The sequence below is a fragment of the Polyodon spathula genome, chromosome 2 (assembly GCF_017654505.1).
Source record: "Polyodon spathula isolate WHYD16114869_AA chromosome 2, ASM1765450v1, whole genome shotgun sequence".
In the NCBI taxonomy this organism is placed as follows: domain Eukaryota; kingdom Metazoa; phylum Chordata; class Actinopteri; order Acipenseriformes; family Polyodontidae; genus Polyodon; species Polyodon spathula.
In genome coordinates this window covers 74,762,300-74,834,388 of record NC_054535.1, presented here as the reverse complement: position 1 = coordinate 74,834,388, position 72,089 = coordinate 74,762,300, and the positions used below count along the sequence as shown (strand labels likewise).

The 72,089-nt window shown below is 37.0% G+C and overlaps 1 protein-coding gene across 4 annotated transcripts; it reads left to right on the top strand.

Annotated features, from left to right (window-relative positions):
- Nucleotides 1-29,091: 29,091 nt before the first annotated feature.
- Nucleotides 29,092-67,122, top strand: LOC121300582 (phosphatidylinositol 3-kinase regulatory subunit alpha-like). 4 transcript variants are annotated; one of them, XM_041229173.1, is made up of 16 exons: nucleotides 29,092-29,185; nucleotides 31,505-32,238; nucleotides 50,394-50,486; nucleotides 50,967-51,041; nucleotides 52,197-52,328; nucleotides 53,938-54,139; nucleotides 54,274-54,356; nucleotides 60,613-60,715; nucleotides 61,413-61,511; nucleotides 61,641-61,821; nucleotides 62,041-62,166; nucleotides 62,308-62,450; nucleotides 62,741-62,917; nucleotides 63,079-63,153; nucleotides 63,310-63,480; nucleotides 63,690-67,122. In XM_041229173.1, the coding sequence occupies exons 2-16, from the start codon at nucleotides 31,908-31,910 to the stop codon at nucleotides 63,877-63,879; spliced, it is 2,181 nt and encodes a 726-aa protein (XP_041085107.1). In that variant the 5' UTR covers nucleotides 29,092-29,185; nucleotides 31,505-31,907; the 3' UTR covers nucleotides 63,880-67,122. The 4 variants fall into 4 exon arrangements, with proteins under 4 accessions (XP_041085107.1, XP_041085115.1, XP_041085124.1 ...); XM_041229181.1 differs by lacking the exons at nucleotides 29,092-29,185; nucleotides 31,505-32,238 and adding an exon at nucleotides 46,338-46,562; XM_041229190.1 differs by lacking the exons at nucleotides 29,092-29,185; nucleotides 31,505-32,238; nucleotides 50,394-50,486; ... (2 more) ...; nucleotides 53,938-54,139; nucleotides 54,274-54,356 and adding an exon at nucleotides 55,960-56,379.
- Nucleotides 67,123-72,089: the final 4,967 nt, after the last annotated feature.

The window sequence follows — 72,089 nt, the reverse complement described above, 5'->3', positions numbered from 1 at the left end:
GAAGGAAGAATGGATGGAGCAAAATACAGGAAAATACTGCAAGAGAATCTGCTTCAGTCCACTAAAAAACTGAAGCTTGGGAGGAAATTCACCTTTCAGCAGGACAATAATCCCAAGCACAAGGCCAAAGCAACATTGGAGTGACTCAAGAACAAAAAGGTGAATCTCAAGCCCATTGAGAATCTGTGGCACTATTTGAAAATTGCTGTCTACAAGCGTCGTCCAACCAACCTGAACAACCTGGAACAAATCTGCCAAGAAGAATGGGCCAAAATCACTCCGACACTGTGCAAAGCTGGTACATACTTACCCCAAAAAGAGTTAAAGCTGTTATTGCAGCGAAAGGTGGCTCTACCACATATTAATGTGTGGGGGTTGAATACTTACGCAAGCAAGATATTTCAGTTTTTTATTTTTCTTAAAAATATTTCCCAACATAAAACCAATGTCACCTTACAATAATTGATTTTGAGTTTAATTGTTTTAAAATAAAATATCGAACAGAACAAAATTTCAATGTACCGTTTTAATTCAGTAATATGAGAGAATTGGTCAGGGGTCTGAATACTCTTGCAAGGCACTGTATGTACATGTAACTAGCAGCTTTGTTATGAAGCACACAACACCCATATCTCTAATAATAAACTTCAACACCCCTGCTTTTACATAAAACTGTGAGATTCCACTTGTTTCATGACTATTGTGACCCTATGAAATAGCTATAGTTCCAGAAGTAAACCGGCTGTGTATTTGGTTGCATATGTTTTTATCCAAAGCCTTTATTATCATATTACAAAGATTCTTTTCACCTAGGCAACACAAAGATAATCAGGTTTCCAATGGAGACGCCACCCTTTCCATCTACTGTGGGTCTTACAGGGTTGACTGCTTCCAGAAGGTATTCAAATGAGTCATTTCAAAATTATTTATTAAGCTCAAGCTTTCATCACACAGCTAATGCATTCAACGCATGCACACTTTTAATGTCTTCTAGTCCTATAGCTATGCTACAGCTGAATTTAGAATCATGGATTTAGAACTATGGAGCCATTGTTATGTATGTGCGCTGATTTCAGTTGAGTTGGTGAATATGTAGAACACAGTATAGTGTGCTGCACTTTACAAGCTGATAAGCTGATGTAAGATAAATTAACTTGTTATAAAACACATACACCACTGCAGTTTAATCCGTTACCATCCCCATAAGTACATGTATTGATGGGAATGTTGTATTTGACCTACATGTACACAGAAAACACCTGCAAAACCATTCATGGTGTTTTATATTTGGACATACAACACTAAGACATCAGAGAAGTGGTACCAGTGTACACCCCAGGGAATTATGCACAATGATAAGGTATCTCTGTACAAGTATGTGCAAAGTAACAAAAGTTTTGTGCAGTTGTATTGGGTTCTTCTCTCACAAAAAAAGTAGAAAACAATAGCATTGTTTTTAACATAAAGTCTTTCTAAATTCCAAGACTGAAATAAAGGAACACCAGCTCTTTCAGTTTGTCTTCCGAAAGAGAACGCTTCTGATCAGACAGGACAAGATTACACAGTGAGTTGCTGCGTTCAGCATCAGCAGTAATTGTTACTGCATTTATGTATCTGAAAGCTAATGTTTTCAAATTAGAAAGACGGTCGATGACCAAAACAAGCCAATGTCAATTTCCCCTGGTGGTAGAGCGCTGTGGTCAGCATCGGGTACCACCTTCACAGTGTACAAAACAAAGCAAAGAACATCTTTTACTCTCTCTTATGCTGATATACTAGCAACGTGGGACCTTTGTTGTGACATTTTTCGGCAAAATCAATCAATGTTCCCTTGATCTGCAGTGTGATCCAAAATTTTTCCCTGTCCTTCTCTGTTAACGCCGATATTATTTAATATTACACGCCTATGCGTAATTCCCTGGGGTGTACCAGTGTTCTCCATTATCACTAAACTCTGTTGAAAGCTTTATGAAGGTTGAGTTTGCTGCTTACAGTAATAAACTTAAATAACAACAAGTAATGATTAACTTGCGTTCTTTGAAACATGTTTGTAAAAAAACCATTGATTGTCACAAAATAAACTGCATGTTTATTAAATTGCAATGTTACGTTTCCTGGCTGCACTGCCCAGTACTGGGTATATTGTGTAAACATTTATTGAAGATTAATAATTCAATTGGTTAATGTACCAGATTCTGCCGAGTCAATGCCCAGGGGTATAAAGTGTTTGTGTGTGGGGGGAGGGGGGCGTTGACTCGAAATTACAAGCATGATTGCAGAGGGAGTATTTTTAACATTAGGTAGGTAGATTACATTTACAATTAGGCATGCTTAAAATTCAAAGGTTGAGCACAGCAATGAACTACAATTCAATGTGGCTGCAGTATGTCCACTGTTTCGTCACTTAAAATATTTTCACAAAACAAACATTAAACTTTAAAGCTACAGTGTTCAGTGCAAAAGCACATCATGAAAAATCACACATGCAGGTGAAAAACGTTAGAATAAAAGTAACTACATTTAAAAAATATATACGGTAAGAACGTTAAATTTTTAGTCCTCTAAAATAAAGGACTTTACGTAATCTCAGTGTCCCTGTGGCATGCTGGGTTGTACTGCACAGGTGTAGAGGTGATGCAGTGCTCAGGAATGATTGGAAACAACATAGTTCGCGGTTAAACAGCTCTTTATTTGCTGGCAAATAATAATAATGCTAGGTTACTTACCGTAACTCTGGTTCCCCGAAAGAGAAGACAACCACCAAAACATTACGTATGGGATATGCCTGCTTATTGGTAGGTATTTTCTGAGCTCTCTATACCAGAGCTGCTGATAGGCCCCTTCCTGGGATGATGCCCTTTGTCCCGCCTACGAGGGATTAAATTGTCAAACCACAGAAACCATGTTCTCGTTTTGCATCGAAGCCATGAGGACGACCGATACAACCTTGCTAGTTGGTGGTCGTCTTCTCTTTCAGGGAACCAGGGTTGCAATAAGTAACCTAACGTTCCGTTTCAATTCGAAGATGACCACCAAAACATTACGTATGGCATATGTATGCCAGAGCCGTCGCGAGGGAGAAGGAACGACAGCTTACAAGGGACACATCAGAACCGCTTAAAAGTAATAATATGTGAGCACGGGGAATTGTACTTTATTAATTCATGTGCAGTTGTACCGAGACTCCAATTGAATGATTGATTAGCAATCGAGTCTTGGTACAGCTGCATAAGAGCAGCATGTTTTCACTCACTCTGGGTTGTGTGTTCGGTGAGTGGAGAACGGGATTGGAGACGGAGGTAATAATAATAATACTAATAATAATAATAATAATAATAATAGGTAAAATAGAAGCTCATCGTGTTTTGTCTGTATAGTCCGTTTTGTTTGTCTTTTTGTTTAGGCGACAAGTGCTGTGTCCTGCGTTTTTGTTTGTTACAACCGTTTATTTTACTGACTGTCTATTCATTTATTAAATGCTGAGCGAGACCATTCGCTCAGCTCCACCAAAAAAAAAAAAAAAACACGGTGAGCTTCTATTTTACCTATTATTATTATTATTATTATTATTTATTATATTATTATTATTATTATTATTATTATTATTATTACTACCTACGTCTCCAATCCCAATATATATATACAGAGGTATATTTTTTGTGACAGATAATAAATAGCTACAAGTTCACTACAAGCTCACCAGTTAGAAATACTGCCAACATATTTAAGAAAGATTACTCTTATTTCGGAGTCTGCGAAAAAAAAAAAAAAAAAAACCCTCTAATGTAGAAGTTTATATCATATTGCCACCCATCATTTTCCTATAATGGACAGTACAATGGACATTTATAAAAACAACAATAACATATTTAAATATTAAAAAACAGACAGGATAACCTAATAAAGATGAAAATGCAGGAATGAAACACTATGCTGCAGTGCTTTGTTTCTTGACAGAAGCGTTGAAGATATTATTAATATACGGTGACTTGTCTTTTAGTAACAATGTACAGATGCATGCAAATAATGCAAAATGCCCAAACTTTTTAATTGTCCAAATCATTACACCTAATATACACCGGAGAGCAAGTAATGGAGCACATTAGAACATGACATGTAAATCTGCAAACAAAATGAATAACCCTATACACGGACTATTTGATTAAAACTAACTTCCAACGATTGAGATTGGAAACTTTTTAAAGAGTGAGTGCAGTGGACCTTGAAACAACAGCTGCTTGTTTAACAGCTTGTGCAGCTGTTAGGCCATCGTGTTCCTTTTCCATCTGCCTGTAGTGGACCATTTTGTTTTGCTTTCTCACTGAAGACAATATATGGATGTTTTTCTGTGTGATGTCTTATACCCATTCTCTTGAGCAATCTTGAGAAATCCATTTTTTATCCCTTATTACAAAAGTATCGCTGCTCCCCCTTTTCCTTGTTTTGAAGATATTTTGTTTATTTCCTTGTTTTTTCATTTGTAACATGCATATTCTCCAAATACAACTCTGTTGAAATTAAAGTTGCATTTTATGTATGTATTTATTTATTTATTTCTCTTGGTTACTTATCAACACTCCCTGAGGTCTATCTAAACCATTTCACTTCTTAATATCACCACCACCACTGAAATCAATAATAATGAAAAAAAAAAAATACTTCCTGAAATTTTGTATTGCAACAGAAAGAATTCAACTATATTAGCTCACTTGTACTGTCAGTGTTGTTAGTAGTCATTTAAAGATTAATTGTTATGCTCTTAATATCAGTAGTGGCGGTTTTAAGATCTGACTCTGTTTAGATCAATCAAATGCATCCCACTGTGTTACTCTATATGTCAATTCCACTCTGATGGCTATATGCAACAAGACCATGAAATGCTAATTAGATGGGTTGCAGTTTTCTCCTCAGGAACAGTTCACTTATTCTCAGTGTTGTTTTTACAAATGTGTAGGATGACTATATGTTTACTGATTTGGACAGTGTGGGGTAGTTCATGATTTTTAACTCATCACAGTGCATTCTGGTATTTGCAGTCTTGCATCTCTTTGTGATACCTGAAGCCATATGGTCACCCTACAAAAAATCTGGTAGCTTGTTGCATGAAACTACACTTGGGAGGAAGGGGACCATTAAATGAGCATGTGAAACTAGCATTCAGAGCTGTTAAAACGTTTTGCTGCACTTGTGCAAACTGTTCATAATCCTCGAACTTTAGAAACTCTGGCTCCTGTTTCATGACATCATGCACACAGTTGACAAAACATTACAAAATGTTATTGACCATGGTGAAATGTTATTCATTTATCTTGATCAATAATGAGAAACATATCCCCCCTATCACTCTTAAATCTCTGTTGGGTACAGCGATTGGGAAGAGGTCAATTATAGCTAGCCCCAACAGCTCCAGCCAGTCTGTCTCCACTCCACGCTTTTCAACTGAGGAGTGAGACACAATTTATAGCCCTGATATCCATTGTGTGCATCTCTGCTGCTGTACAGGAACCTGATACTTTTCACTTGAAAGCCATTAACAAGGGATGGTGCCCTGCCACAACATCTTATCAAGCCCCCCTTTTGTGTCTGAACGCGATAGAGGAGAGGAAGGTAGATGCTCTTTAGCAGTCTGTCAGTCATGCAGCTATACCCAGTAAAGCTACGGACCCCATCTCTGTTAGGCTGGAGCAATTTAGAGCAGTAGCAGTATTTTTTGTTATCTTAATTTCTTTTTTTCATGAACAGCTATTTGGTTTTTATGGAATGCCTCCCTCACATTAATTTATTCCTAGGAGTTGAATGTGTATAAACTGGTTTTTATTTAAGCCTTTTTGTAAGTTAATTGTTTAATTAATGATTGTGTGGAGATCTATAATTATAAACTGAAGTCATTGTGATTGCTGTGAACTTTGAGGGTTAAAATGTACTTCATGTATGTGTTTAATAATTTACTCCATGGTAGTCCCCTGAGGTATTACAGCATAACAGACCTGCCACAGTCAGTCAGATATCTGTTTTATTGATCTGAACATTGAAATACTGCTGCCATTTAACCCTGTATCATATGACAAGTGGAATCTCTCTGCCATTCACTTTCATTGGGATTTCAATTTCTAGACTTGGTCTGCCTTACAATCATGACCTAATTCAATACAAAATGCAAGAACAAAGTCAGAGATGAAGCAGGTTTATGCGTTTTTATAAGGTCGCCAGCATGATCAATTTGACATTTAACTTACTTTTACAAAATGTAAAATAAATTAAACATAGTGACATCAAAATACTGATTTATCACATGGCGTTAAAGCAGACCCCTTAGTACTTTCAAGACTTACCTATACAATTACAAAGTTAAAATACACTTACAAAGTGACAAGGTGTGTTACACAGTCACTCAAGCTTGCTCACCATTGCACTTTGTACTGCAAATTAAACTGGCTATAGTATCACACAATGTTCCTGTTTCATGAACACTGCCATAAATTATCCTCGCCTTACAGCATTCTATCACATGTATCATCTATTATGCTTTGACAAGTGTAAAGAGGTGATTGCTTTCTCTTTCACTGTATCTGCCGAATAAAGTCTAACAGGATTGAATATGCTGGCCCTTCACTCTGGATTGCAGTAGTATTTGATCATCCATTTATTTCAAAGCAGAACCAAGACAAATTGCTTGACCATTATCCTGTTGTTAAATGGAATCAGTGAATTCTGTTGTAAATTGATGCTCTCTGATGTTCTTTCCTCTTTTTGTGCTTTTTAAGGGTGAGACACTGAAATAGTCTGGACTTGATAAAAACAATTCGCAATGTATAATCTTCAAGGCACACCCCTTGAAGTCTGTGGAATTTCCTCCAAGCATCAAGTAATTAAAGTCAGAGCACTAGTTACATAGGACAATAGGGAGTCTATCAAATGTGTTTATATACTGTATGTAGCAACATTATACATATAGAGGTGCTAATAATCATAATTGGGATAGGTGTTATGAAATTAATCGCTCTATTTGGATTTGGTAAACTGATGTGACTGGAAGTATACCAGAAGTGTGATACAACAGGTAAGTATGATATTTGCAGTTGTGTATATGTGTGATTAGATGAGGGAGACAGGGAGAGACTGTATGGACTTGTACACAGGCTCAGTCAGTTGCTCCCAAACACAGCACTGGTGGAAAAATCCACAATGTCAGGAGTTTGGGTTGGTGCCCAGCACATACACTGGTGAGCTGTTTTTAATGTTTCTGCTCCCTGAATAACGTAACAGTGAATTGACTGTAGAATTCAACGTTGTTCTTGAACCAGCATGGGAAGCATTATTATCTTTGAACCAGGTTGATCTGCTGGAAATCCACAAAAATATACCAATTAGCTTAAAACCTGTTTACAACAAAAATATAAATGTTCTTTCAAAAGGTTGCAGTCCATCAATATTCACAGTTTTGTTGACCTTCACCTTTTGAACACATGTGTATTGTCATACCAGACGATGAGTATTTGCCTTATTTAATTTGCAAGACAGAGGGAGTGCAAAGTGCATGCTTGGATAATGGGTTTGGGTGTTTGTTTTTTGAATTTGCTATCGGTTTAGCACTATTTATTTATTTATTTATTTAGCCTCAGGAAGCGCTACAGTAAAACATACAATAACTCTGAAATATATTTGATTTTGAAACATGTAATACCAGTTATTCTGTAGCACGGATGCCAGTAAATGTACGGAGCGCAAAACTGTCATGATTGTATTTAAAACAGTATTTAGTCATTTGCTCAATGTGTCCACTGAAAAAGGCTTCAGGAACAATAATGACTCCAGAAGTATCAACACTTAAACTAAATGTCACCAAGGGCTCGAATTCATACTTAGGTTGCTGTTTCATTACTCTAAGCCACTCCAGGAACTTTTTTCATGCACAAATGACTTTAAGACTGTGATTTACTTTGGCATGGGGATACAGTGATCAACATCAGGGTTGAAGAAATAAAAATATATCTTTCCTGACTTTTGATCCAGTTATTTTGCCTAAAGAGTAAGACTCCAGGAGCAGCCTGGGGAAAGTGTTCAGTTTGTCTGTAGATACTCCAGGAGTCATGGATGTTCCTGGAGCCATTGTTCTGTGGACAAATTGATATCCTACCATTCAACAGCATATAATTAATTATCAGAGTAGATGTTAAACTAAGCCTGGTGACTTTTCAAGATCAATAACTGGTGGTTTTATTCATCTCAGTAACTTAGTTTTATTGAGAGGAACTAGCAAACATTATTTAAAGACAATAAAAAGAGGAATTAAAACGGTCTTGTTATATCATTATGCTGGTAAAAATAAAAGCAATGTCAGCAGCAATTTGCCTCAGTGACCATACTACAGGAAACATCTAAAATATTGCAAATAGAATCTTCTTGCATCATATAGTCATATCTGCAGATTGAGTTATTCAGCCCTAAAGTAATCACTTATCAACAATGTGAACTACGATCAGGTGAAGCAAAGAACGGTAAAAACAATTCACCATATAATATATTTCCGGTATATGCACTACCAATACTATTTACATTGTAATGTAGGTTTATGCATGCATGTGTGTGTGCACAAGTGTCCATATAAGGTAACAGCCTACCAGTGACTCATACCATTGTAGCTTCCCTAAGGCTACCATTTGCCTAAATATATATTAAAGAACATTGGTAGACATCAGATTAAAACAGATTAGTTATGGTGAATTTGAAATATGGCAGTTGACACCCAAATAATCACACAGTTGAAACTGTCTCTAAAATGTGTACATTAAAAATGCTTTCTGACAGTTCTTTCTGATCATGTAGATAAAAACATTTCAAAAGAAGGCCCAGTTCTCACTGCACTATACTTCCAAGGGCTAAAGAAAATGTTGGATGTCAAATGAACAAAACAACCATTATTATCCCTTTGACTGGTTTTTCTCAATACTCATTTGAGTTGGCCTAGTGTTGGACGTTCACTCCAGTCATATCACTTTGAGGTCAGAAGACTTGAACTCTGACCTAAAGCTGTTACATTTTTAAGTATTCCTAATGTTCAAAGTAATTGTACATAACAAAATAGTTCAATTATATTTAATCTATTCATTTTATAAGAATCAAATGTGCAGTTTTTAAAGAAACACATGTTATAGCAAACATGTATTATCATTTCAAAACATGATATCTGGTACTACACTAGGTTAAAGAAAAATGCCCTTTCATTGGCTTATTTCCAGTCAATAACCAATCAGCTGTTTCCCCTATTGACTGACATGCTTTTAGCCAGTACTTTGACCTAGAACACACTGCTGTAGTGAAATGACCCAGGAAGTACAAGTACAAACAGAAACTGGGTTTCCTTTAACCTAAAGTAGTACCAGGTATCATGTTTTAAAATTTTAATTTATGTGTGCTGTAACATGTATGTATTTTCAAACTGTATATTTTACACTTATGTAGCTAATGGAAGTGAGAAATCGTTAAGATTTATGGAATTATTTTGAAAGCTACAATTACTTTAACCAGAGATATAACAAGGCAAAGGTTTGTTGATAGTCTCAGTGCCTTATTTTACTAAACTGGCCTTTCTGCTCTTCAGTTACAGCTGCAAGTTAGTCCTTGGCAGGGTACACATATCTGGATTATGTGCCAGGGCAATTTCCAAAAAACAAAACAAAACAAAGTAAAACAACACATATTTGTATGGGCATACTGTCTCCATTGGTTTTAAATCATGTCGCTGCTTCTTGATAAGATATAAATAAATATATAAAAAATAAAGAAATAAATACGTTTTGGGAAGTGTACGTATTAAGAGGGTCATTCTGCCCTTTGCTTTAGAAAATATATTGTGACTTTTTAGGATTTGTAAGGATTGTAGAGGATTTCTAATGAATAGTCAGTCAAGACTACAATGAAATGTGTGGTGGTTCAAAAAAAGGGCTTGTAACCAGGAGGTCCCACGTTCAAATCCCAGCTCACACTCTGTATGACCTTGAGAAAGTCACTCAACCTCCTTGTACTCTGCCTTTTGGGTGACTCTGCAGCTGATGCATAGTTCACACGCCCTAGTCTCTGTAAATTGCCTTGGATAAAGGTTCCTGCTAAATAAACAAATAATAATAAAGCATTTGAAATTCCTTGTCTTCACACTGGCTAATTGTACAACTCTAAAATGCTGCTGCCTGTGCCATTCTCAGTGGAAGTCACCCGTAGTTTTTCCATAAAGAGACCTAAATATCCTTTTTCTGAAACTCTCTAATCTACTGGATGATAAAAATACAATGTGGGTAATGGATTCTAATTCCAAATTAAATAATACTGTACCTAATGTGCTGCAATATTAAACGGAGGCCATCCCCACAACAAAGAGTTGTCCGCTATTGACTTTTTATTATAAAATACAACAAAAACAAGTGCTATAAAGTTATTATGCTATGTCTGTTTATTTTAGTGTCTCATTTAATATGCATGGAATTGAGCAGTTGTTCAAACAGATTCTTCATAAAATGCATTTTAAGAGTTACTTGGAATGGCTCCCAAGTGGCGCATCCAGTAAAGGCTCTTTGCGTGGAGTGCAGGATGCGCCCTCTAGCCTGGACGTCTCCTGTTCAAGTCCAGGCTATTCCATTGCCGACCGTGGACGGGAGCTCCCAGGGGGCGGTGCACAATTGGCCCAGGGAGGGAGGGCTTAGATCGGCCTGGGTGTCCTCAGCTCATCACACATCTGTGGAGATTTTATCAGCAAGCTTGTCTGTTTAGATTTCATGTCCACAAAGGATTCAATCCAGAAACACTCACACATCATGCACTTTCACAGTGTTGCTTTTTTTTTTTTTATCAGCCCCATAAAACAGTTGTTGGTTTCTTAGGTTGGTTGTGAGTTTGGTTTAATTATTCTCTAAATGTAATCCAAACAAATATCACTGCCAAAGAACGAGTAATGTTCTACTAGAAAAGATGTCGTACCAATTCACTGGTAAATCTCCATATTGTGTTTTCTTTTTTTCTCAAAGATTAAAGGCAAATTTAATTTATAGTGTCTTTTTATTTTTTCCCTAAACAGAAAAATCTAACCACATTTCATGGGATTACAGTAGGTTTTGAGAAAGGTGTCTTTATTCTACTTGAAGGTAGTATGAAAACTAAAACTTTTAGTGTGCTTAGAGTTCCCTTTCAATTTGAAAATGGCCACCAAAAACATTGCTATGGGATACAAGCCTGCCTATTGGTAGGTGTCACTGAGCTCTTTCCATCAAAGCTGCCGATAGGCCCCCTTCCCTCGGTGACGTCCTCGGTCCCGCCTACTGAGGGTACATAACCGTCACGCAGGGAAGGAGCATTCGCTTTGCTTCTCAAGATGGTATGGTAAGACCTTCTGTGTTGCACTGAGCTCTTTTTATTACTTTATAAGCTCCGCGTTGAGCTTGCTGCTAGTTCCCTTGCACTTCGTGCTGAAAGCTGGCTTGCCGCTTTTCACAGAATCAGTAGCTCCTAAATTGTAGCCTTTTTTCTATTTCTTATACTGTCTTCAGGCTGCTTCTCTTCTGTCAGTCATCTGAGTAGTCGACTGCCGGTATGCAGTATTATTAGGAGTGAGTGTGTGTTTATTACACTTTTATTCCTGTGCTCCACTCTGGCATACGCTATGTGTTGCCACGTGGTGTGACCACACGCGGTCCAGGACCAGGTTATCACCGCCCTGCACCATGGTGCAGCACCGTGCGCTCCCCTGTACTACTCTCCTGATTGCCTACCTCAGTCACTCCAGCTGTGTATCAAACCCGGTGTATGCTATGCGCCACCCCGGGTTGTGTTGACTTCAATCGTCCATGCCTCGGTGCTTAGCGTCACAGCATGTCAATAACACCTGCACTCGAGGTCCATGACGCTTCGGTGCACCAGTAGTGTATTCTACCTCACTCAGTGTCCTCGGTGCATCTGCATCCTAGGTGCCTGAGGGCTTCAATACACATCTAAGCCGTACACGGCATTGGAAGTGGCTCACCAGGCTGTCTGGCGAGGCGAATGGGTTATCACACTGGACCAAAAGAACGTGTTCCATGTTCCTATGGGTCCAGGGCAAAGGAAGTATCTCCACTCCGCCTTACAGGGGAGCATCTTGAGTTTTCCGTGCGGTGATTCGGCCTCTTCTTACCCTTGCACGTTTCAAAGTGCATGGATGCCATCCTTGCTCCCTTGCGGCTGCAAGTGATCAGGGTGATGAATTGCCTGGGAAACTGGTTGATCTGCCCAGTCGCAGGAAGGAGCAGTGGCCCACACAGCTATTTGTGATGAAGCATCTGTTTGAGACTGGGTCTCACCCTCAACGATGCCAGAGTCAATTACTAGCAAGCTTAACTGTCGGACGACAGAGTAGCAGCTCTCCAGAACCAACTCTCCCTGTTTCGACATGGATCGAGGGTGCCCCTTGTCTTGTGCTGGAGCAATATCAGCCATCGAGCTGGATTTACTGCGCATGCACCCGCTGCAAGCGTGGCTCATTGTGTTCCATCTGCATCCCAAGCGTGACAGACACCGTTGGCTGACAGTGTGTCTTGCGTGCTCGGTGGCCAGTCTGACCAGCTGTTCATCTGCCACGGAACACAGCCCCTGGGACAGCCCCTTTGGAAGCATTGGATTGCGGACACAGTCTTGGCTGCTTATGATAGTGCTGGCTTACCCCCGCCTGGGCGAGTGGCCGCACATTCCAAGAGAGGTGTGGCTACGTCATGGGCCCTCTTTAGAGGTGCCTCCATAGCTGATATCTGTGATGCGGCTAGCTGGGCTACTCCACATACTTTTTCCAGATTCTATCGCCTGAATGTGATAGATCCCTCATTGCCTTCAATGGGCACAAGGGTCCTTGAGGCGCACGCTCACACCGCTGACTGTTGGTCAGGCAGGGCTAAGGCGTCCCTTGTGTGCTGCCGTTCTTCTCTCCCTCACAAAGGCTCTGGTATTCGTTTTCCCATAACAATGTTTTTGGTGGCCATCTTCTAATTGAAAGGGAATGTTAGTTTACAGAACGTTAGCTCAGTGACACCTACCATTAGGCAAGCATGTATCCCATAACAATGTTTTTGTTGGCCATCTTCTCTTTCAGGGAACCAGGTTTATGGTAGGTAAACTAACATAAGGTTGGATGTATTTTAACAGTGATCTGCAGGGACATGCAGTATCTCAAAGTGCACAGAACTGTACAAATAGGGAGCGGCAAAACCTTTCAACAATCCTAAATTAAACATGTTCCATTTCTCTACTCCTGACAATCCTTTGACATTTCTAGGAAACTGAAGTGTCATGTTAAATTTAAGGACACTCTTTGCCTGTGGCTGTATTTAACATAACGAACAGCACCATGCAGGTAAGCTATATTAAGAATACACTTGTCCCTGTATATGAGTGAATGATACAAGTTATCTTATTTCCAGAGGGTGCTGCCGGACAGCAGACATTCAAACAGAAATACTATCATTTAACACATCAGAGACATTATTTAAACATTGAGACACATTGTAACAGAGATCAAATGATTCTTGTTGTTAGATTTCCCTCCCAATCTGTCAGGGCACTGTGTAAAAAGAACAGAGTACCCTGGACTAAATGGCATGACAATTTATTCCTTGGGTTAGGTGGAAGTTGGCCATTTAGAAAAGCGGCGGAGCTGTAGTACCTGGATGGGAGGAGCGGATGTGCTCGTTAACCTAAGGGTCATGTGGGAGGGTATATAAGGAGTAATAGTGTAAGTAATCTGTTCCTTGGTAAATAGTTAGATTCAACCTACAAGGAGCCCATGTTGTAAACTATGAAACCAAAAAGTAAGTGTTGTGTTTGTTTGTCTGTGGAAGTAAAAACGGTTATTTGTCATTTCTAGACTACTAACACGATCCGCAGCTGTCGCTTTTCAGCCAGCATCAAACTCGGACACCAGCACTTTCCCTTTGTTCACGGAGAACTGCCTTTGCATCACAAGAACTAATATCACTCACTGTTAACTGTGTCTGTGTTTTGTGTTACATGTCGGTTTGCAGGACCGGTCTTTTAGTTACGGGTCAAACCAGGGGTTTATAAATACCAAGTGATACACGCCACTGTATCACTACATAATTATTATTTACAGTTGTTTACTGTCAGGCTCTGGACATTGTTCATTCAATAACCACCCTTTGACCCTTGCTTCTACTTGATAAAAGCATGACATGAAGAAGTGAAGTGAAGAGTAATGTAAAATATTGTAAGGAAAATAAAATCTATATTTTTCACAGTAGGCAGTCAAATACACACAAATTTCTGTAAAATTCGTGATAGTGTGAATTTTCTAGAGCCCTACATTTAAGGCTAGTAAGATCTGTGCTCAATCTTTATCTTGCTATTACCTCCTTCTCACAAATCCCTAGTAATACCTGCCTGGTCCGAAATTCTTCTTGCTCTTCTGTGCAGCTCTTCTGCTCGTTCTGCGACACCACCTGGTTTCAATAAGTGGTACTTTTAACACACGCTGAGGCACCTAGTAAAGTTAGCGCCCTTAAGTGAATATGTTTTGCATATCAAATACCTCCCTCGTGGTATTTTATGATGTAATTTGCATACATTTCCACATATTAACATTATTCATTATATTTAAATTACTCTAACGCGGTACTTTTTCCACGCGCTAAGTTGCCTGTGACTAGTTGGTGAATACAGCAGGTGTACACAGCACACAGTAAAAAGGGGCTTACTGCATACAAAACACATTACCTCTGTTTAAGTGAATGAGGCCCAATGGATTTTGAACCCGATAGTGCACAGTCGTTCAGATGTGCTGTAGTAGCACACTGGTATTGAACTGACCATGGAATTTGAATGGACTGCCAGTGTGCATTGACTTAAAACATTGTTGTGTTACCATTCTACCAATGTCTCCTTTGTACAGATCCATGGCACTAAAGTAGGGACACTACATTGCCATTAAATACAGTATTATTTGGTTCGATTGGCAAAAGCACAGAAACGTGTGTGGAAGAAAGATGCAAATGTAATTTTAAGCTTGTATAATAGCAATTTAGCAAAGGGAGTCTCAACCTTCATCATACATTAGAAAGGTAATTTGATTATGGTGTTGCATTTAAAACACCATCCCCTTATCCCTGTTCACACTACCATTTTGTTTTCATTCCACTCTGCATTATGGGTTCAAATGAAGAACTGGTAGGCTTTTTTTTCTCACAAAGGCAAAGGACTGAAAGAAGAGAAATGAAAGGCTTTCCTCTGAAACCCCCAAACAGGAAAAAAGAAACCTGATGATGACCCACTTCGGAAAACATGAAATAGATTAATTGTCAAGCTGACAACTGAAAGACTGACTGAAAAGTTAGATTACAGATCCATTGATTTAGAAAGAAGAGGCTTACTATCATATACCTAGGAAACCGTTCCCACCGAATCCCATTTTGCTGTGAAATAATAATGAAATCTTGCCTGTGCTTTGGCTGCTGGAAAACTAGATCTTATATGCAACTATGCTGTTAATCAGCTGCAGTTACCTTATCAAGGATCAAGGCAAGATTTTTTTTTTTTGGGGGGGCACAAAACGGGTTAAATTCTAGTTAACATATAGCAGCTGAAATATGCTTGATGGGGTTTATGCAAGTTCTGGGCATTTTTTTTTTTTTTTTTTTGTATTCCACACGTTATGGAGAAAGTTACATGTGTCTCAAATGTGCTTACTGTACCCCCACCTCCATGCATATACAAGAACATATTCAAGAGGTTATATTTATTCATGAATAATGTAAAAACCTGAATAAAAACAACTGAACACAAATGACTGGGTTTGGATTTAGGATTGCAGCAAAGACTAAATAGGTACAGCTTGTCGTTTAAGCTGAGGTTTTGCTGACCTATGCGCAATGGGAATGGGATAGTGTGTCTTATGGCTTCATGCTTTACTATAGATTCTTAGATTTCACTTATATATTGCATCACCAGATTCCACAAGCTCATTCTCTACAACCACGTCTTACAAGACAAAGCTGAAATCTAATGCCGTCAGGTACTTGCAATTCCCTTTATTTATAACATAAATGAACACCATGTGATTTGAAATCTATAATTGATGAAAATACAGAAAGAACAACACAAGAACCTCATGTATAATCTGCCAATGATCTAGATGGAAAAACATCCCATGAATACTGCAATTATGTGCCCACAGTTATAGCTAAACAACTTAGGAAGGTCATTGCACGTTAGAACAGTTTCTAGGCAACAGTTTGCAAATCAGAAGACAAGTGCTTCACTATGGCAATGGGAAATGCCCAACACAGGTAAGCGCATGCTTGGTCACCAAAGTGTTAAAAGTAGTGAATTTTAATTATAATACAAAATGTGCAGTTTGGTGGTGTTTGCATTGTAAATTAATGAACTAATTTGTAGTCATGCTTAACTGATGGACATCATGTTTCCAGTAATGTGAAGCTGGGAAAGATACACCACTGTTTATCTACCACCATCACTGTCATCTCTTTGTGCAGTAAACTGGTTCAAATGTCAAAGAAATGTAATCTGTTATTGCATTTAACCTGCTCACTAACAAGTGGCACCTGAACTGGCAGTTTCCAGAATAGGCCCATAAAATAAATACTATTTCTGAAAACATTTTTTAATATTTCATCATGTTGCTGGTTAATAATAATAAATAATAATAATAATAATAATAATAATAATAATAATAATAATAGCAGATACTTCCAGTGACATTCACTATAATGTAGAAGATGTAGTACCAACTGTAGTTTGTCTTTTATTTTGTTTATTTTATTTATTGTCTTAATAATTGCCTACTTTTTGAAGGCATCAAAAATGCAATTTATATTCAGATCATCATGTATCAGACATTTTTCAGTGCTTCAGATGTAAAATGAATAGGAATCTTGGATAATTGTATTCTGTACTAGAATAACAGAGTTACGTGAATTAGTATGCATCGTTTCTTTTAATTGTCAGTTTTCTGCTTTTTGGGGATGAGTGCCAATCTCCCCCTCTAGACTTATCCTTTTGGATTCATGTAAGTTAGTGTGTTAAAGACATGGCCACACGTTATTGACTTGTTTATAATCTCTTCTTCAAAGATCTCGATCTCAAAATATTCAGTAATACAGCTGTCGTTGGAAAAGACACTATATAAAACTGATATAATAAAATGTATAGTATAAATTTAGATGCTAAATAAATTAACATATTTATTAACATTAAATATTTCCTTCCCACTGTATAAATGTCATGGGAGTACTGTATATATATATATATATATATATATATATATATATATGAATAGTACATAAACATCGGAAGGTAAAGTCATCTTTGTGTGATTAGAATGCATAAACAGTACTGTAAGTGAAGGTGAAATCAATTAATCAAAGAGAGACCTTATTACATTGTGGAATTCAGTTCCAGACACATGGTATTCATCAGGAATGATTATGATAATACTACTAATTCTGTTTTCTGTATGTAAGACAAGTATTTCAGGTAATGTATGTTTATCACGTAATTGAAAATCCTATTTAACATGCTTCTTAACCAGAACAGATATCTGAAGCTGTGTCTCGTCTGCCTCGTCCATCGACAATTAGAGAGCTGTTCGGTGCAGTTGTAAATATCAAAGGTCATTTCAATGAGTCAATGTGATTTAGTTCTGCTAGTCTCACCCAGTCTAGTCCCAACATTTATTATGCTGTTGCCTATGATCTATAAGCTCTGTGGATAATTTGAGGACCTCTGTCAGTGGGACTCATTTTTCAAGAGCGGTTGTTGGTACAGGATAGAGCTAAGTGCTATTATATTTGCATGGGTGAGTGACGTGTCGGGTGACTGTCTTTATTGCACTTAACCATTGCATTAGGACAATTTGCATAATGCATCAAACATCTTTGTATTCCTATTCCCGTCTTGGTCAATTGCATTTGCTGTGCCTAGTGCTCTAAAATACATGTTATCTTTAGCCATACCCAGACATTTGTATTGTTAGTGTTTATAAAGTAGACAGCTTCATTGTCCATGAAACGTTACACCTAAATCAATTTTATTCCAATTGCACTTTTAACGTGATATATATAAATTCATATATATATATATATCATATATATATATATTATATCGTGTTGCTGTATCATTTTATTCCTATGTTTTACGTATTAGTAGTAAAAAACCTAAATAAAATTTTAACCGTACAAAATGTCCACCTGTATAGCACACTTTTCCACCTGTTCAGATGCAGCCTGAAACATAATGGAGCCCATAAATCCATTCATATATCTGGACATACAGTACCTGCAAAATATTAGCCGACTCTTCAAACACAGTAACTTACATGAATCCAAAAGGATAAGTCTAGAGGGGGAGATTGGTACTCACCCCAAAAAGCAGAAAACTGACAATTAATTGAAAGAAACCATGCATACTAATTCACGTAACTCTGTTATTCTAGGTCAGAATACATTTATACAAGATTCCTATTCCCATCTGAAGCACTGAAAAATGTCTCATACATGACAATCTGAATATAAATAAAATTTCTGATGCCTTCAAAAAGTAGGCAATTGTTAAGACGACTCACTCCAAGATTAAATAAAAGACAAAATACAGTTGATGCTACATCTTCTACATTATAGTGAATGTCACTATAATGTCACATTATTATTATTATTATTATTATTATTATTATTATTATTATTATTATTATATAAGCTAAAAATCCGTTGAGCTTACCGTAAATATGTCCTCTTGCATATTTAGCCCGTCACAGATGATGTTCTGCCATGTCTACTGTATATATCCTTTCTTTTTCGCCAGCAGAAATAACAGGGCTGAGGCTGGATGACCAATCACCCTGCAAGCATGCAGTTTAACCACAATGCAAAAGAGTCTTGTCTGTATGTGCGGTTATAGAGCTTCTACCGACAGGGGTCGACATCTTTAACGTCAGCGCATCACACACACAGCAGTAAAGCAGTGAAGTACAAATCCCTTCATGAGCAAGCAGCTTCATATGCCATTTTATTTATTTCATCACCATTCCCTTGGGTTTTAATGATGTTTGCAATTATGTTGAGTAGTTCTGGAGTCTGTTGATCCAGTATTGAGTTTATTATCATGTTTCTCTATAGCTATATTCTCTGTGTTTTAGCCTGTCTGTGAGCTTGTCTGGAAAATTCTAACTGCCTACTAACTGTCTAACTGAACAGACTTCCTCATTGCATTCTAACTTGGCTAACTGCACCAAATCACCCTCTACATGCAGAGCAGGTTGGTTCACATAACATGGTTTGACTGGAATGCGGAAGTCATTTTAGCTCTAGGCAGTTAGAGCTTGAATCAAGAAAAAAGAGATCAGCTTCAATGAATAAAACAAAGGTGAGTGCTGAACCAGAAGCTCATAGAAGCTCATTGATACACTGCAAAATAAAACAGCAGCCTGCCCATCATTATTATCATGATCCTGATTTTTTTTATTTTATTTATTTGTTTATTTAATTTAGTCATCGCCAATTGATTTTTTGCTTTTTTTTCCCCTCCCAATTTGGAAAAGCCAATTATTTTTAGGGTCAGCTCACTGCTACCACCCCCATGCTGACTCAGGAGCGGCGAAAACAAACACACACTGTTCCCTGAAGCGTGTGACGTCAGCTGACCGCTTCTTTTCACACTGCAGACCCACCATGCAGCCACCTCTGAGTTACAGCGTCAGAGGACATCGCACCTCTGGGCACCTTACAGGTAACCCCGCAAGAGCCCGAACAAACTACAGGGGTTGCAGGTGCGCAGTGAGCCGAGGACACCCTGGCCAACCTAAGCCCTCCCCCCACCCCCCGGGTGGCATTCGGCATATTGTGCGCCGCCCCCTGGGAACTCCCGCTCACAGTCGGCAGTGGAATAGCTTGGACTCGAACTGGCGATGTCCACGCGGCATGCCTTTACCTGATGCACCACTCGGGAGCCCCCTAGAATCTTGATTATTAATCACCATTTGGAGTATACAGCCTGTCATTTGTACATCCCCAATGAAGTTGTATTCTGACTACTTTCGAATGTAAGACAGCTTTTGTTGATGAACTCATTTTGAATTAGAAAACAGTAACAGTAACACAAATCTTCACAATGTTCTCTATAATTACTTCACATTCACTGCTGTCTCCCCATCATAGAGTGTGCAAAGTGGTTATGACAGTTCTAAGAAACAATATCCAGGTGAGGTACAGTAGCTGTGTAGGAGGAGGTTGGCAGTTCCTCTGCCGCTATATACTTCCATCTGCTGTTGTTGGCCCACTTTCAAACCATTTACTGTACACTTTCTTTTTTTTTTTTTTAGCATTTTCTGCTTCTTTGTGGGAAATGTCTAGCTTTTCTGCTCTTTTCGCTTTGAACAACCCGACATGTTTTGATGGCTATTCTATATACCGTACGTTATGTGCTTATTACCACAACTGTGGAAAAGTTAGCTTACTTCCACTGAGTGTGTTTATTTATTTATTTATTTATTTATTACCAGGCAAGCCTATTATGGAAAATTTAGGTGAAATGAGGAGTTCGCACAGAGAATTAAAGTTGGCTGATAGGCCTATGTTTTTTTTTTTTTTTTCAGAAGTATTTATGATTATATACCTTGTTAGTAATCTGTTTGTCATAATCTTTATAACAAGCTTGTTTGTCATGTTGGCACAATGGGCTGGCATGCTTTTTCAACTTCCATTGATAGCAAGTCCACACCTAATGGGCCTCAAGCCCTTTACAATGCACTGACTCACCTTGTACCTGCTTGAATGCTCAAGCTTGCAGGTCAGCTGGTTCACTGAATGTTCGCAAAGACAGCTAGGTGCTTATTGCAAAAAGCCACCCAATGATTTATTTTAGAACATACGGATGTGGGACTGTGGCAAGGCGGTAGAAAGCCCAGCTATAAAGTGTGCTTCTATGTGAATGACAAGCAAGGTGCCGTCTGCCATGTTATTGTTTTGTTTTTATTTTGTATTTGTTTTTAGAACGTGGTCTCCCCCTCCACCCCTGTGCAATTTATTGTTTTGTATTTGTTTGTATTCTGATTGATATATCTGTATATATGACAGCGTGGCCATGTTTTGTTATTGTATTGTATTTATTTAAAAGATGGCGAGAGTCTTGTGTGTTTTGGCAGAGGCGTTTTGCCAGTGTAATTAATGAGCTTGTGCAGATTGTGGCCAAGGGGTAATAGAATAATTACAAGCTAGTTAAACCCCTCGGTCACAGTATGTAAGCCCACAGTTCCCCCTGCTCTGGGTGGAGTTTGGAGGAGGAACAAGAGAGAACGGAAAGAGGGAATGAAAACAAAACTAAAATTAAAAACTAAGGATGAGTGAAGGCACCTGCCCAGCCTGACCTTAGTGTTAGTTGTTTATTGTGTTTGTGACTTGTTTTATTTAAAACTTTTATTTTGTTCCGTGAGCAGTGCTTTTGTTAAAATCGTTTTTTTGTTTTTGTTTTGTTATTGAAAAATAAATGGCACAAACGCCTTTTGCACCCTACCTGCAGTAACTTGGCTTGTTTTTGTTCCTGCATCTGGCCTGATGTCACCACTCGTCATCCTGTCACAGGGATGTTTGGGTTGTATTGTATATACTTCAATGAAGACACTGAAATACAGACTTTGAGGGAATGCTGATCTACCATTTACTTAATTATTTTAGTACTAATATAGATTGGACTTAAACCAGAAATCTGACCCTTTGTTTTATATATAAATGTTATTTTTTGTGTTTTCAATTGTATATAATGTTTAGACTGGGGAACACAATATAATATATTACACAATAAAAAACACAAAAGTTAACATATATTACAAAATGGGTTCTTGGGAAACCGTTATATATACATATACTATATATAGTATATATAAGGTATATATATATATATATATATATATATATATATATATATATATAAATGTAATTTCTTCTTCGCTCCATAGGTTATTCCAAATAAGGTTTTTGTTTTTTTTTTATAAAATTGGGAAACGTTATCAGGTAAGGTAGATCATTCCTCTAGGATTTTTCTCAAGACAGTCTGACTGATGAACTAATTAATTCTATATTTTAAAAAAAATTAAAATAATAATAAAATGCATTGTACGTATAAACAGTCAACTCTTCTGTTTTTAAAGCAGCTTTTCTTATAATGTTCAAAAAGTTTAAATTCAAAGGGCATGTGCAAAGGCTTAAAGAAAATCATAGGTAATCTCTGTATGAATTCAAAAAAGCTAGTATAGATCAATAGGCCCAGTGTGATCTGCTTGCTCTAAACTGAAGTATAGCAGCATACACTGTAGTACCGTGTTAAAATATTTCTCAGCCACATGCTTTAACTCACTGAATTTAACAATCATGTTTCTAATCTCTGCCAAATACTTCTTCTGGGACTTCAAGGCTGTGAATAGAGGATTCATCACAGATGAAACCCTAGGCCAACCTACAGACTGCAGGTTTCTCAGATTATAAACAGCCTTCGACTGACAGAAATAGTCATTTATATAGAGAACAGTTTGTCAGAGAATTTTAAACATAGCCTTTAGTCAATGTATTCCTCTTCTGTTGATGGGGAGACATTCCAGCCTGACTCCTACTAAACACCTAAACACTGCTACAGGGAAAATCTAAATCACAGCCTAATGCAAATGCAGAAGCAAGGCTACTGACAGAGATCAGTGTGAATCACAGGCTGTTTTCTGAACTCACTCCTGAAATTGCAGTAGGCGGTAGTGGTTAGTGGTTCTCGTAGAAGGGTTTCCGTAAACAGACACGTTTTTTTATATCTTTATAATATATATATATTTTTTAATATAGTTTTATTCCTATTTATTCGGTTTGAGTTCCTCATCTGTTGCTTTTATTTGCTTTAATTTTAAAATGTTGGGTTTTTTTTTTGCTGTTTTTATTGTTTATATTGTTTTTATTGTACTAAATATACATCCGTATGTCCTTTTTCTTAAAAGCGCTTGGGATAGCTTGCCATGAAAGGCACTTTATAAATCAAAATGGATTTGATTTGATGATAACTAATTAACACTCAATAAAGCTGAAATAAGAAATACTGAAAGACTTTTAACATCCACCTAGAATAAAAAAAACAAACAAAAAACCCATCAAAAATAATAAAAATGATGCTGCTGATGTGCTTGAGTTTTTCCAAGTTAACAATGCTACACATAGGTCTGGAATAATACAGTCAATATTCAGTATCTCAAAACATATATAGGTATCTCTTGACTACTGTACATAGTATCCAAGTCTGTTAGTGTCACAAATGACCCATTTTTAATTGTTTTATTCAGTGGTGGTTTTATTGTACACTGTTTTAGTTGCACTATTTATTGTATTTTTTACACTGTGCTTTTGTGACAGAGAAAGAATTAATCTTGGTTATAAATCTCCCTCTCAACCTGTGAGGGCTCTGTGTAAAGGGAACAGAGTGCTCCAGACTGGATGGTCTGACAATTCATTCTAGAGAAAGGTGGAAGTTGGCCATCTAGAAAGGGGGTGGAACTACGGTACATCAAGTCATCGCCCCAGAAGGGAACTGATGTGGCAACCGCGGATTGGAGGAGAAACAGTTGCACTCGCTAACCAAGGGGCTGTGATTGACGGTACAAAAGGGGACGTGGGTAAGCGATATGTTCCTTTGTTATGGTTGTGAGCGAACCACTAAAGGAGTACCAAAACTTGTATGAGTGTTTAGTGTTTTTTTGTTTTGTCTTGTCTGATTATACTTGTTTGTTCTTGTAGACGGTTAACACGATCTGGACCTGTCGCTTAAGGCCAACACCAAACCCGGACAACATTTCACCACTGTGCACACATAAATTGAATTTCACCACTTGCACGTTAGCACTCACTCTGGACTTGTGATTTATATGTATCTTGTGTGTGTTTATTCTTTCGGGACTGTAATCCTTGGTTCAACAGTGCAATACACATTGTTGCGTATTGCCTGGGATTATTATTTGTGGTCATAATGACCTGGATTACAAATGGGATCAAATAAAACATTGTTTGGACTGTGAACTCTTGAACAGTTGCATATTTCAAGTTAGCTATAAAATTGTAGAAGTAACTTGATCTGCAACTGTTTGAGAGCTGAAAATGAGTAAAAAGGTTTAATTAAGTAAAGTATTAGTTCAATTAAGGGTCTAGTTAAGTAACTGAGAGCTCAGTTGGAATGAAAACCAGCAGCCACAGGGGATCCCTGGACCGAGTTTGAGAAGTCCTGTTTTAAGGGGTATAAGTGCTGACATTTTTTTTTTTTTTTGTGAAAACTGTGTTCTGTGTTCTGATAATAAAGAACAACCATTTCATTTACCTGTCTGTGTGGTTCCTGTGCACTCCTGGGGTGGTCTGGTGGTCAGCCTTGAGATCCAAACAACCTGGAGGGTATAGAAGAGAAGGTTATTATAAAAAAAATACCTTCCTGTAAAGTCATGCAAACATAACCCCTGACGTTAGCTTTATTTACATTTTCAAATTACAAACTCCATTTTATACTCTTTGCTAACTTTTCTTTTCAATACAAGAGAATTGTCAGATGATTGACTTTGTTGTTTTTTTGATCCTGTCCACCATTGACGTGATCACATCCACTTTTGATGCAGCCCATTTCCCAAAGCAGTCCTAAGAAAATCAAAGGCTTCAATGAGTTTTGGAAGAGACATGATAATGTCTGCCAGACAAGTTGAAATATCAGTACCATCTGTAACCAAGAAAATGAGGACCATTGTGTTGCCTTTCTACAAACATTTCACAACTTACTGTTTGATCAACATGCAATCAAAAGTAACTAGTATAACTACAGAAAACTATGTCATGTAGATGAAGTCAATGTTTTGGATTGTCTTGCAATTTAACATCCATTCCTGTTTGTTCCCACTGCACCTCTGTATTGGCTTTTTGGGTCACTGTGATGGGATTCAGGAAGCTACTACTTACCATGTGACTCCCTTAAAGGTATTCATAAGCAAATATTAAGGAGACCATGTTTGCTTCTACAAATCCCTTCTCTAACTAAGAGGGAATTAGGTATACAATTTGGAGCATGCCATCGTTTGCATCCTCCTAACCCAAAGATAATGCCAGTGGCTATGTGTTGACTAGGCAGGCTGACTATACAAGGTAAAAAAACATAATCCAAACTGAGTTATCATAAATCAGACATTTAACAATTTTATTAACAGAATTGGAATAGCAAAACTGGAATGCTTAGAGCTTGGACATGTCTAGTCTTGTGTAAATCTTTCTTGCTTGGTGAACAGACATTAAAGCTAGTGAGACTCTAAACAAGGGGTGGGCAACTGTACCTTAAATTAATAATTTGGACCAATTAAGCTTCTAATAAGCACATAATTGGTCAAATTAAGTAATTTAGGGTACATTTGGAATTAAAACCAAGATGGACACAGGACCTCCAGAACCGGAATTGCCCACCACTGCGCTAAACCCTTCTGACAGACCTTTGCTGTGTTTTAGAACAGAGGACACAGATCGTGGCTGAATTCTGAGAATTCTGAGTACAACCACCAATCAGTTTTTAGCAACTATTGAAGGTGCTCAACTTGCCAGCACACTGAATCTTTCTATTGTAGTTATTTTGTTAGGATTACCGTTTTTATAAACATGGAAGACACAAGATGAAACAATGTGCAAGTCATTCACCAGTAAATGAAACCACAAACCACAATGGGTCACATGTGTTAAGGTCTTTACTCCAAAGTGTAATTTAAATATGTTTTGTCAAAAGAAAGCAAACTGCAATTATAAAATTAGTAACTTGCAAAAAGGTAAATGTATGAACTAAGCCTGGGTTGTTAGTTATCTGAAAATACAATTTATACAGCAAACATTTTTAAAGGAAGTAAAAACCATGGCAATCAAATTACAGATCCCAGTGTCGTGTCATCATTTGTATTTCTTTGCTAAAAAAAAAAAAGTTCAACAATCACTTGTCTCCTGGAAGTCAATCATCTGCCAGAACTGCTTAAAACATTAAATTGAGCTCTCTCTCTCTCTCTCTCTCTCTCCTCTCTCTCTCTCTCTCTCTCTATATATAATATATAAATATATATATATATATATATATATATATAATATTATATATATACTCAGTAAAGAACTTACCAGAAGTAACCTTTTCTTCACTTATGAAAGGGTTAAAGAAAGGGATTACATGTAACCAATTGTCAATAAACTGAAACAGTTACCTATGCTTTCAGTTTTCAGTCTATGACTGGATCTGAAATTTATTTATATTTTATTGGATTTACTGCTGAAGATACAGCACTGCATGTGCATACAATTCCAACAGCGCACAAATACAAATGTAGTATAACTGCTAGAGCGTCTTAAAAAAAAATCCAGACTGTGCGGAAGTTTTTAAATATCGATATTACTTACTGAATGGTGAAAATGGGAAAACAACACTCAGAGCACAGTGATCTCATTGCGTTCTCCGTGGACTTAAAGGAAGACATTGTTTAAAATGACATTCCACATCGGTCATGCTGGCAAGCCTTGCACATTTTAAACATTGCAATACAGTCTAAAGTGCCTAATTCCTACCATATTCTTTAGGTCAGACAGGGATGTGAAAGTCTAAGAAATGAATTATCTCCTATTTATTTTTTTTTTGTGAAAAACTAAAATAAATACTCTCCCATGTCAAGGATAGTCTATATTTTTTATTGAAATAAATACTTTGTGCTTTCTTTCCTTAATTTTGTTAGTTATCTCCTCCGACGCTGTAGCATTGTTGGGGCCAACTGGAGAGAGTTGCACTTCACAGAATGTGGTGCTGTATAGAGACCGCTCTGTCAGCTGGTTACTTTGGGTCATATAAGCAAAGGTCTGTCTGAAAAGAAGGCCTATTAAATTCCTCCCCCCCTGTGTTCCGGCCTACATGGTAGTATCACCCCGGAAGCCTGACTCGCACAACAGGAGAAGCAAGCATTTAATGTAGGCTGTGAGCTGACAATACTCATTACTACACATGACCTGAGCCTGGTGTTTGACGTCACTGATGATAGCCCCATTCATGCTGTTGCCCTGATGAGGAAAATATAAAGGGTGGGGGAATTCATGAAATGAAGTAACCAGGATACGTCTGCAGCTAAAAGTAACACGTAGCTATGCTTAAAGATGCAGTACATCTTTATTACCATTCTTTTTTCAAGCTAAAATTTCAGTGCTAAATCTTTTTTTTTTTTTTTTTACCTCAGTCAACACATTGCTTCCATTTTACATCAGTGCCAACAGCAGCCTACAAGTAACTTTTATGCACATTCTTCCAGTCCCACTCTCCCGCTAACAAGTTAGTGGGAACTCAGCTGATTCTGTTGCTGCACGGCCACATGGATTTGCAATTATTATCAGAAAACCTTTTATACAGGACAAAAATGAGCGCAATGTAGAGATTTATGAGGTTTTACTGTATGTTTTTCGAATGACCACATCAACTGTTTCTTTTTAATTTTAAATCACATTTTATTCATCCCTGTTAATTTTGATATATAGCAGTATCTAACTATGCAATACAATACAGGGAATAATACTTTATTTTTCTGTATGCTCAAAACAAACACTTACTAACCAATGTTTTATCAACCGTTATCTGGTAACATTTGTCTGACACAGCATACCACACCGATGTGCAATTTGCAAATGGTTATGCTCATAGATCTGTTCATTGTCAAAGTGTTGCTTTTATTGATCATTTAAATTGTAGAGAAATATATAAATATAATTTACAGAAAAACAAACATGATTGTAAAAGCCAGTGGTCTAGTTGTCAAACACAATAAGAAACTAACTGGTATAACATAATGTAGGATTGTATACATTTTAACATGGAACTGCTACTATAGCAGCTAAAAGCTGACCAATGTGAAATAATACATACATACTGTGTGGTAGCACGAATAAGCTTTTGACACTTATAGACTTATCATATTGTATATTAAAAATAATTGTATTATTCCTGTTCAAGTGGCAGACTCAAATAGAAGAAAAACAACAATCTGCAACTCAGTGTGACTAGGGCTGCACTACAGGAGTAAAAAAACAACGTTTTAAAATCTATTTTCTTAACTCTTGGTAACATCAGGGCCATTATCACCAGACCTTATTATGTGTTCATTTTAATAAGGGATATACAGATTAAAAAAAAAAAAAAAAAAAAAAAAAAAAAAAAAACATTCAATAGGTTAAAAAAGCTGACGACACGGCTTCTTTTACGTTACCACTTCCTTTTGGGTCATATGGATTTCAGCTCCACCATTGGGAGTAAGGCTGCAATACAACACAATATAGGTTTAAGCAGGGAAGTAATTTATATCTGCATACAATAGGTCCATTAGGAGCAGACAAAAGCTGGCGTAGATTGATTAATTCAATCCTGTCACCCTAAAACCACTATTTTATTACATTATGATTAAACAACAATACGCAACAGGAAGAAAAAAAAAGATACACGAATAAACGAAGAAAGTGAGTTTGAGTATATCATCTTGGATAACAGTCTAGGGCATGCATTCAATCCCGAATTTGCATGTATAAAGAACAGGTACATTAATAACAGTTTGAAAGCAAAGTAAACACAAAACAAAATACATTAAAATAATTAAATACATAAAAAAAGAATATAACTAGGGATTTATATTAAAGATTGTATGATATATTTTCATTAAAGTTGAACTTGTTAGGCTTTTTTGTACTTCTTAAAGACTGTATAAGTTATTCTGGAAAAAATAAAATAAAAAAACTATGCATTAGGAGCAGTGTTTGATCATTTTCATTTTTGAATGATATTTAGCTTGTATAGAATTAATAAGAGATGTACAAAATCTAAGGTCTAAGTTTTTTAAGAGTTGTTTTATTAGCAGATGCATCCGCTGGGATATTTCAATTATGATTGTGGCGTCACAGGCAGGGGGAAGGCCTATCCGATCTCTCTGCGCTCCTGTTCTGGCGAGGCGGAGCCAGTTCACTGCTTGTGGGCATGGTCTAGTAGTCTCTTGCTGAAGCTGCTTGATGGTCGGTGTAGTTGAGTTGTGGTAGGGTTTGTCTTGGACTGGGAGAGCTGGGGGTCGTGAAGGCAGAAGGACAGGAGTAATACCACATCGTGTGTGAGTTTTGTTTGTTTTATTTATTTGTAACTTGACTACAAGACAAAATCCTAACTGGGATTGATTTTTTTGGCGTCCAAAATTTCCGTCAGGAAAATTTTGTGGAGATTTTTTTTTTAAAGTAGGAATTGCATTGGCGTGTTCGGAAAGGAAGGAGCATTCCGTCGGACGACGCTTTTCCAGGCAAGTGATTTTGTGGTAATCCTTTGGTTCTTCGGCCAATTCGAAGGGCTGCATAGGGGCAAAGGGTTTTTTTTTTTTTTCCTAGAGTTGTTTAGTTTAGAGGTAGGTTTTACAACATGCATTGTTGTTTTAGCGTATGAATTTAGATATACGGTAATATGTAAGTGTGTGTATAATGGGCTGTGAAGTATTTTAGCAGTCTATTCTATAAAAAGACAGCTTCCTTTGTCCAAATCTTAGTGGAAAAAAAGAATCATCATATTTAAGATATTTCAAGGAATGAAGCATTTCATTATTTTAGTGCAGTGCAAGTTACTACTGTGTGCATACAGTACAGTGATACATGAAACGTAACAAAACTGTAATAATGCAACAATGGACGTTAACTTCTGTCGTGAATAGTACCGTTTGCTATAGTTTCTTTCTTTTTTTTTTTAAATCGGAGTTATAGAGAGAACCAGAATAGAGACGTTTGAGTCTATTGTTGTATAGAATGGGTAGAGATTTAATTCTACCTCGAACATCGATCAGAATCTGCGCACATAGGGCAGCCCAAGCACTGTCAGTCATTATGTTTGAAACGTGGCCCTCATCCGAAACGTAGCTATACCATTAGAATTGTAATAAAACGTGTCGCGCGTAGACTTTTCTTTATCTTCCTGGTAAGTGTGGTGTTTAATCTTGGACCCTGGTGATATTTTGTTTATTTATTTAATTTTACGACCTCACGTCTGTATTTCAAGTATTCACCGCATAAAGGAATTGGTGCTGTTAATCGTTTCATGTTATTTTTTAATGTCACCTGGCCTGTCATCTACATTTTTGGCAAAATATTAGTGGAATTTGAGAGTGTATGAAGGGGTACATTTACAGTAATTTCAGTTAACCTAATCTGTGTCTAGACATTTACACAGTGGCCTGTTAAGTTACTGGTTTTATTGCCAGCTGTAGCTCTTAAATGAATGTATTGCTGCCTAATTCAAGCACTAATTAAAGAAATACTGGAAATTAAACCGATCTGCAGATTCCAATGAATCCAATGATGTATAAACACTGTTTTTCCTTCACTCTTATAGAGCATGTTGCCACATACTGTACAGTAACTCCAAGCCAGTCCAGTGTGCGAGTTACAAATAGACATGACTTTTTCATTCGATTTTAAATGCACTCCAACCAGTTATTGTAATGTGAACTGTAACTCCCACGGCCTTTAGAAGAATAGTCTACGTACTTTTTTCAATATCAGTGTCTTCCTTAATTAGATATTTTAATTTGTTATATTAAGCCATGATACGACTCTTAAAACAAGCCTTTTTTCTTCTTAAACCGCAGTTACATTTAAATAAATATTAGCATTTTATTTTTGGAGCATTTCAAGATAATAATTTGATTTAGATAGAAGGGGAAGGGGGTGGTGTTGCATTCATTCAGATGAGTACTTTTTAAACATTTTTAACAGTATTGTGATTATTCGGGTTATGTTACTATTGTGTATTGTCTCCCGGTTTCCCAAGCAGGGGTAAAATCCCATGAAATGCGGCAAATTTTCCAGCATATACTTTTGCTCCTTCTGGAAATGTTTCCGCCCCCCCACTGCCTGCATACAGTACAGCTGGTATTGTATTTCTCTGCAGCACATTTAAGGTGAAATCTGATGAGATCTGTGTGATTAACATTCTGGAATGTGCCCCTAACTGCCTTTCCTCCTCTAGGCTGATACCACGTTTTAAGCAGTCTGTTTAAACACAATTTGAAATAAACTTTACACTGGGAATCTTTTTACAGAGTGCACTTATTAATACCAGTCAAGTTTTACATTTATTGGGGAATGTATAACATGCTACTGCAAATTGCTCTACCAGTGAAGACCATGCATAAACCCCTTAGCAGTTATTCAAATGGTTTCTTCATAAAATACATTTGTGTGACTCAAGTGTCACAAGGAAACTGACAATTTGGATGACCAGATCCAGCTTGTCAGTAAATTTCAAACCCTGTTCCATGCACATTGCAAAAATAAAGTTAGCCTAATTATTTGTGTCCCTTGAAGGGTTTGAGTGATTTGATTATTGTGCTATTAATTGTGCAGCGTTTCCTTAATGCCTTATATAATGTAAGGGCTGGTTTGTTTTCTAGGTCAGGCGAGTGATGGAGTGCGGCTGCAGAAGGTATTAGACAGATGGGCATATCGTGTCTAAAGCACCATGAAGGTGCAACAGACTGCAGAACTCAAAAACCAAGCTACACTGAGGCGCTGCCAGATTCCTGAGCTGCAGGAAAAGAGGAAGTAGAAAAGAAATAACCCAACCGAACCCAGAAAGGACATTTTGCAAATAAGGATATTAAGGAAGGTGACCCTTTTTACAAGTGACAATATCTCTCTGTGTGTTGGATTTTTCATATCTGATTTTCAGATTTATATATTTCATTATATGTGTATGTAATTGGGAGGGTGGAAAAAAAAATAAGCAGGTAGGACAAATCACTTGTATTTTTTGGTTGAACTGGATTAATAATATCAGACAATTCAGTTTTCAAAATGTGTGCAGAAGGATACCAGTACAGAGCCCTATATGAATACAAAAAAGAAAGGGAAGAAGATATTGATCTGCATGTAGGAGACGTATTGATTGTGAATAAGGGGGCTTTGGTAGCACTTGGGTACAGCGATGGAATGGAAGAGAGACCTGAAGAAATTGGATGGCTCGCAGGGTTTAATGAAACCACGCAGGAAAAAGGCGACTTCCCCGGAACCTATGTTGAATTCATGGGCAAGAAGAGGATTTCACCTCCCACACCCAAACCTCGACCTCCAAGGCCACTGCCGGTGGCCCCTGGGCCAGACAAAGCTGACTGCGATTCAGAGCAAGGTAAGTCTGGTAATTATCCTGTACTGTATTTTTCCCTTGTATGTTAGCTGATACTTATCTGCACGGATCCGTCCTGACTGTCCAGTCAGGATTCAATTGACGTCATTCAGCCAGGTGTCATGCCGCATAGTTCCATTTTAATATTGATAATGATCGAGACTTCTCTTTTTCCTTATTGCATTTACAAAGACTGTTGTGTCTAGAACAATTACACCTGTTGCCCGAGTCATAATTTTAGTTAAATAGAAATTTATTACAGGACTTGAGAAACTCTCCTACTGTAGTTGTCTGGTTTCATTTCATTTGTAGAAATGCGTGCTGGATTTCAGCTTTTTGTCATTTAAATGTATTTTTAATTGGTTAAACAAACCAACAAAACAAACATACCAAACCTCAGATACCCACGTCATTATAAATAACCACACTTCTAGTAGCCACTGTTTAAAACGATGTGCGTTCTCTTTCTTTGCTGATTGTGATTTGCTGGAAAGTGTTTAATTTACTAAGTGCATCAAATACATATTTTTTTGGTTATCTTTTTGTGTCAACATTATAGTTGCAACTTTTTTGTTTGTTTTTGTTTTTAAACTAATTTACTGTTTTCTGAAGACTTTGCTTGATGCTACCTATCTGTTGTACTGTTGGAGTGTTTCTATAGCACCCTCTAGATGGTTGTAACCCCGAATGCTTGCTTCCCCTTTGGGAAGTAATGCCCAAACTTGAAGTCGGCGTGCATTTCTTCTTGGGTGCGCTCAAATGTATTTGCTGGTTTGCCTGTTTTAGTTTCTGTTTCTGCTCTGGATTCAACTTTACAGATCCACAAACTAAACTTTCATCCTCTATTTTTGCAATGTATTTCTTAAAAAAAATTAAATAAAATACAAAATTATTTGTATTACAGAAACTACACTGCAAGTGAATTGTGGCTCGCTATTTTGTATTCAAATACATTTCTAGCATGTGAAAAAAATACACATGGATCCACACTGCAATGCGATCAGGCGATGTAGGAATTTGTTTGTGCAGGTTTGAGGTTTTGGGGTCTCGGACCACAATGCCTCAATGTTCAGTTTAGCTTTTGTGGTAATTGTTGCAGCTTATCTGTGCAAAAACAACTTCAGGTACCAGAGTTGCTTACTCTTTTTTTTGCTTCTCAGAGTGTATATTTAAAATGCAGTTCAATGTGAATTTCTCCACCTCTGTGAGCTCTTTTTAGTTTTAAGCAGTCTATATGGATTCCCTCTAGCCTAATTAATGGTCATAATAATCTGTTCTGCTGTGGATTGCCTTATTATCTTACAGGTTTCATGTTGCCAGTGGGGAGCACCAGCTTTAGGTGATGATGGATTCATATATATTTTCAATGAAATTAACATAATTATACTCAAGAAATGTATTATGACAATGTACAGCATGTATAGTCTTTGTAATGCTTTTCTCTGCATAAATGGCTAAATCCTGTCTGTTATAAACTATGCTTTGGGCAATGTAGCGTCACATGACACTTCAAGGCTGACAATCACAAAAGTAAAGTTAACTCTTATTAAATCCTAGAAACCTATTCTTAGTGTACAAAATGTACCCTCTAGAAAGTGGCTGAAAGAATGGTTCATTTAAATAATGTCCAGAAATTAAGATAACAGCCTTAGCACTTGGGTTCAGTGATGGAATGGAAACGTTGATTAATCTTGAGAGAGTGTTATATGAATGGAAAGAGAAACATAAACAAAAATTAAATTCTTACTGTAATGCTAAACCACAACTGTTGGTGTATTTTATATATATATTTATTTTGTATTAGGTGATTTCCCCCCCCCGTGATACATTTTATTTAGTTATGTTTGCAATTTGTTGGGAATTGTGAAGTCACATGTTGAAGGTCTGCATGGCAAATAAATAGCTTGATATAAAAACAAAGATTAGTGAGCAACTGTATGTTATAAACCTATTGTCAGCAGCTGTTTTTTTTTTTTTTTGTTATGTTTGCATGAAAATCACTTTCAGTTTTCTAGAGGTAAGTTTTCAAAATACTGCCGTGCCCTCCCTGCTCCCCAGTGTTGAGGAAGGAAATAAAGGTGGGGGGGGGGTGTGATTCCTGTGACACCAGCAGTCAGTGCCTTCTATGGTTCCATTTCCAGTCCACAGCCATTTCTCTGCTGTTCTGAAGACACAGATGTTTGCTCTGTACTGCAACTGATCTGTGAGACTTCTCCATTTGCATAACGGTTGGCCTTTGGCAAGAGTTCAACACAGAACTATGCAATCGTCCTGTAGGCTTAAGCAGGATAAGATATTTTAATTGCTTGGTGTGGGTGGGATGGTGGTGGTTATGAAATGAGAATACAAATCTGAACGGAGGATGATGTTATTAGTAAGGATGGGCACTAATATCGATAATTTCCATATCGCAATATCATGGGATTTAAAAAATAACGTATGCTCACAGATTTTAGCAGTATTAACAACAAAAAACGAACAGTTTAATCAAGTTTGTTTTATATTAATATACAACAAACCCAATGCATACCGTTCGTGGTCAGTCTCATGGGCAAATACCACACACGAAAGTATTATTTGACCACTGTGTACGCTGCTTGCACCAAGTGACGCCACCTTTCAGGATACCAGTATCTCAATTTCCAGTGATTGAGCAGTTTATTTGAAATCCTTTATATTGCATCTTTTCCTTTGCTGTATTGAATGGTTTTAAAATATTTTCCATCTGAATTCCCCTACCAGCCCCACAGCCTGACTGGCATTGCATGGCTTTAGAGGCCCTCTTTGTTCCAAAAGCATGAAATGAAGATCAGATTCAATTTCTTTCCTCAAAGGATTTTGCAGTGGTCTGGTGTTTTTTTTTTTTTTTTTTTTCCTGCAGAGTAATGTACAAGTAATGGAAATGTAAGCTTAAAAGGCCATTGCAGTTTCTCTGACTTGCGGTGAGGTCATATCGAGGATGCTGGAACGTTCCTGGTACTGTGCAGTAACTCCTGTTCTGTACAGACTGAGCTCTCCACTTCCCCCTCTCTGACCTGCAGTATTATGTGCCTTACCTGTGGAACTCCATCCCATCCCCCCACCCCAAATACACTGCTGGGTATTCAAAAGAGTCTTTCCATAAGTTGATACACGGTGGAAGTAAATATATGGAAATAAGTTGTTTTGTTTTTAAAATGCTGTTTGTGTTCATTGTTTTGGATAAAGTCCACTAGAGCTGGTTGGTGTCCATAATCCTTGTTATTATTATATGTTAGGGCTGTCAGTTAAGCCTCCAGATAGCAGTCGATTTAATTCGGCACACAAAATCAAATCGGTCAAATAAATATCGCTGATTGTACCGCCCACTTATATTTCGCTCCATTCCTCTACCCCCGATGTGATTTATTTTAATGTCATTGCTGTTGAGTAAAAGTTTGTGCACAACAATTAAATGCAAGGGGTAATTACGTATCAGGAGAAAAAAAAAAAAAAAAAAAAAAAAAACTCAACGTTTGCAACAAGCCTAAAGCAAGTTTTACATACGACAGGGGTGTTACTAAAATATTTATTCCAAACAGATTACAGTATTTTGGAATATAATCTATATAAACTAGACACAGGTTTATGAAAAGTGTCGTTTTATTTCGTGAGAGCTGCAGCACCACACATTGCATCTTGTTAATACTCTACCACCTAACCTTCACGATCTGTAAAACACACAATGCACAAAACCCTGCTAATAATAATAGTAATAATAATAAAATGATTTACCTAGCACAACATGCATACCCGCTATAGGTCAAGCTGATCGTTACTCCAAAATTGCGCTTAACACCAATGATTTTTATTTATTTTTTTAACATTGAATGTTGTTACATGTTCATTACAGTTCATTTTGAAACGCCAAAGAAGGGCAAACTGTATGCAGCCAGTTTTCTTCAATGTGCACAATGTATTTACAGGCTGTTTGCCAGGAAGACAAGCCTGGCGTCCTGTTCGGGATTCAAGGCGCCGCACTTTTTGTTTGTTTACATCTAATACACAGAGGGTCGTACTTGCAAAGCATTTTCAAAACCGATTCGCTGGTAGGATGGGACCGGCAAGTCAGGTGCTAGTTAACAAGCAGGAAAAGAAGAGAACACCCACTGCTTGACTGGCAGAAATACTGTAAATAGCAAGGCAGGGTGTTCGTTGCAGTTTCGTTAATAAACTTAAATAATGTTATTAACAGTGCACGTTACAAAAATGTAATTATTGAATCAATTATCCAGTTATATCGATGTATGTAATGAGGAATGGAATCGATCGAAAAAATGACTTTCGCTTAAATCGTAGCAGCCCTATTATATGCCCCAATGTTATTATTATTATTTATTTTTATGTGGGGGAGGGGGCTAAAACGTGTTTAAAAATGTGACGTGCTTACCAAATGGCATTCAAGTGCCTTTGGGGTGGAGGGAGAACCGCATGTGCCTTTACAGCTTCCAGAATCCTGTCGCATTTCATTGCAGCTGCAAGTGTCTGCAATATCTTCATGAAGTGTCGTATCTATTTATTTTGTAAAATTAGCTATTCATTGATGAATGCCAAATTTGAAATCATGATTTGTGTGGATTGCTTTGCTATTACAGGACAGTTTATACACATGACTTTTTTTTTTTTTTTTTTTTTTTTACACAAACCCTGAAAGTCAAAATTTGCAATTAAAATGTACTGTAGTTTGATGTCCAACCAAATTAACCCAGTAAAACTCCCCTCAGTAAGTTACTTTAACTTATTTTGTCACCCAAACTGTAAATACCTTCTTAAATAATTATTAGTGGTGGGCAACAATATGAAAATGGTATGTTTATTTGTTGTCCAATGGCAATTTGAAATGGATCATTCCTGGATTATGACTAACCCGTGTATTCCAGATAAATTGGACCCCTTTTACACTTTTCAATTTCCAATTCTAGCAGTCCATCTCAAACTCAACGCTTTTTATTTGTGTGTGTGTGTGTGGCAGTTTGGTTTTATTGTATTCTTGTTTTCAGGAAAAAAAAAAAAAAAAAAAAAAATTGAACAAATCCTTTGTTTGGGTGTTGAAATGTTGCCCTACAAATTGGGGGGGAGGGAAGCAGTGTGTTACAAAGGGTGAGTGGCAGAGCTAGGCTTGAAGCTAGTGTAAATGTAGCTTCAGGAAAAGAATGGGCCTCTGTTCACTGGGGGGGGGTGGGGTGGGGGGTCTTGCCTCGGAGTATTTGTGATTCATTGAAGGCTTTAGCAGCACTTGCCCCACCCACCCCAATTTTATGTTTTGATAATGTTCTTCAGATTTGCAGAGCTTTAAGGCAGCAAAGGCACCGTGCATTTTGAACCACAGGGGGTTGTCTGTACAGAACTACAGATGTGAAAATAAACTGCTTTAGTACTTTAGAAACTTTCTTTTTTTTTTTTTTCTTGATTTCTCAAGATATCCATCAGCCTGCTTTAGTTTCTGTGACTTTGCTGGCGAGTTACTGCGTGTGCTTGCCAGTGTTTGGGGCATTCCATTGCTGACATTACGATAGTGTTTGACCTGCAGAACTCAAAGTAAATTCCGCACCCATCTGTGGAATGGAATATTAAACGACTATAAACATTTAATTCAACATACAGTAAAGCCGTTTAGTTCTTTCTGCTGCACTGCCTGGCATTAAAGCGATAAAGCAGTTTCTTAATGACCATTGGTGAGTATTATTACATTCTGGGTATGTGTATGCCTGACCAGATAAAGTACAGTCCCCTGTTATGTAATGTCATTTCACACTTCACATTATTTTAATAATGCTACTTTTATTCACTCTAGTTTCATTGTGCTCTGTTGAATACAAGATCACATTGTAAGCCTTGGCATTCAAAACTGAATGTTATTTCAGGAGTGTTACTGCTGCTTCTGTAAAATTGTGAAAGAGTTCACACTTCCTAACATTGCTAGGCATATAAATAGCTTTGTTTTACATGATTGTGAAATCCAGTGTAGATCTTGGATTAACTTGGTTTTAATTATTCAGATTTTAAAAAAAGGATCAACAATTGTTTTAAAAATCAAGTCTGTAAATAGAGCAGATGGCCTTGTCCATGTGCTGAATATAACGGCAAAACCAGAAATGAATGGGATCACATCTGTGCTGTGTTTCAGATCACTGTGAATTGCAGTAATTGAACTTTTGAAGAGTGTGAAACTCCAGATTCTTGTTTTGTTAGCTTTTTAGCTGCAAAGTCAGCAAAAAAAGAACAAGACTTGCCTTGTAAAGAACCAGCTGCAGGGCTCATTTTTAAAAGCTTTCAGCCTGTTATTCTTAACGTTTCTGTTGTCAGGATGGCATAGGGGCTTGCTGATAGATGTTTCTAAGCTTTGTTTTGGGAGTTTTTTGTGGTTTTTGCTGCACTCTATCCGTGACAGGAAGAGAATTTAGTTTGGAAAGTATACAGAGGATGCTTTGTGCAGCTGGAATGTAGGCCTGTATACAGTAACAAATCTGTCTTTGATGCTACCCTGAAGTACCCAGCCCCAGCTTCCATCTCAGGTTTTTTAATTAACCCTTTGCGTTCCATTTATTCAGGCATGTCAGGTCCAATTGATTTTCACACACGCCGTTTAAAATATTTTTTTCAGAGTGAAACAAGTTTAAAAGGCATTGAATCGCAAAAGGACACTCGGTACTGTATCTCCAGCCAAGCCCACCCCTTGTTCGCTGTGTTTTGCACATACCTCTTTATAGACTTGCATACTGATAAATCCTCTTCTGATCACTCGTTTTATCACCAAACTCCTCAATAATGCGATCCAAGTCATTATTTTCTTACTATAACATCTCAAAAAGCTCTGCAATTGTCTGTGATATTCTTTGAGTGTTGGATGCAGAAGCAGCTATATCCTTTGGCTATGTCCGTGTTATCTATGTGATGCATGGGGCTATCAGATACGCCCTGCACCCCCCCCACCCCCCCGGGTTCATTCGGCTTCTATAGGTCTCAAGAAAAAACGACTAGAGACCTGTGCTTTTAAGTCTTTTTGATGGTATCGGACTGGAAAGGGAAAATTGTAATGTTGGACCTGGTCCAACATTGGACTGCAAAGCATTAAGGGGCTGTGTAGTTTTTGATGTCTGACGACCCGCCTGCAAAAACATGTACATTTTTTTTCTAAATTTCATACAAAATTGGAAAAAAAAAGTTTTTGTTTTAAACTGGTTTTGATCTGGTTAGTGCTAAACATTCGTGCTGTACCCGACTTGAATGAAGGTTCCTTCCAAGCATGTGAGCAGTTCAGCTGGAAAGATCAACACGCAGCCTTCTGCATCAGTGTTACACATTGCATAGTTGGAGTTTGAGCTAATGTCCCTGCTCCTTTCCTGGGCCCCGCAAGTGTTACCATGAACATCTGCTGCATTGAACAATATTCTTAAAGAGATTCTGGTTGCCAGGCTTCAGCTGGGAGGTTTGCTTATACTTAATGGTAGTTAGCAGACCAGGCAGCTGTGTTGGGTCTGTGGGCTTCATTTAGCAGATGCAGAGCTGGTGCATGTTGTTTTGTGCTACGGTAGATGTTAAAAGATCTTTATTTGTTATTGATCACTGTGCATGTTCAAGGTTGCTTTGCAGTTTGTTTAGGATCTCCCTGTTGCAGTAATACAGTATACTGTGGTGTTGATGCTAGGTTTTCCATGCTTGTTCCTCTTACAGTACAGAAAGTATACTTTTAGGTTGTTCTGATGTGATGATTCAGTGGAAGTGGTACATGCTGATGAAGCTCCGGACAGGATGAGTGCAGAAAGTATAGTGCCTTTTTTTCAGTCTCATACAAATATTAACCTCAGTTAAGAAGGAATCTTTTTTTTTAATCTATTACTTTTTCTTTTTATATTGGCAAATGCAGTGAAATGTTTCAGGGTGCAGAGTGTCTTTTTTTTTTTGTCTTGCATTGTTGGAGGAGTTTACTCTAGCCAATGAAAATACATTTTAGATGTGGTTTTCTATTTAGAAGTTTTCTTAACTACAAAGTTTTCATATACTTATTGTGCAGTTGTTAAAGACATCAGTTATGGAAATAACAAAGGAATGATTGTCTGCCAGAGACTTTGTCCTTGTGGATATGTGAGCTTATTGAGGGCTATTACAGGTGCTTCTACAGAATGTTACCTTCAATAAAGCGAAGATTATGAGACTAATCTCCTTGCAATTCCAAAACTGTCTATTTGAACATTACAACAGAATCGAATGTTCAGTAACACAGAGGAACCCTTTGTTTTCACCATACCTGTAGTGCATACTGTACTGGACCAATACATTTGTTTTAGCCAGCAGATTTGCATCCATTCAAGTTTCCGTTGTATAGGCAGTAGTGGTGTGTTTGAAAAAGGAGTGGCTTTTCATTATGAAGTGAAAACAAATACTTCAAAACAAATACTTTTCCTTGGTAGTACAGTAAATACAGTGAAATATGCTTCATTAGGAAACACTGGTTAGCTGTACACTTTGCCTTTTTAAGCTGCATTAAAGGGTTTGTTTCATTTTGTTTTGTTTGTTTTATACTTTAAGAAAGGCTTCAGGAGAATTGGGAATACAGAGAGGCTTTACCAGTTAACATTCTGTATGAAACTGGCATCAGGGGACTTGTACTGTAGCACCAACAAAGCACCTAATTATATCCCATGAAGCTTGCAGACAGCATGTACATAAACATACTGTTGCAGGGTTTTCAAGATAAGCTGGTGACCAGTGCGATCCACCACTTAATACTTTTAGATATTGAGATTATTTTTCAGGTATTATCATTCAGTCCATTTTTTGTCATTATTGTACTGTAAGGAGATTATATAAAGTATGTAATAGCTATACATATGCACCAAAAAAAAAAAGCCTATTTATTTTGCCATGATATTGTAAAGCTATGTACCCAGGTGCTTGTTGGAGATATTGGGGGTTCATGTATAGAGCTAGCTGTATGCTTTTAAGAAGAAAGGCATGATGGGATATCAGCTGATAAAAAAAAATACTTAAGTGCAGAGAGATGCTGCATATTATTAATACCAGCAGAATATGGTAACTCCAGGGTCATTCAACAGTTGTGATGGACACCAAACATGTGAATACTGTTGCGTAAAAAAAAGAAATTGCTTAAAATTAACTATTGCATTCAAGAAATTTAGAACAAGAACAGTGAAAAACTAAAATAAATACACTTAACAAAGAAAATAGTTCTTTGTTTACAGTCAGGAGTTTAACAATGATTTAATCGCGCCGCAGATTCCCCAGTTCGATGAGGAGTTGATAATATCTCTTCAGCTGACAAAGCAAGCACAGTAATTTAAGACATTATCATAATAAAAAAAAAAAAACAGTAATATAGCGTGAGTTTTGTACTAAAGCAAGGTCAGCTGTTGCAGGGAAAACAAAGTTTTATTTCTCAAACTGACCAGAAAGGTGAAAACAAAATGCATAGAAATACTTGGGACTGTAATTAGGAGGTGTACTGCTGGGGGGAAAAAAAACAAAAAAAACCCAGAAAAACTAAATATTTAGAGAATTAAAAATGAAATGTACTGCAGCAAGCTTACTTGACTGCAGTAAAGTAAACTGCCATTCACTAATTTTAGCTCCTTTGGCTAATGAAAATATCTACCATCTATAACATGCTGTGGTGTATTTAATATCGAAAATAGCAGAAGAAACTTGCTGCAATTTAAACTGTTTTTTCCTGAAAAATAAATGGTAACATATAATTGTAAAAGATGTCTGTTGCAGTACATGCTGTCAGATCAGATCTTGACTAATGCTGAGTATGGGAGCTGCAGCATGCTGTTTCCCATATTACAGCTGTACACAATTAAAGGTGCATTCACCAATTCCACACACATTTCCAGTCTTGTATTGCAGGGGCCTTGATGCTCAAAGTACATTTATTTTTTCCTTGTTGATCTTGCTTTGCTGTGAGCAGTGCTGAACTAAAACTCCATTACACTAATGGAGTACTTTACAGACACAAGCAGACCACTACTAGCCTAGCACATGCTTACATCATCTAAAATGTGCCATTTTAATTCCTTTTTTTCAAAAAGTGACAGGGGACACCCCAATCCCACACTCTTCCCCCATCGGCCGTATGTGCCACCATGAGATCGGTGCCCCCTACGACCTTGGAAGTGCCATGTACCTTAAAACTAATTGAAAACCCTCACTGTAGCCTTGATTTTATTACAAAAAAAAACAAAAAATTAAACCGCTGAAGCTTTCTGTTTAATCCCTGTTCTTAGAACAAAATGTGGTTGGTAACATAGTCAGCACTGTGTTATTGAGCAACCGGAACCTTTTGACACTCTGTACCCGGATTGTACTTCTGCTGATGGCAATGTGGATCACAGTTTAGCTTGGTATTTGCTCTGGTTTGTGTATCATTTTGGCTTTTATAAATGTATCCAGAATACCTGGGACATTGTCTATCAATGTAGGGAGAGCGAGAGAAATTAGAGGACCACTTAAAAGCTTACTGGAATCTTGCTCTCCTTTTAGGCAGCATTAAATGAAAGCACTTTGCAATTAATGCACATAAGAATCTTTGGATAGTTCAGAGATTCTGTTAATAGTACGTTCTCACAGTAGCCACTGGTAAGCGCGAAGAAGTTTTAAAGATTATAATATAATAAACTTTATGATTGAGTTCTAGAAGCTACTTTAAAAGTATGAAGAGTGTAATTGTGGTAAAATAATATTGAATACAAGTAAATTACAGGATTCCAAAACCATTTTGAAAGGGCAAATTCCATTTAGTCCACATGAAACATTGCAATGTTTTCACTCAATTTAAGTATCTTTTAGTAAATGTACCACCATATGTTGAGTATATTTGTACAGTACTTTGATGGTGTTTGAATGATAACATGCTGTTTATTCTTTCTGAAGGGGGACTTTTCAACAGGATTGCATTTAACATACATACATACATACATACATAAGTAAATAAATAAAATGGTAACAAAAAATACATCTTGACATCTACCACAAAAAGGAACCGAGGTATGTAGGAGTATATTTAGTTTGCTGGTCTTTTCTGGAGTTTGCTGTTTTATTGGACTATGTGCGTGAGAGCATGCACATGTGTGTTTCATTACTTGATCGCCTCAAGAGACTGCTGTTTAAATTGGCAAATCTTATTGGATGCAAAGCATGTCTGCTGACTGGATTAGGAGCATGTAGCAGAGAACCGTCCCACTGCGTAAGGAAAAGCAGAACCCAACATGTTAGAACGGGGGCCAAAGCTCTGAAGTTCACAGGGTTGAAAAGAAAAATGGAATGTGTTTTTGATTTGTTGTTCTGAGCTGTAGATAATTGAAAATGAGTACTCTGGTTAAACATGTCCCCTTTGAGCAGCTGTGATTTAATTCCTGTTGTCTAGAATTGCTTTTATATAGAGGTTTCAGAAAAATTACCTTTTTGAAAGCATGTTTTAAATGAATTAATAAATACTTTGTCAGTGAGTTTAAAAAAAAAAAAAAAAGGTCTAAGTCTTGCTAGATTTAAAGAATAGGCAAAGCAAATCCATAGTCTTTCTGCAAGGTAGTGTGATCTGTGCTAATTATTAATTTTAAATTTTCCCTACTTATGATCCCACCATAATTATCAATTGGCAGAAAATATTTTTTTTATTTTTTCAATTAATCCGTTTTTAAAAAAAAAAATATTTTAAAAACCTGGAAAGTACTGAATCCTAGTTCCACCTAAATTGTGATAGGAGGGATTGATTCATTATTTGCATTTATGTTTTTTTTTTTTTTTTTATGTACTACTTTTTTATTTTGAAGCTCCATTAACAGTTTTCACAGGCCTCCTAACTGAGTCATGATTCCATTTTGTAATGGTAACATTCTTTTTTCGTGCGCCGGTAGAACAGTTTTAACAGTCCAGTAAACTGCATTTTGCTGCAGTTCATTTTTACCTTTTATTTTGCTTTAAAATGTACATTAAATAGAAAGGATTTAACAAATTATATTCGTTATTGCACCATTATCTTGTTCTGTGGTTTTAGTTAAATAAAAAATAAAAAATAAAAAAAAAAAGTTTTTAAAAAAAATTTTTAATGCTACTGTACTGCTGAGGCCCCTTTTTAATATTAGTGTGATCATATGAAAAAGATGCTTTGTTTGTTGTAGATGTCTGCACTCATTCCAGATACAGTACAGGTGGGGATTTTGTGAGAATTGCATTGCAAAAACGTTAAAAAAAAAAAAATCCAGGTTGAGACCTTGTGCTCAGTATTTAAGCTTATGTGACACTTCACTTTCCAGAGCTGTATTGCAATGCAAGCAATTTTAGATTCTTGCTAGTATTGAACGTTGATTGCACAGAACATCTGCAGATAAAAATACTTCAGCGGTTTAAGGAAGTGCAGGAAAAAAAACGTTCTCCTTTGGACAAAGTTTACAGTATATCTGTAGAACTGAAAATTACTTGTACTGTAGCTTTTATTGAAACTAATACATTTATCTGTAATACATTTCTCTGAAACTCATACATGTGGCTGTGTGCAGTAGTAGACTGGGCAGTGCAGCTCAGAGAAGCCGAAATAGTTTTTGCAAGCATAGACAGTTAAATATCTCAGGGTAAAACAGGGAAATGAAATTTAATTCTGTGAATTGTAGTGTTGTACTCTTCTGTGTCTGTTAAATATTAACTTTGAAATGAGCTTTCAGTTTTACACGTTTAATGGCCAAGGATTTGCTCAAATGTTTGTTACAACAAAACCAGCAACACTAGAAAGACAAGTAGCAGGGAAACATTTGATCCAGCATGTGAAGTAGGTTGCTACTCCCAAGTTATTTATTGAGCAGAAAGTGTGCTCTTTTGCAGCTGGTGTTTCTAAACTTTCATACTCATTAATGTAGTGTAGATGTGTGCAGCTCAGAGGGAGCTTAAACTTTATGAAAACCTGCATTTCCTTCATTGCAATAGTCAGTGAGCATACAGCTTCTCACCTTTATGTACCTGTGTATTTAAAAATAAAAAAAATAATAATTTGAAAATAGCAATCCTTTAAAAGGTAAATGAATGTTCTGTAGCAATTTCCTTATGCCTGTGTACAATTTTAGTTTAGATTCTGTCCAGCCCAGGGGCTGCCTTGCGGAAGACTAATGTACCTCTGTGAGGCTTTTGAACCTCGGAAATGTCATTTGGTCCGCTATCGTACTTTCAGAAACCTTCCTCTATAAATGCCAGTTTAGCTGGAGGGAAAAGAAAGGCAGCCTGCGAATGAAGACTGTTAATTCTCAGACATTCTGACGTCTCTGTACTGGCAGTGTAAAGTCGCAGAGGCCATAGGAAAGGAGTTTAAAATTAGCAATGCAAATGCAGGGAACATTATATTGTGCTCTTGCTGATTATCAGTTCTCTGCAGTTTTAACATTTAAAGAACTACAAGCAAAAAAGGAAAATAACACACAGCTTCTGGCATTGACGGATATACGTTTTTACTGCCTTGTAAAGTCATTAGTAAGACAAAGGATAAAGTTAGTGAAGTGGCAGTGTGGGGTGGGGTAAATAAGTAAAATTTTCCTTTTAAATAAATTACTCAGTTTTTCTTACACACAGTGCCTCCTTGTGGATAAATAATATATTACTCTGTTTATAAGAGGTTTTTATTTAATACAGAAAGTCTGTATTGATAATGTGTATTGCTCTGTTTTCTACTTCAACAGTTACTTTAAACACATTCATATTTGGGTAATTTTTAAATAATCTACTTGAGACCCCAGTTGGTTGCTTGAGTGTCCTGTCCATACCTAAGCTTTTTCCACAGCAGCTGGACCACAGCCTCACCTTGCATGGTGTTGATCCATTGGTATTCAGTGCAGAAGGGCCAAATTTAAAGGTGCATTCCTTTTTGCTCCCAACTGGTGCCCAGATCCTGCTTGTCTTGCCAGGATAACCAAGCCCAGTAATTGGCAGAAAACTGGAACAGAGCTACCTGATTGGTTGTGAGCACTGCCTTCTGTAAAAATAGACCTGGAGGGTGAGTGTCCTGAAGCTGTAATGTGTAATCAAAAGCCTTGAACGTGGAGTAATCTTGGTCAGAAGACCTTTTCTGATTTTACAGTAGGCCTAATAATACAAAATAAAATACCCTGTGGAGGTCGTTGATATTGGATTTACACAGTTTCCAAGGAATTTAATAATCAAGTAAATCATGATTACTGTCAAAGAAAGCCTTATGGCGGACTGCAGCGAAAGTATGTCCTGCCTCTGTCAAAGCTTTGGGGAAGATTTTTCCCGAAATGTCTATGCAGTGTTTCGGGAGACTTCAAAACAAGCATACTTCTTGAAAACAGGTACGTTATTCCTTGCAGTATTTTTTTTTTTTTTTTTTAAAGAAATGTAAGTATATAAGCAACTTGTTTGTGAGACACCTACAGTCGTTCTTGGGCATGTAATTTACAGTTATTGAAGATACGCAATAGCCACAGCTATTTTACACTGAGTTTGTTCACTGGAGATGGTAAAGTCTTGAACCCAACTCAGTTGAACTGCTGAAGTCCTACACCTGCAGTAAATCTGGTTTCTGCGGTAGTGATTTCTAATTTTTGTTGTCCGTGCCTGTCTTTTTAATTCTCCACAACTTCAGTGCATGGGAGAGGATGCTGGCACTTACAATATCAGGCGCCTTGTAAACTGCAGTTATAAATATTAAGAAAGTAGAAGGGGGTGATAACCATGATAATAATGTTTGTCCTACACCACTCCTGTACCTATCAAAATAGAGGATGCACTGCTGCCTCACACATTGACCATGTGGAGAATTCTGTCTTGAGAATTACCTCTGAAAAAGCGACTTCTGGGTTCTTTTTAATGTTCTGTTTTTAGCAAGCTGACCTACTGGCCTCCCGAAGCAATGGAGTCAGCGCCCTGGTTGAATAGTAGACGCACAGAACAGTGCATGACAGTTTTGCCCCTGTTCATTTACTGAAACAGCTGCGTGGGAGGAAGAGTGGCGCGTTTTCTTTTCTTTAGAAATGTCCTTTTTTAATTTTTATATATTCATTAACTTTAAAATTGGTACTGCCTGCGTGTTCAATATATCATCTCCTAGCACATCAGTCCAGGCATAAAGTAGAGCTGAATTGTGTGTGTGTGTGTGTTTCCTTTACTGGCACTAAATAAGCAAGAATTGGGAGTCTTGCTGTAACAGTTTTTAGTTAAGGAAGGCAGTTTAGCTACTTGGCTGCTATCATTTCCTGTCAGACTTTATTATATATTTTTTTTTAAAAGATCATTCATGAAGGCAGTTTCTCCATTTTATTTTTGGCTCGGCTATGATAGTCCACATATTCAGCTGGAAGTTGCTGTACAGTTTGAAGAAATTGTAATTTGTGACGGGGGGCGGGTGTACAATATATACACTTAACAAAGAAATGCGGGAGCTCATGTCACAGTAGGAGTGTGTTATGAGATGGAAAGGCATCAAATTCAGCAAGAGGTTGTGTTAACTAGGAAATCCTGGAATTTATTAAATTAATACTAAGCTAGACACTTCACAGCCATGGGTTTATTTTTTGGAGTGAGTAACTATCAGAAAAGCGGTGGCTGAAACAACATTTAGTTTTCTTTTTCTAAAAGCCTTGGTGGTTTGAGGACAGTGTTTTGAATTTGAAGCTCACCTTATTCTAATCGGAGGTTTTTTTTTTTAATTCATTTTTTCCTTTTTTAATATTAAGACTTATGTTTCTAGACTTTTCCACATGCAGAATGTGTGTGTTGATCCAGGTATAACACAGATGTGGTTGTGATACTGGGATGAGGTGGATGTTTGTAATCAGATGGTGCTCTATGCAAATGACAGCCAGCAGCACACAAATGTCGGAACCTGGCGAGTTGCAAAGAACATTTGGTGTCCTGATTTGGAGGGACGGTTCAGGGAAATGTGTTACCTGATAGGTCTGTGCATTTTTGTCATTTGTTTGTCAACTGATCCTATACGCCTGGTGGCAGGTGTATCAAGTCACGCTGTTACCAAGAAGCAATCCGATCTCCCCCTTTCCACCTCTCCTGTCACATCTGAATAACTGTCACATGTACTTCAGAAAAAAAAGCCTTAGTCAGTTTCTTATGCATAAAGTATAGTAGTACCATTTCTGTTTAAAATGTTGTGTGTTTTTTTTTTTCTTTAATATAAAGCATACCTATCAAACATTTTTATGTCTCATCCAGTATTAACTTGATGCCTTTAAATTAAAATATGTTGGATGTGATTCCAGGAACTCTGTTTCCTAGAACTCGGTGAAGACGGATTTACGACAGTGTAGAATTTCCCCTGCTGTGTGAAAGGTTAAACCTGCACTGTAGATGATTTTAACCTTCAACAGAACACCTTGTGGAAGAAGTAATGCTTGGGGCTAAACCATAATGTTAACAGTTTTTTTTTTTTTTAATGTACTTCTATTTATTTAAATGACAGAATCCTGGTTTGCATTAACCTATTTTGACTGTTACATAAACCATCATTTTTTATGTAATTTATGCTTGAACAATATTTGATTGCATTAGGAACTTCAAAAACCATTACTTTCTTGACTTATTCATGAAACAAATATGGACTGCAGACCTTGGCTCATAGTGGGAAACTATGGCCCCTTATGGAAGAATTGTAGTTACCTGTGGCTTCGGGCATTATAGTCCCCCGTTTCCCACTATACGCCTCTTCTACAGTCCATATTTACTATATAGATAGGTCTGTCTGTGTCTATCTCTCAACCAGCAACAACTGTAGGGTTACCCAGGATATATTCAGTACTTGTGTTGCAGCACTGTTAAGAGCAACCTGCAGCAGATGGCGCTGTCACCCCTAATACCTACCTACTTTTTTTTTTTTTTTTTAAATATAACTTTTTTTTTTCATTTGTGTGTGTGCAAAAGAAAATCTGTCATCTGGTTCGAGATGTGCATTTCTGGGCCGTTTGTTTACTGTTTTTTTTTTTTGCACATGCCATAATATAAATTGTTGAAAACAATGCATTGGGAGGATGTGCTGCTGTTCACTATGCTGTGTGCTCATTGACACATCATATTCACCACACAAAGCTAATCGAGCGGTGTGTTGTGCACATGTGATATACATTCCCTTTTTATTTAGGATTAAGTAACCCTGCGATGTTGAACAGTGGTTTGTGCAGACTTGAGCACTATTTGCACTTCGTGTTTTAGAGTGTGCTCCTACTGAAAGTCACACTGTGTTATTACAGTCCTTCCTTGCTTTGCAGGAAGGGAGCACTTACAGGGCTCAACAAGGAGTTCATTTATAAATCGGAAGTTTCAAGCACAAGCCTGCACAGTTTTAATTTGAGAGGGGATCCAACAAATTGCTATATATATATATATATATATATATATATATATATATATATATATATATATATATATATATATAAACCCAGTGTGGAAAACGTCCAAACTTGCAGGTTTCCACAATTGTAAATTCTAAATTTTTAATGTAAAACGACCTCAGGTCCTGTAAACATTAATTTATTTTACCTCCTAGCCAGTGTCTTAAACAATAATTTAAGACTCCCATCATGCAGTCATCCAAGGTTTTTGATTCCAGTCCCTTGTAATTGTAAGAGATTGAAATGCAGTGTAAGAGTATCTTAAATATACTGTACCCTGAATCCAAATGGCATATTTCTAAGCCTAAATTGAACTTTACACAGAACTTTCGTAACATTTTTAGGCTGTTTTGAATCTTTCTCTTTGTCTCTATCTTTCACTCTCACACACACACTTTGTGGTTTCTCAGAACATTGATAGGATTTCCTGCCAACATTTAGGATTACACAGTTTTTTGGAAGGACATTTAGTTTTACAGAAATGGAGAGGTGTGTGCGACTGGTCAAATCAGAAAACTGATGGTGGCAGACGGACTTTTCCCTGTGGGGTGTCAGGCATACACTATTCTGACGGGCCTATGATAGAGCTGGACTATATAACGCTTATCACCAGCCTCTTAGGGGAGTGTGCAGCTACTATTGACACAGACACAGGAACCAACAGAGGCTGTTTGTTCGTTGTTTAAAAATTAATTGGTCATATGCAGCCCATGAATTTCCTAGACTCTGAGTGCATTTGGCAAATTTGCTGTAACGTGGTTTGGTTTTTTCCTTTGCCATCAGCGTCCACACTGCCAGATCTCACAGAGCAGTTCTCTCCTCCTGATGAGGCGCCGCCGATGCTTGTGAAGTTGGTTGAGGCGATTGAAAGAAAAGGTAAGACCTGTTTGTTGTTGTCGGGTTACAGTAACTACCAGCAACACTTTGTGGACTCGACATTTTTCTAATGTAGTAGGCTACATTTTGTGTTTTATTACATCTCCACAATTGCTAAAGAACGTGCATACAGTCTTGTTGCAAAGCCATACCATATATAATCTTTTTTGTAGTTTCAATTATTTCACCTCATTTGTGCACATTATGATTTTTAGCGAGAGATTTCCCTTGAGTGTGTGTGTGTGTGGGCGTCAGTCATTAGGTGTGTATGTAGTTTTATAACCACATTGTTTTCTAATACTGACAATGAATTGATGCCTATGATGACACTTGAATGTACAGTGTCTGTTTCCAGGTTTTGCAGCATGTGTAAATGGGTTCTCACCTATCTGCTTGTACTTTCTATCACTGTCAACACTTGAGTTTGAAATGTGTCCCCAGCCAGCTGTAACAAGCCTGTCTAAATTTGTTCATTCTTAGGTCTGGACTGTCCCACTCTCTATAGAAATTTTGGCTCAAGTGGTGGTGCTGATATCCAGGAGTGCTTAGAAAGTGGTGAGTATCTGCATAACACACTCACTGTTTGTCATGATGCTGCTGTAGTACCAGATAAGTAGTCTGGACAAGAGGGACTTCTGCTGCTGCAAAATAAATTAAATTGCCATCAGGTGGCGCTGTTGGAAACAAAGCGCTTCTAATCCTGTCTGATGACCCCTGATAAAGCACAATTTAAATAAAACTGTGCTGGTTATATCGGTTGAGAGATAGCAGATGTCTTCTCTGGACATACAAAATTTTAATAAGGGATTTGAGAGAGGTCAAAGCTGTTGCTGTGAGGGGGGGGGGGAGAAAACTAGTTCTTGAGGTGACCTCCACAGAGTATAGCAGCTCTTGTTTACAGTTGTGTGGGTGTTTTTTGAGACGGCAGTGTTTTTTTTTTTTTTTTTTTTTTTTTCTTGAGACACTATTGTTTTCAAATAAATATGTTTTGTCAAGGGGATCAAATTTTGCTGATCTCATGGATGACTAGACGGATTCCTCTGTACTGCACATAACTATAGTTTTGCCAACAGTCTACATGTACATGTGTGTTTTATAAACAGTAAAGCAGAGGTGTCATGCAGTAGGGCTGGTGTTGTGGTTGCGTGCAGTGCCTTGTTGTATGTCAAATGTATATTGGAAACTCTTAATCTCCTTAAATAAGTACCCTGAATATAGTACTGTATGCATTCATTTTTAAATTTAGTTGGTATACAGACATATTATCAGATGTAGGATTGACATTGCATATAGACTGCAGTCCCCTTTCTAAGTAGGTTCATTTAAACTTGCACAATTGTCATCACTCCTGTGTTTTGCCATTCTTTTTTAAGTAGATCATGATGATAAATCATACTTCCAATTTTAATTTGGCTGTGTATTTGTTCATTTTACAGTGGATATGTTAAGTAGCAACCACTTGCATACAAAAAAACAAAACCCAGCCTAATGGCTAGTTTATTTACTGTATTATAATTATTACTACATCTGCCTTAATCTTTTGACATTGAGAAGGGGGTATTAATATCTTACCGCTATGTGTAACAATTCTGTTTTCACAAAATAAACATAGTCATTATATATGTCAACATAGTAAAGTGTCCATAAAATCACAAGGGTATTGTCAAAATACCCAGTGTGTGATAATTGCTGGTTTGTTGTTCCTCCTAGACGTTGCTTCGGTTGATATTGATCAGTTTGACCTGCAGACGTTGTCAGATGGTCTAAGGAGGTATCTTCAGGATCTGCCATATCCTGTTGTTCCAGCATCTGTTTACAGTGAAATGGTACATGTAGCACAAGGTAAGGATTCCGTGACTTCTCGTGAAACCTACCCCATTTTAAAACTGTGTGCAAAATAAACATGCAAGTCTCGAGTTTGTACTTTTAGATGTGGTGTTGTTTTTTTGGAGGATGGACGGAATTCCATGTTGGCCATGGTAACCAGAATACTGACACTGCTACGAAAATGTTATTCTCAAAGTGGGTGACTGTCTTCTTTAATCTGGGAATATGTTGGAATTCTTATTTCAGAAGTAGGTCTGACTTAAGTCAAAACCACAAAAGAATAAGAACAAAAGAATGGTTACAAACGAGAGGAGGCCATGCATTGTAAACTTTTAACATTACTTCCCTTGATTTAAATTCAACACTTTTCTCTGTGTATCGGAGCATCTTGTTGGTCTTTTTAATAGCTTCCCCACATTGTCTAGATGAAGACATTACTGAGTCAACATAAACTTCTAGGTCTGTGTCATAGATTTCTTCTTTAATTTCAGTGTCTCCCATATGATATTTATAGTGCTCATTTTTATTGCCTGTGTGCAGTACCTTAGACTTTTCTATATTAAATGTAATTTGCCATGTGTTTGCCCAGTTCTGAATGCTGTTGTTGTATCATCTGCAAATTTAACAAGTTTGCTTACTATATCAGATTCTAAGTCATTAATGTAGATCAGGTCCTCTGCTATTCCTAATACTGATCCCTGTGTACTCCACTGGTTACCTCGCTCCATTTTGCGATTTCTCCTCTAATCAGTACTTAATGTTTTCTGCATGAACCACTCCAAAATCCATTTGCATGCATTTCCTTGAATCCCTATTGCGTTCATTTTAATAATGAATCTTTTATGCGGGACTGTATGGGTTGTGCATATAAATTTAATTGTGCTTTAAAAACATACCTAGTTTGAGTTGGGTTACAGCAACTTTGCTTAAGCAGTCTGTACCAAAAAAAACCATTAATTTACGGGTTCCTTGAAACAACATTTTAAGCATGTAAACGATTTAAAAAAAAAAAAAAAAAAACTGTATGTGAATAATACTTATTCTGCATACAATTGGAAATGTAAAAAGGTATTTGTTTAAACTAATATATCATCCAACTTTTTTTCAGTTTCATGAACTCACTGGCATGTTAGTGTAACTGCTCAAAGTCACCCTTGTATCCAAAAAAAAAAAGCTGTATGACTTTGTGTGCTGGTTAAAGATTATCAGTGAGGCATTTGGCATGAAAGCAGACGCACATGTGGTACATTATGTCCTAAAAACTTAGTTCTAACACACAGCAGTGGTTTGTAATAACACAACTGTGGCAAAATACACAGAAGTACACACATTCTTGCAAAAGCGTTGGCTCTGTCACATGGCCGGAACAGGATATCTGTGTGGTTAAGCAGATCTAATCTGTGTTCAGTGTCTATGGCAACCTAATCGGCTGCAAAAGTACAGAAAACTCAGACTACAGCATTAACATTGTGGTTTAACCAGAATATATATATATACATACATTTTGGTCCAACCCCTTTGGACTTCAAGATTTTTATTTATTTATTTTCAAGTGCAAGAGAAAACGTGTGCAGGCTGATGCTGGGTTGATAACCTAATGGGCTTTTTATCTCCCCTGCTACAGATGTGCAGAATGTAGAGGAGTGTGCCCAGTTGCTGAGGAGAATCACCCGGTCACCAAACGTGCCTCTTCAGTATTGGCTTACTCTTAATTATCTGATCAAGCATTTCTGCAAAGCCTGCCAAAATACCAGCAAAAATCTACTCAGTGCAAGGGCTGTTGCTGAAATTTTCAGCCCTCTGCTTTTCAGGCATCAAGCAGCAAGGTATGTGAGATAAGCTACTTGGGTATTGTCTTTGTTTTAAATTCAATTTGACGTTGCCTTAATATCACTTCGGCAAACATTTGTCATTATGGGACTAATGTGCTTATTTTTATTTACATTTGTTTTGTTTATAGCTGCGATTCAAATCCAGAATATCACACAAAGATAATCGAAGTCTTGGTCACCAGCGAATGGAATGAGAGTCAGGCTGCCCCAGGTAAGACAAGTTGGCAAACTTTCCTTCTCACATTTTGCTGCTCCTAGTGGCTATGAAAATGTCTTGCAGAATGTTCAGTTGTATGACTATAGTTGCTGCAATTGGTGAAGTTTTCATTGGCGATACCAGTACCTGGAGATAAGGGATAAGATGCCCTGAAACCACACACACATTTTGCCTGTTGTCAGTTATTGAGAAAATACCAGTGGGGCTCTGATGGAAGATCAACAGTGCAATTCTGCTGCAGCAGAGGGCACTCTACAGTTGCATTTAGTGCAGACCTTGGTCCATTTGAGGCTGAAGCTGCTGATACCTACTCTATTACAGGGTTCTTGTGTACAGGCTGTGGGTGTAAGCGTCTGTTGCTCTGAAGTCTGCAGCGGGATTTGTATTCAACTACAGTCACCTATTGCCTGCTAATCACAATATGTTCCTATGTGGACCAGTATATGTAAATTAATATTTAGTAATTTTGTGTGGGACATAATTTGCATTCTGTTGGTGTCTGGACTTTGTATGAGCCTAGATTGCATTTCTGGGTGGAGTGTTTTCCAAAACATTTCAAAAAGCAGATCTTACTTATTCCAGTATTCTTAAGATTACTTGCTGGCTGATCTGGAACTGGAACGAAGGATTTTAGTCATAAGTTCTTGCAACTAATTCCCACATTGACCTCTTCTTTTCATGAGGTTATGTTTCGTATGCACATTGTGTGCACCCTGCCTTTTTACTTTTGTTGATCATAATACAGATTAAATACTTGCATCTACTGCCCAAGGTAACATTGGGCAGTCCAGGTTAGTGTTTATCCGGGTGTGGTAAAACTTCCAGCAGCTATGAGCTTGGAACTACTGTAGCTTAATGGAGACTCTGCACTATCTTGACTGTAGTAATGTATCTGTTTGAAACATGCATGTGATTTTTATAGCTGCTGTTTTTTCAGTGCTAAAAAAAAGAACAACATTGCATGCAGTGTGCAAGACTTAGTTTCCATACCTCTCTGGTGCTTTGCACCGGAAGCTTAGTAACCACAGAGTCAAACTACTAACTGCAGACGTGCATATGAGAATGCAGGGCTCTGTCTGTCTAGGTGAACTGCTGGTTTTGTTGGTGTGTTAAGCATTTTATTACCTGTCAGGGGCTATTTTTATAGTCCCTGTTGGCAGTAACTGTGCTCAGCTGTCAGTGATTTCCACCTGTAGTCTGGCCTGAGCAAGGAGGATGGAAAAGCAAGGAGCTTATTACTGGGTTAGGCACCTTTTTGAGAGGGGAAAGAGCATACAAGGAAAACTTTGTTTCTATTTTGTGCTGAACTAGCCAAGCTGCTTCCTGCGTGTGCGGGGCTGAGGTGATCTGTTTGTCTTTCAGATACTTTATAGATTGCCCTCTTTGCAGCCGGTTACAGTACAGCAGCTATTTTAAGAAGGCTTAACCCTCACCTTTGGGTTGCCCGGAATCGGAAGGTTCGTTCTACAGTGAATGCTTGTCAGCTGATGACAGCTTTCACTTTAACTCCCTCCCCCTTCCTACTGCTGCCTACCTCCCCCACCTAAAATCCCGGCTCAGCAAATATTTGAACCTGGGTAAGTTAATGATCAGACAGAGATCGCTATCAGTAGTTTAGGGCAGTGCAAGCCACTCACAGCACTGGTACCATATTCCTGCTTGTATTCGTGAACATGGAAATGAGTCCACCTCGCAGGCTCAAGTTTGTCTTTAACTAACTCGAAGCAGTTTCTGTGCTTTACTGCACTAGCACCTGCCATCTAACGGGATTACAGCGTTTTAATTAAAAGCGCTTCTTTTTTTTTTTCTTCTCCCCGCTTATGAAAGGCGGATACTTGTTCTACTGCAACGCCAGGAAATTGAAGTGGATTTATTTCATTTGTTGTGGAACTTTATTTAATTCTTCTGGGATTGTGGCATTTTACAACTTTTTTCATTGAGTGGAGAATTTTTTATTTTTTTTTAAACAAATTTATAAAGGATTTCTGATAAACCTCACAAATGCACAACTTACAGTGTAAGTGAACTTTTGTTGCTTACGGTTTTGAATACCATTTAATTGCTGAGGACGTGTCATCTTCCTTTCAAATGATTTGTGTGTGAAGTACAGTATGTACTTTTGAATGCAGTACAGAAAGCTTAAAGGTTCTTTGCAAAGTTCTGTGATATATAAGTAGTGTACATGTTGGAGCAAGCTGAACTGTTTTTTTTTTACGCATTTACCTGATCGTGTCGGTCTACTTTAGCTATCTGGGGAATAAAGTTTTTGAAAACCCCTGAAGGGATTTGAAATTCTTGACCTACATCGGTATGTGTCTGAGGAGGTGGAAGCTTGCATAATTCATTTTACTGCATACAGTCCTGGATTGAAGTTTGTTTTACCTTTTCTTTATGGGGCGATGCCTTAAATAAATAAATGTATAAGGATTATTACTGTTTTTTTTGTATTCATTTTGTGAAGTCACAGCTATGTATTTACTACAGTTTGATTTTGTCATTATTAAAAGTAAAAAAAAAATATCTTGATTCACATCCTCAAACTTTTTATACACAGGCATTAACTAATGTGGATGTTTTAGGCAAGGGACATATAAAAGTACAAATCTTTTAAAAGTAATCTTAAGTGTCTGCATTCAGTGTAGCGCTATGGCCAAAAATGTTGAATTGCTTAGAATGTTAGGCTTGGGACATAAAATTTAAAAACAAAACAAACAAAAAACACAACTTATGAACATAATTTAGAACTTGCATTTATCATGTAATGAAAGAAACTACAAAATTATATTGCAAAAGTCTACCTGAAGCCATAATAGTAGTACAGTATTATGTCACATTTGTCAGTTTTTCATGAAGTATATGGAAAGTTACATGTAAGTCAGTATGTTAATGTGGTAGTATTCGGCAGGTTTCATTGGATTTTATGAAGCAGAATGAGTTCATTGTAGAGGCTGGTGGTTGTCCAGAGCTGTCGTAAGAGGAGGGTGGGTGGGATTTGTTTCTAGCTACGAGTTGCTTGTCGGACGTTTTTCGTTTCATTAAACTGTGAGAAAGGACTTGTACAGGGACTGATGTAACTGAGCAGTATATCGTCATTTTATTTATTTGTTTTCAAAATCCAAAAAGTACTGTAAACTAGTCGTTTGTAGGATGCCACAGAAAGGTATGTTGGTTCAAAACTATTTATTATTATTATTATTATTATTATTATTATTATTATTAAGTACAAATTGACTATCATAAAAATGTATGAATTTAAGCCTGATTTCACACAGGATTGAAAACACTATGTAACACAATTTTTGTTCCTGGGTAGTAAGTGTTATTTCCTAATTGCTTATGCCTCAAAAGTATAGAAAATGGCTATTATTCCCCACAAACAGATTTACAGTATAATCGTAAATCTCGAAAAACTACTCGCTTCTAAATCTTTTGTAGTCATTTTTGTATTACTTTAGTATAAATACATGTTAATTTGGATTCATATGTTGTTTTTTTTCTGACTTTATGTGAACGAAAAGACACACAATTGCCCGTTTTCCCATTGGAAATAGTGATATTTTGAAATATCACTGTCCTGGTCACAAAAGCAAAGTTTGTGGGGAATAATAGCTATGTTCTATACTTTTGAGGCATAAACAATTTGGAAATAACACTTACTACCCAGGAACAAAAAAAAAAAAAAAAAATAGTTACACGGTGAAATCGCACATGAATAGGTGAAAACAAATCCATGTCTGAGAGGTTACTAGACGTGCTCCACTTTTGACCAACTCTGAAGACACCTGATTTGTGTTTTTTTTTTTTTTTTTTTTTTTTTTTTTAGTCTTAGTCTTGTACGAATCATGCTTTATTCTTCTTGAAACTTTATTATATATATATATATATATATATATATATAATATATATCTAATATATATATATATATATATATAATTATATAATATATATACACGAGATCTCACAGAGTACCAATGAAACTTAAGTTTTGTTTGGTGTTCTTTATAAACCAAATTTTAAATAATTGGTCTTGGCCAAATTTTAAATGCTGTAAAATCTGCAATAATAATGAAATGGGTGCTACATCCCACATTTTTATACACAATTACAAACCACTTATTCGGCACAGTAAAGTACAAGCATTCAAGAAAAGGCCAAAAGCACTGTTTTATTTATTTATAGTTTTTATTTTATTTTTAGACATACATTTTTAAAATAGATTGTGGTTCGTGTGTAACTGGTTACCAACTGCCCCTTGGATTTGAGTGTCACATTGAAGGATTATGGCAGTGCTGTAATAGCTGGACTTGATCTGGCTGTCAGTTAAACCCAGAAGCCTAGGTGCTGCAGCACAGCAGCTTTTGTCATCCTGCCAGAAGTGGGACGGACAAAACTGTCATGCAGTCTGAAGCAGAGAGAGAGAGAAATCTGTTCTGGTTTTTTTTTTTGTTTCATAGAGCATGTCTTATTCAGTCGTTCATTTATCTATAGAAATATGTGCATATTTTATTATTTTTTTCCTGCCTACAATAAGGTGCATGTTATTAGGTTAGGTATCGAGAAAGAGGCTGTGTGCTTTTACAATGACATCATTGTTTAAAGGAAATGAAAGATACAGCAGCAATGAAGCAGGAGTGGTCTGGTGACAATGTCCTATTGCCATTGGCTGAGGTATGTGATGTAATGGATTACAGTGCAGCCCTTTATAGCTTTTAAAATGAATTCCAAGACACCATTACAAAGAAACAGATTATTTTCTAATAACTGGGCTTGATCGGCGATACCTCAGATACTCATGTACAACACAATTTGGAACATGGAAGATTTGGAATTAGAATGTCCAAGGGCTGAGCTAAATTGTGAGACGGATCTCTTATTCTATATAGAAATGGATCCACCAGGTAACATTGCAGTACTATTGTACTGTAGAAGGATGCTTTTGTATATTTTCAAGTCTTTGTTCCTTATGACATCCAAGGCAATTGGTTTGGCAGTTGCTGTATGTACCTATTGTTTTCTGATGTTTTGCTTTAGGAGCATTTGTTTTATTGTTATTATTAAACAAATGTATTGCTAGGTTTGGATTTTAGCTCTCATCATTGTGCACTTTGCAACAAGGCTAGCACTTGGTTTGATGCTTGCACTTTAGTAAAGGCTGCAGATACAGTATGATTTTTAAGTGCATATATATATATTTGTAATGTCTGTGATGATCACAGTAGTCTGTTTAAACTGTTGATTTGCTTCCATATACGAAGCATGCTGCAGCAGTGCCCCCTTTGTAACAATGCAGTGGGATTACAGTAGACAAAGAGTAGAGTGCAGATGATTTACTGGGTAACAGCCATGCATTATTTGTTTTCTCTGTATATTGCCTGTACAAGGTAGCAGAATTTTGCATGTGTAAGGCAGTGTGCAATATCATTCATAATCAATTAAATAGAATCGTGAATAATGTGTTGTATAACTGTTGCTGTTTTTTCTTATGTATACAATTTATTTGTACAATATTAAATCACATGACCCAATTAAAACACGTGGTTATTTCCGTCTGTTTTTGATTCCTTCTCTAGTGGCAAAGACTTTTCACATTCTATTACTAAAGAAGTGAGTCAGATATAGAGCTGTATCTGCTTTGGCACAGAGTACAGAGTGCAAGGTTTTTTTGTTTTTAATCAGACTTGCTATGTAGGACAAATTATCCTGCAGAATTTAAGAGAAGCACTTTGTAATGTTGTATTTATTTATTTTTTCTCTGGGGGGAGGGTGGCAGATGTATTTCTTAAGAGTGATGATTTCTAGCCACATTGTGTTCCCAGAGAGTTGAGAGACCCCCTCGTCCTTTTTCAATGAAACACATTTATTCCAACTGGCTGCTTTTATTACACACAGCCGCTCCACTGCTGGAAAGCAGTAATATTCTTTAAACCTGATTTTAAATCAAGTGGAAAGTGATTGTGGGGCTGTAGGAGGGGTATAGAGTGAAACTCCCCTTCAGATGTTTTATTTAATCTAATCAAAGATGTCTTTTTTTGTCAGACAGACAAAAAGATGGAGGGCATCCAAAATTAAAACTTTATACCACAGTAAAGACTGTTGGTTCTAGTTCTACCCTTTTAAAAGAACAATGGATTTACATCCTCCATTAAAGGGTGTTTGGTTGGTGCGCGGTTGTATTGGCACTTTTTTGTAACTTGTCTATATTTTGATTTAAAATTTTGCTAAATTTGAATCAATTTTCTTTTGTTAACAGCTTTGCCTCCAAAGCCGCCAAAGCCTGCCCCTGTTGCAAACAACGGTATGAATAACAACATGTCTCTGCAAGACGCTGAATGGTACTGGGGAGATATATCAAGGTACAGTAAGTCAACTCAGAATTGCCGTTTTGTTGCTCCGTACTTCTGATTTAAAGTGAAACAAGAGCTACAAGCCACATCTGGTAGAGCACTTGAGCACTGTCCAAAATTTAGGAAACGTTCCAGAGACATAAAAGATAAAAGGGGGAGGAAGAGCTCTATTTGGCCGCCTGATGAAAGCTATTCAAAAGAGTTTTTACAGTATTGAAAATGTGATTCCGTATGCAAGGAGCCAAATGAAAGGCATTCTTGAATTGCAGGGGAATTGTTCCCAGAGTCAGGGTTGCCAGTAATTAATCATTTCTCTCGTGCCTATTAAGGTAAAGGCAGGTTAAAACAAGGAAACGGGTCATGGACTTGGCACTGTGTTTTGTTTAAAGGTTGAGACATTCATGTACGGAGTTATTTTTCAATATACTGAATGTCTGTAGGATATCAATTATGAGATTAAAATTGTATGTGATTCATAAATCTGCAGTAAACATGGCTTTAAAATAATACAAAGGTGACGAGTTTTCAGCAAGCAATTATCTGAACTGTCTGCTTAAGAAAATAAATACAATAATAATATTATTGTCCTGCTGAAACTAGAAGTAGGCATCAAGAGCAGCCATAGCAATGTGTGTTAAAGTAGACCTCTCTGTATAGTATTGAATAGGTGTACCTGTCTGCATTCAACATCATGGCTGTATTACAGGGAGGAGGTCAATGAAAAACTACGGGATACAGCAGATGGTACTTTTTTGGTTCGAGATGCCTCCACGAAAATGCATGGGGACTACACCCTTACATTAAGGTAACCTCTCTTTTTTTTTTTTTTTTTTTTTTTTTTTTTTTCTATTAACACCAACTTAAGAGGGAAAAAAGTAAGATACCATGGTGAAAGTATAGTCCCATTTCTCATAATTACTCTCTTCATTTACAGGAAAGGGGGAAACAACAAGCTTATTAAGATTTTTCACCGAGATGGAAAGTACGGTTTCTCTGATCCACTTACCTTCAGCTCTGTGGTTGAGCTCATAAACCACTACCGCCACGAGTCTCTGGCTCAGTACAACCCCAAGCTAGATGTCAAGTTGCTGTATCCCGTATCCAAGCACCAGCAGGTAGGAGCAAAGTGTCACCTTGGATAAAAACAACTCATTTAAGATCTGCTCAAAGACGCTCATCGAAGTTGACATTCTAAATTGTGTCAGACATGTATTATAGTCTTAATGCTTTGCTGTCGACTTTTTACAACAGACTTGTTTACGTCTTTTTTCAGTTATTCAGTTAAATGGTAAATGCTGGAGATTGCACATCACCCGTTCTCTTTTTTTTTTTAGGATCAGGTTGTAAAAGAAGACAACATTGAGGCAGTTGGAAAGAAGCTCCATGAATATCACCTCCTGTACCAGGAAAAGAACAAAGAATACGACCGGCTGTATGAAGAATACACAAGAACATCACAAGTAAGTTGGTGGGCTCATTTGCTGAAAGAATATGCATGACTAACAGCAAGTGTGATACAAGTGGCTGTTGAACATATGTCTGTAATTTTGTGTTCTGCTTTTTTAATTTTTTTTTTTTTTTTTTTTTTTTTTTAAATAAAGGAAATTCAAATGAAAAGGACTGCTATTGAAGCCTTCAGTGAGACTATCAAAATATTTGAAGAGCAGTGCCAAACTCAGGAACGGTACAGCAAGGAATACATCGAGAAATTCAGGAGGGAGGGGAATGACAAAGAAATTCAGAGGTGGGTTGAAAATATCATAATGAATATCAGATTCCACACATAATATAGGACAATGCAGATGTGCATGCGTAGAAGGAAAGGACATGTCTAGTTACGTTTACTAACTTCTATACACTTACACATAGCAAGCTATCCTATAGGAATAAAGTTACATATGTCAGGTGAGATTGGTTGGTCTCGAATCACAAACGGGTATTTATTTTTTTGATAATTGCTATAGCCAAGTAAAATGCAGAAACGTGTATAGATTATACAAATTGTAACCATACTTTTCTGCCTGTGTCTTTCAGGATCATGATGAACTATGACAAGCTGAAGTCCCGAATTAGTGAAATTGTAGACAGCAAGCGCAGGCTGGAGGAAGACTTGAAGAAGCAAGCAGCCGATTACAGAGAGATTGACAAACGCATGAACAGCATCAAACCAGATCTTATCCAGCTGAGAAAGACAAGAGACCAATACTTGATGTATGTGTACCAATGTTTTAAAATCCCCATTGTTCACTTAAAAAATAAATAAATAAACCTGAGGATTAGAGCAGTCTGGGGTATTTAAAAAAATTAAATTAAAAAAATTATATATAAATAAAATCTCTTGGTTTTTAATTGTTTACATCTCCTTGTTTCAGGTGGTTGACTCAAAAGGGTGTCCGGCAAAAGAAGCTGAATGAATGGCTTGACATTAAAAACGAGAACACAGAAGAGTAAGTTTTCAACTGTTTTTTTTAACTTTTTTTTTTTTTTTAAATCAAAGCTGCATAAAAAAAATAATTTAAGGTTATACACACTCAGACACATTTTTCAATTTTTTTTAAATAATTGTGACTTTACCTAATATTTTCTTCTTCTTTTAATCATAGCCAATACTCAATGACGGAAGATGATGAAGATTTGCCTCATCATGATGAGCGCTTGTGGAGGCTGGGAAACCTCAACAGAACCCAGGCCGAGGCTTTGCTGAGGGGAAAGCGGAACGGAACATTCCTTGTCCGGGACAGCAGCAAGCCAGGCTGCTACGCCTGCAGCGTTGTGTACGTATTTTGTTTTTATATTTGTATAAACTTAAAATAGGCTGCCAGTTATTAAAGGATTTGGCTGTTGCTTCTTGTTCTGGCCATCCTAGTCTAAGTTTGCATTCCAAAAAACTTTCATCTTAATCACTTGACCAAGAATAGCTGCATAGGATAGTAATACATAGTAAAGTTTTTGATAATAATAATCTGTTCCTTTTCTCTTGCAGTGTGGACGACGAGGTAAAGCATTGTGTTATCAACAAAACACCAACAGGATATGGGTTTGCAGAGCCATACAACTTGTACAGCTCGCTGAAAGAACTGGTGCTACATTACCAGCACACATCACTTGTACAGCACAATGACTCTTTGAATGTCACGCTATCATACCCAGTGTATTCACAGCAGAGGCGATGAAGGCAACGTGGACAGTACTTGGGACTTGAGACAGAAGGACTGGCGGCCTCTTGAAAAGGAATGCCGAGTCTGGCTTTGGAATTAAGAATGCCGGTCTGTGCTTTTGCTGGGCTGACTGGGGCATTCTATACATTTCAGTAGAGAGAGAGAGAGACTGTTGAGCTGTGAATGTAGTTTTCTTTTTCTAGTGCTTGTAAAGAAGCACAAGCTAACTGAGGACTGCTAAACTGTCTCCTAATCTGGGGAGGACATAGAAGACTTTTCTTAATGGTGCTTGTTTACATTCTTTATAAAGCTTCACCAGCTGGAATGTAAAAACGCTGAAACCTTAGAGTGCAACTTTTTGTACAGATATTTTTTTTTGTGCGTGTGTTTGTGTGTGGGACCTGAGCACCCCTTTCAGAAATGAGGTTGCTGTGTTCATTTGGTCCATACACTCTAAAGTGTTCATTATAAATCATTGGATCAGATGATAATGTAGCAAAATGGCACTTTTTTTCCCACAACTAAAATCTCTCTCGAAAGGACTTTCCTACGAATGTGTTGCAGCAGGGGAGAAACTAATGAAATTGTCTTGGCGCTTTTTTTAAAGCCTGTTTTCTGAACTTTGGAGGAAAAAAGAGAGAATCAGGACTTGATGAAACAGCTAATGTAACATATGACACTTCTATTGTATAATATTTAAAGGAGGACTTGAATGAAAACTAAATGATGAAACCTACAATACCAAACTTTGAATTCAGTTCTTTTTTTGTTGTTGTTTTAATTCTAATCATTTCTGCTATGCAATGCTCTTTTTTTTTTTCCTAAAGCTGAATTATATTTTAAATGTACCAATAATATAAGCTTGTTTTTATTGCTTAAGTGTCATAATGTCAATGTCCAGGAGGATATTTAAAAGAAAAAAAAAAAGATGCCAAACATTGTAGTTTGGCTTCAAACTAAGGCAAATTATACTCTCTATTCATGTCCTTTATTTGCAATTAATTATTGGATCAGTTTTGCAAAGTTATAAGAAGTGTGTCTTTAATTAAAACGTATGTTTTGTTGGGCAGAGCCTGATGAACATTTGAAAGCTGCTTTAGTCAATAAAATAGAAAACTTTCAATGAGCCACCCCTGTTACATATCGGTGATTTATTTCTTAAAGTAGAACACGTTTTGTACAAATGTGGAAAACCCAAGATGCAGCAGAATATTTTAATTGGTTAGGTTTTTTTTTTGGCTGATTTTTATAAAAAGCGGCCTGGTACAGTAAATGCATTGGTTTTAAGAAATCACATACTCCATCACCTGAAGCGTCTGAACTGAACCCTATACAAAGTTCAAGCTCTTATTTTGAAATGGAACAAAATGTAAGTGATCAGTTAGGAAATTAAAATGTTGCTTTCTCATTTCTAGTTAGCATAGTATTATTTTCTGTATCAGAAAACCCTTAATAGCTGTGTTTTACATGGATGAAAGGGTCCATGTTATTAGTTCTGAGTTTTGTTGCTGAATTCCATGCTATGCCAGTAAATCATAGTACTGTTAATCAGTTTATGAAAAAATAAAAATTCATTAAAAATGCAGGCAACTGAAAATGTTTTGCTATTGCATCCTGGCAAATGTATCATTTCACTCCATATTTTATTTTTCTTGGTTGCTGAAAACACAATCACATTTCAGCTGTTCTGGTCTACCTTTAATACTTTGCACTGTCAGGGCTATATTTCCACCCATGCTTTTCACTTTTATTAACAAAACTCACAGACACATTTTTTTTGGCACAGTAAGTTTTCAATATTGTATTTTATTAAAGATTCTGAACCTCACACAATTACTACCCATCATAAATCATTAACTTTTAATACTGTGGTTCTGAATTGACTTGTTGCTAGTTAAATTCACCTTTAGGAAAATAGTGAGTTTGACTTCCTGGGGGATTTTATTCATTTACCCTAATCCGTTTTTGTAACCCCCGTGGTCTAAACACCAAGTTTATTTCACTCCCAGAGTATGTCAATGTCTGTGTATGAAGCAGCCTAGATCCAGGGGTATGATATGCATTATATAAAAAGATGCACTGTATGGAATTCTGAGCGCTATCTTACATGTAGCTATGCAAAAGTTTAATATTGCTATAGTGTTTTGTTTGGTTGTTTTTTTTTTTTTTTTTTTATTATTTTCATGTATTTTAAACCAAGATCCGGATCTGATCTCTGTATTTAGCTTTATCTGTGTTTCACAGTTCTTGCAAGCTTTATGTAAACTTGCTTTCCAACACCTGTGTAGATAAACAGAGGGGAATGAACAGTAGGCAGTGTTGTGCAATGCAACGACAACCCTGTAATTACAGACACGCATCTGCCTTTTGTCACATCCTCACAGGACTGTAGTTGAAGATTTACACAACCTGACATGTTTCTGGCCAGGATGCAGTGCCTTGGCCTAAGGGAACACCGTGCAGACTGCTCTCATGTTATCTACGGTGTGCTTTTTGCTCTTGCAAAGAAAACGACACTGTACCTGCAGGTACTCACAGCAGTGTCACTGCGATAAAGAAACGAAATGTATTTCAAGGTTCTCCTTAATTCTATCTTTCTGTTGGACTGCATTAGTGATTTGGAGAAGTTAGGGTTCGTATACCCCAAATGGCAGTACAATAACTTAATTATACAAAAAAAAACAAACATAATTTGAGAAGCACTAAATGGCCTTAATCAATCTCCATGCAAACTTAATTTTACAAAAAACTGAAAGTGGCGCACATTCTTTTCTAACAATGTACAGGACACGCATTAAGGCTTAAGTGTGCCAAACTGTTTAACTGTTCAGGTGTTTTTCAGCTTTACCATTACAAAAACTACACCTCCCGACCAAATAAATACTGTGTTGTGCCTGTCTGGAGTGTGTAAGACACTGCACTTCTGGAATGCTCCGTCTGTACATTCAGTGGAAAGTATTAAAGGTACCGTTCTGTATTTGTAATGTGCAAATTAAACTGCAATGTTATGTGTGCTTCTGTCTGCAGCTTTTAAAGTCAAGTGTGGCATTTTGTAACTGTTATTTGTTTATGCTGTTCAATTCTTGAAAATTATGTTAGAGGTACTAAGGTGGCCAATATAAAAAAGTTGTAGGTGCCATTCTTATTTAAAGTTACTGCTCATTTGGGGAAGTTTCCTTATCCTTTTTGTTCAGTTTACAGGACTATGATAAAATAAACGTACACAAATCTGGGAGACTACAGACATGAGAAAAACCATTTACTCTTTACTGACTAATTTTGTTCTGCATGGAGATTTCATTGTGAAAACTAAAATGGTGTAACTTCAGATTTCTAAGTTTTTTTTTTACTGAGTTTGCAAAAAGAAAAAACGGTGATTTTCAAGATAAAATGCCTTGCGAAAAAAAAAAAAAACACCTAAAGAACAAATAGCTTTCTTGTTAAAACATGAGTGTTTCAATTCCATCGGGTTTTGCATGTGACATTTGTGAAGTTTCAGTGTTTGTCACCATGAGACTGCATTTAGTTGCCCAAGATGCTGCTATTGTGTTTTGTTAGTTTTTGGTTCCTCAACTACAAACCACATACAAATATAATTTGTATTATAACCAAATTGACTTTATACAGTGTCAGTTCTTGATCTTAGATGAGATAAAGGCAAGTCTTTCTTGCCTTAATGATAGGCAGAACTATAACTATAACTCCGAACTGCTGTGCTAACTTTCTTGTCTCCTTGTTTTAAATTGCTTAAAACATGTATTAGGCTTTTCATAAAAAAATAAAAGTTGTGTTTAAAAAAAAAAAAAAAAAAAAAAAAAAAAAAACTAAAAAGTGTTATGTTTTCAATTACAGGTATCATACTGAGAGATCATTACAAAACAGCACAAAAACACCTGCTCAAAACCTTTGTTAGCATTGGTTGGACTGTCTCTGCAGTCTTGTGTACGCAGGTGATGTTCTGAATACAAGTGGTATGACAGCAACCCGCTGTGGACTGGAGACGACTCGGATTGTTCAGTGAGCTGCACTCATTATTTTATTATCTTCTGCAAGAACACACAATACATGTTCTCTTTTGATTGATAGTTATACACAGAAAACATTACCACTTTTCAATTGTTAATTTCAACTGTTGGGGGATGGGGGGGATATCAAAGTTCTTGAACCATAATCCATCTTAAATACAAACCAGAATTGCTGAATTGAGTTGAAGTTGATGCAAAGAAGTTCATTGGTCATTCAAGAAGTGTTGGTTTCTCCCAGACTTGTGCAAAAGTCGTTTAGATGCATACCATTCAGGTACTACATGATTGATTGATTCCTACAGCGTGTCAGTACTTATGGGCACCTGTGACAGAGCGAATGAATCAGTCAACAATCTCTCCCAACCTGTGAAGGCACTGTGTAACAGGAACAGTGTGCCCTGGACTGGATGGTTTGAGAGTTCATTCCAGGGTCAGGTGGAAGTTGGCTATCTAGGAAGGGAGCAGAGCCACAATATGGTAGGCGATGTGTCAGTCATGGATTGGAGAAGATGTGATTGCACTCACTACCGAAGGGGGCGGGACTGAAGGTACGTCGGGATGTGGCCAAGCAATCTGTTCCTTGTGTTATGGTTACGCAAAGACCTATGGGGAAAAACCCTGTGCACTAACCGGGAGTGTTTTGTCCTGTCTAGTGATTGTTGCATTTGTCGTTGCTAAAGGACTAAAGTATTCGGGAGCTGTAGCTAGAAGCCAGCGTGCAACCCAGACTGCACTTCTTCAATATACCCCTTCACTGTTATTCACCATCTGCACTTAGAGCACTCGTTCTGCTCTTGTGACTGTGCTGTACATGTGTGTGTTTGTATCATGTCTTCTTATTTCGGGAATGAACCCCTGTTTGAATAACGGTGCAGTACACCTCGCTGTGTAGAGCCTGTTACTGTTATTTAAGAGTTGCTGACACGCAACCCAGCCAAATAGAGCTGTTTTTATTGTGAACTGTTTAGCGTCAATCCTTCCTGGGCACCGCATCACCAGTGCACTTGCACACTGCAAACCACTTTGCCACAGCACCCCTTTATATACAGTAAATCGCAATTTACCTGGAAAAAATATTGAAAGGCCACAATGGACTTGAGCATTTACCTCTTTCCCTCTGTTAATTTGAGTGTAAAGACTGCTACACACCAGGCGTGTTGCACTTTCTAATCGGGCGACGAAATTCTTTCTCAACGACATGACCATGCACAACTTAAGCGACAGATTGGAAAACTGCCGGATCTATGAACTATTCAAGATTGCTATTAAAAAAACTTTGATCAAGACTTGTACATATTTGTGGAAATGGTCTTTTCAGATGGTATTTCAACATATAAGGCAATAACTCATACATACCATGCTTATCCATCCATCCATCTGTTATCATTAACTGCTTAATCCTTTACAGGTTCGCGGTGAGCCGGAGCCTAACCTGGCAGACTCACTGACTCACTCACAAACAGAGCAATTTAGAGTGACCAATCAACCTGAACAGCATGTCTTTGGACTGTGGGAGGAAACTGGAGTACCCAGAGAAAACCCACGCGAACACGGGGAGGGCATGCAAACGCCACACAGTACCAGGCTTATCCAATTCCTTCTAAATGGACACCCCTATATTATCTTTCAAATCAGTATCTTTATAATTGCAGTGATCTTTGTCATAAAGCTCTGGGTATTTTTCCACGGCAAGTATATATTTTTTTCTCCATCATTTTGGTTACAGCTTCAACCTGGTGGACCACGTGCATTGAAGCTGTTGTTTGTTCCCTAATTTCCCCCCCCCCAAAAAAAAAAAAAGATTCCTTCCTCTTTATTTTGCATTGCCTCCGCGTCGCCAATCGTGTCTTATCAAAAGTGCATGTTCGCTTGTCACGTCACGTCTGGTGTGCAGTGGCCTTTAGCCGTCTGATATCCCTCCAGGTAATTCCAACTATATAGATCTCCATATCATTTTTACAATAAAACACATGCAATTCATTGTTTTGCCTTCTCCCTGCAAGAGCGTGTAAACTCTCTTATTCTTTCGCTCGTTGCACTGACAGCACATCAGGTTATAATGCACATTTCACTGTGTAAAGTTACCTCTGTAAAGTGCTTTGTGATGGTGGTCCACTATGAAAGGTGCTATATAGAGGTATTATTATTATTATTATTATTATTATTATTATTATTATAATATTCCATATATAATCCAGGGCAAACTGGCACTGATTGCACACCTGGTATGCTGTAAGAGCATGTGAAGAATGATGCCTAGCTTAGAGTTACAGAGCTTATGTTTTACGCCTAGGTAAAAGTCTAGTGAGATTTATTTTAATATAGGACAGTATGATTAATAAAGAAATGCTAGACTGGCTGGTTGGCATTGCAGCAGTTCTTCTGTATATTATGACAGCTTATAACCAATGCCAATGTAACTTGAGTTCAAATGCAATTAAAAAAGACTGAGGACATTACTGCTGTACCTTCCAAAGTGTGATCAGTTTAATCATGATAACAGGAGTAACCTCATGTCCGATAAAACATATATATATATATATATATATATATATATATATATATTATATAATATATATATATATATATATATATATATATATATATATATATATATTCAGCTTTTTTAACTGACATCTATTTGTTATTTTAATTTTCTTTTTTAACTATATTGTTATGATAATTTACTTGGTTTTTGTAGTTAGCAAAACAATAATTTTGTTAACCGTAAAAGGTAAGTCTAAATGTAACTGTTAATTCTGCAAATATAACCCTTTAGAGACTTTATAAACTGAAGTCAAAGAAGTTACACAAGATAAAATGAAAGAGGGAAGCATGTTTAATACCACGCCTGTTGACATCACCTCCTGCTTACTATCATGAAGAACATAATGGACATCGATAATATCTGTATTTGTTGGTTATATGTCTCTTAAGTTGACCAGAAACCAAGCAAGTTCTATAATAAATGTTAACAGTTATTCTAAAAAAAAAAAAAGTTTTTAAATCACAAGAGCTGTCCTGAATTAATCCATGTATTTTATGATAGAAATACATTTATCCCAGATCAGCACAGGCATTTCCTGGTTTATTTTGCAGCTCTCAGCAACTTTAGTGGCAGCTCTTTGCAATGTAAATATGGTGCACAGAACCAAGGGAGCTATTCTCTACTGCATACTCACATTGAAAATGATCCAGCAGAATTTGCATTTGCCATATACTGTACCACCTAAACGCTGCTCTGAAACGCAAGAGCAACAGTACAGCTGCTGAGAGTTTGAGGAAACACTCCCCTCGTATATTTAGAACCTGCCAAAGTATGTGGGAAATACATCTTCTATTGAGTCAGTATATTGTAGGATTCATTATGGCACAACTACTGAACTATAAACAAACACTTTCACCTATTACCAGTAAGTGCCATTGAGGACAGGCTACTTTTGTAATTTTTTGGAGCATTTTTTACTGGCATCTACCTGTTATTAAAACGTTCTCTTTAACTGTACTGTTATGATAACTTACTGTAATTTTGTTAATTGCAAAAGTTAAGCTTAAATGTAACCTATAAAATGACATCAGTACAGCTGGGATCTGATTTAAAAAACTAAATTAATAATAATAATAATAATAATAATAATAATAATAATAATAATAATAATAATAATAATAATAATAATTTGGTACTTTTGATATTACTGTACTTCAAAGGAAATGAGCAAACATGACAATAAACATAATAGACTTTTCAGGAGTTTGTCAATAACTTTGTAAATATACAACAAATATGCCTGTTTTGCTGCTGAATGCTAAATATTATACTAGTTATTTCATTGATTACAATACTGTTCATGAATCCTATGTATTTTGTATATACAGTCTGTTACACTGTACACATACAGCACTTTGTAATAAGTAAAAGCATAGGTAAGCTGTAAACATACGCATTGCAGTTTTTTAGATGCTCTGTTATGCTACTGTACTTTATGTTTGGAACATTTTAAAACTGTATAGCAACTTACAAAACCTTCAAAACATAATAATCTTTTGCTTGTATTTCCCTAAATGATGTGAAATGGGGTTAGTGATCAGTTGCATGAATGTTAGGTATGATCAGTTCTATGAACCAATGTGTGATAATAACCAAAGTGATGGTATCAGGAGCTTGTCACTATCAACACCCATTATATTCTTCATGATAAT

Bases quoted from the DNA above. Each gene is read 5' to 3' on its own strand.
- LOC121300582 (XM_041229173.1), top strand. From the start codon at position 31,908: ATGTGTGCAGAAGGATACCAGTACAGAGCCCTATATGAATACAAAAAA. The intron at 54,140-54,273 runs GTATGTGAGATA...TTTTGTTTATAG, and splicing joins TTCAGGCATCAAGCAGCAAG to CTGCGATTCAAATCCAGAAT. The intron at 54,357-60,612 runs GTAAGACAAGTT...TTTTGTTAACAG, and splicing joins TGAGAGTCAGGCTGCCCCAG to CTTTGCCTCCAAAGCCGCCA.